Source organism: Stegodyphus dumicola, chromosome 8, assembly GCF_044657685.1.
Source record: "Stegodyphus dumicola isolate Sdum_Otavi_A_Nest chromosome 8, ASM4465768v1".
In the NCBI taxonomy this organism is placed as follows: domain Eukaryota; kingdom Metazoa; phylum Arthropoda; class Arachnida; order Araneae; family Eresidae; genus Stegodyphus; species Stegodyphus dumicola.
The window spans coordinates 108,348,877-108,420,965 of NC_140775.1; positions in this window are offsets into that span (position 1 = coordinate 108,348,877).

Here is a 72,089-nt window from a genome sequence, read left to right on the forward strand (position 1 = left end):
TTTAAAGGGATGGTTACTAATTTCATGGTTACTAGTTTTTGTTAATGGAATATCTCTAAAATATGCTTCCACTTGCAGATCATCATGGATAACGACTGATGCAGATATAAAAGGAGCAAATTCTGTGCTTATCTGGAGGAAAAATATACTATTTTCTTTAATCACAACTGTTACATCATCAGGTATCTTAGCATTTTTTAGACATGATGAAAGCTCACTCAGATTACTATAATTACCTAATTACTAATTTTAAAGTAATAAAAGCAGGATTTCTAGTAATGCAATTTATATTTTAACAAAACAGGTAATAGCAAGCATATGTGTGTTTGTCTCCCACTCGGAAAGGGGGGGGGGAAGAAAAGGATTCTTAGTGACATAAGTTTTAATAATATTTGAATTTTCATGCATTAGGAATTTAAATTATTTCTTGTTTTACGCAAAACTGTGCACCTTATATTACAATTTAAAAAACCATAAGCATATTTATTTCCTTCACAGTTTCTTTAGAAAAACTTTTAAAACCAAAATATATTAAATATTAAGCTAAATAATTTCATTTGTTGCCATATACATATGGGTTAAAAGTTCCAAGTTATAAAATTAATCAAAAAGTAAAAAATTGGACATTTTAAAAAGTAAGTGAATATTTAGCTCGCAATTCGATACATAATTATTAACCATACAATTCGATACATAATTATTATTAACCATACAATTCGATACATTAACCATAAAATTCGGTACATAATTATACTAATCGATACGTAATTACACAATATTATGCACAATGTATTCTATAAAAATGAAATTCCTTAACATTAACGTATCCATTCTTTTAAATGTAGAAGCAAATACCTTAATAAATTTAAATTTCAAGTTAGGCTTAACTTACCCGAGAATACTTCGAAATGGTAAAATTTTCTCGCGGTATCGATTTTAACCATCTATGTAATACATCTTGTTGCTTAGGAAATCTATATACTGATACTTTAGAACCGCCACAATAATTTCTCGGCACAACGGCACACAGCACTTTAAAGGCATGATTGAAATCGAAAAAAAATATCGATATCAAATTAAAGCGACATGGTTCACGCGCCTTCTCACGACCAAGGACGAATTCCCCTAACTTGCTAATGTCATCTAGATGGCCTTGATTTAGGGGTGATTTTTCGCACCTCATCGAGAAGGCCAACAGTTTGTGACGTCACTAAACTACGAGCCTTCAGTAGGGAGGCTTGTGTTTAAGAAGGTGTTGCTAGTTGTCAGTCCACTCTGATTAGTGTAAACAATCTATGAGAGTACAGGTTCGTTCACTCGGTTCGAAACGCCCGGACGAGCGGCTTGCTACGAGCTGCTTTGACAGATGTAAACTGGCCTTTACTGATGTTCTTCACGTGATACAGATTATAAGGAGGCTCTGCTTTCTGAAACTCAAATTCACTAAATGCTCTTACACTTCGCGACAAGCTAGCCTGAGAACACATACAAAGCTAGAACGACCTTTTCACCCTGTCCTTCAAGTTATCCATACGCAGTAAACTGCCCGCGGATATTCAATTCCTCCAATTTGCTACACATTTGGCGACTTCTTGCCAAATCCAGCGTTATTTAAATAACAATTTTTTATGCAGTGAAGCTGCAGTTGAAATTCATAGTTCACCATAGTGTAAAATGTAAGGGCATGTTATTCATTGTCTTAATTTATGTGAAATAGTTCACTATTATCTCAACGTGACGAATACTAATTTGATGATATTTAAAACTTGAAACCGGAAGAGCTAACAATGTATTCCTTGCAGTTTTTGTCCAATATTTTCCCTTTAAAGCTTTTACATTTCTCAATTTATAAAAAGCAGACTGATTCAGCTCACTGAGAATCTGCGAATTTTATGTGAATGACTGTATAAGTTATCGTGTATGGCTGTATAAGTTAGGCAGAGCATACATTTAATACATACGCTTAGTTAAAAGTAAAATATACAAATTTGGAAAATCTGGTAGTAAATTATTTTCTTTTAATTTTTAAGAGTTTATGCGGCTTATTGTACCAAAACAGTGAACGAGGGGAACATTTTTATTTTTATTTTATAAAGACGTTAATTTGATTTTAATTTGCGATTGTTTAAAAAACTCTGACACAATTTTATAGGAGACATTATGAAAATTATATCATGTATTAATTGTTAGAAAAATATTAAAGCTTTAAAATTGTGAAAGAAATATAAAAATTAAGAATCAAATGATCTTATACCAATTAATCTTATACTAATTAATTCCACTAATCAATTAAAATTATAACATTAGAAATATCTTATATTAGTTACAACAAAGCGCAAATATTCATAAGAACTAAGAAAAGTATAAAAAAAATTAAATTCTTAAGAAGTGCATTTATTACTTTTAAGACATTTGCCGTATTAAACGACAGTTTGCTTGTATTTTAAAATTAAAATTTTTATCCTCTGACCAATGAAACGTCTATGCGTGACGGGGCGTGAAAGGTGCTTCGCGCAAAGGAATATATTGCTTTTACATATCTCAATTTATAAAAAGCAGACTGATTCAGCTCACTGAGAATCTGCGAATTTTATGTGAATGACTGTATAAGTTATCGTGTATGACGGTATAAGTTAGGCAAAAACCATACATTTCCTTTGAGGTATAAAAACAATAAGCATATCATATGAAAAACATCTCGTTTTTTCTCCTTAGATGGAATCATCTGCAAGTCAAGCGCATTAATGATAGAGTTGCTTAAGCCGTGAAACACTGGTAGTATGCAGCGAGTTGGTTGTAATGGCTTTTGTAAGCTTGTTGTAAAGGTCTAATGGTTGTAATGGCTTTTCTGAACTGCATATAAGTCCCTCAGTGTGTTGTATATAAAAAGGTCCTTATAAATTCCCCACGAAGCCATCCCTTCCTCTAGACAGAAACCCTTGTTTCTTCTACCATAGTTAATTTAATTGATCAGTACTTCCGTATTGGTTAGGTTAGGTGATTTGAATATAGCAAAGCACACAAGAGATATCCGACTAAGGGGGGAGATGCATTTCGTGGAGGACCTTTCTAAAGGAAACAAGCTCGTATTCACGTTACACATGGGAAAACCACCAAAACCGACCATGAATACAGCCCGTTCACTTGCGTTCAAACGATTCAGCGATTTAAACACTCGGCTACTGGTGCAACACTTCTATATTATATTTTCTAAGGGATTTGTTAGCTTGTATAAAAGTTGTAATGTTATTTATAACTGTTTATAGGTCTGCCTTTTTTTTTTTTTTCCCTTGAAAACGGCTGTTGCATTTTTAATTTGTGGCATTGGAAAGGGCCTTTTTTTTTTTTTTTTTTAAACTGAGGTATTCAATCCCGCAAAGATTAAACAAGTAACAATATTGTTAACCCCTATTTATTAGGAAAATGCCCTCTCGTAATTGACAAAAACATTCATTACGATAATCTTAATCTTAGGAAAGGAAGGAGGGGCCAGTCGGCACTAGAAGTGAAGCACTACTTTGAAGCTTGGGTCACCAGATGGGGTGTTCTTTGTTTACATTCAGAAGCTCGCTTGATACGGTTCTGATAGTATTTCGACACACGACAGTTCCATACAAATCGAAAAGGGACAATTTCGCATGAAAGAAACATTCATAGTATGATGCATAATAGCAATTTGTATAGTTTAGTGACATTTACGCAAAAATCACATCTTGGTTATTTTTCGATAACTAAGAACAGCGCGATTTTGATTATGAATTTGTTTTATAAAATTCTAAGCTGTTGAACTACAAAAATATAGATTTTAAGAAAAATGTTATGCTTAAAGAATGAAAAATACCTTACGGTACATTTAAAATTGTATACGTCTTTCGATACCCTTGATAGAGTATTCGCTACTTTTATTTTATTTTCCAAACTCCAAAATGTTTTAAATAAAACAAATTTTTTTCACATCCATATATTATTGTTGCATATTATTGTAAAAAGCATGTATCTGCCTTTGACAAAATACATAAATATTAATTGAATTATTTATAAATGTATTTGAAATGAAGAATTTATTCACTTATAAACAACTGTGAAAGTACTGTGAAGAAATCTAATTATTACATGTATCTAATTTATAATGATTATAAATGTTATCTAAATATATAATAGCCTTAATATTGAATTGTAAACATAAATTGAAATCCTGTTGACAAATACGTTATAAAACTATTTAAGCAAGAATTGTTCGTATTGGAAAGCAATCTGTTAAAAGGTATTGTAAAGCAAATGCTATGAGATGCGCACTTAAGTAATAAAGAGTTTTGGAATATGGTATTGTTGAAATGAAGAGTAAAAAAAAAATCTGATAAGTATAATTAAAAGAATTATTCCCCTTACATTTTATAATAACTCAGTTACAAGTTTTAAATAATACTTTAAAAAAAAAAAACTTATTTTGTTCCCTTTCAGAAATGTTCTGAGAAAGTCAAGTACTATTTAAAGTATTTCGCTAATTCCTAATAATTTTCTAATTTAAAATGAACCGTATAGAGCATTAATTATAAACTGACACTTACATTTTTCGATTTAAAAGATGCCTCAGAAGCCAAAAAATCATGTCATATTTAAGAAAGTATTTTAGGAAGAAGCTCTATAAATAGAAAAGAAATAATGCATAATTTTAATATTAATAATACAATAAACTTTGATCTTAATTTTTGTACCTTAACCGAATAAAATCGAATTACCTTAATTTTTTTTTCTAATGTAATTAACGAAAACTTGTGAAAATATTTCATTCAAAGTAAACCATTCTGAGAAAACTGTCCTGTGAAAATTATAGCATTTCATTCCGTTCAGAATGAAATGTTGTTTAAAAATATGTTGTTTTCATATACTTAGGACTCTGAAGTGCTGTAGAAAATGAAAATATATACATTTATATCTATATTTACGACGTAATTACAAAATATTTACATCCGAACGCGTAAAATCCTATTGAACTCAATGGTAAATGACCCAATGTTTTGGTCACCACGTAGGGATCGCCGGTGCTTCAGAGCATGGTACGGGAGAATCTTGTTTAGGGCAACTCCATCTTACTTCCTACCTCCATGGTTTATTCAGGTTTATGATGTTTTCCAGCTGTATGAGGGTGAAAATTATACACATATGTCGAAGATGAAGCAGAATACCATAAGAATTGCTTTTTTCTCGTCCCGGGCAGTGAATCAATGCCCTAATTGTTTTTCTCGTCAAGAGTGGGCTGAGGTCGGGGTTGCTGGAATTTGCAGTTTCGCCAATAACGCCAAAAAAAGGGGATGGCTTCCTGCTGGTCATTGAATGATTGACACGATTTAGCAAATTTTTAAACAAAAAGCTGGACGCAACATAATCTATCGTTTCACACACTTTTTTCTTCCGTTCTCTTTGTTAAACAGTATTCATATATCGCAGCGTAAATTTTACAATATTACTTCTCGAAAAACTATATTCTACGGCGGACGCATACACTTTCTACTATATCCAGTGTTCTTAGCTTAGATTGACCTGAAGTATAATAGTAGTAGTAGTAAATTTTTGGACTTTATTAACAAAAAAAAGTAAAGAGAACTTACGCACGTCTTATTGTTTACATGACAACTTTTAGAATGGCGAAAATAATAGCGATGCCAGATGCATAAAACATAACAAAACAATAAAACAATGATGTCACTGAAACTACATATAATATCAATTAAATGCTCGATTCTCAACAGCCTCCTTCGAGCATGAAAATAGTCATTGTTCATATAGATTAACCTTTACTCATGGACTGTTTTTACACGAATCAATTTCTTCTAGAAATGAAACTGAGGTGCTGGAAGCGCCTTCGTCAGAATGTCTGCTCGTTGTTCATTACTTCTGACATAGCCTAATTGAAAACGTCCCTTCGAGAACTCATCTTGTACAAACTTGTACCTTTGGTCAATATGCTTTGTGCGTGCGTGAAACATTGGATTTTTGACGTACTTGATAGTACTCTGATTATTAATTTGTATAATAGGCAATGAGACATTATTAACTATCTCATTGAACAAGCTCTTCAACCATACCAGGTCTTTTGTGGCATCAGCTGCTGCCATGAACTCTGCCTCTGTCGTCGAATTGGATATTGCGTCCTGTAGCTTGCTTCGAAACGTAATTGCACCTCCAGCATAGAAAGAAATAACACCCGTTCGAGACCTGCGTGTTTATGCACAGCTGTTGTTATCTGCATCACTAAAGAACATCAAACTTCTATCATCTTCATTCTTGTACACAATGCCGTGTCCTATGGTATTGCGAATATACCTTAATGTTGTCTGTACGATTTCCCAATCAATCTCTGTAGGATTGTTCAGCTTTCGAGACATCAAACTCACTGCGTAAGCAATATCCGGTTGAGTCCCCATCGCCAAGTACAGCAAACTGCCAACTATTGATTGGTATGGAATTTCACTGCTGAGAGGCTTCGCCTCCTTGATCTTGATCATGCCGTCGTCATTCGGTTGACCATAGTCGACCTTGAGGCTCGACTTCTTTACTGGGATGCGTGATGTCTTAGCATCTTCATACAGTGGCGTAACTAGAACTCTTGGGCCCCTATGCAAAACCTTTTCCTGGGCCCCTTTCCCAATAAATTTAATGTGTTTAAAAATAAAAAATTTAAAAATAAAAACGCGAAAAGTTTAAAAAAAATCAAGGATTCCAGGAGCCAATGTTTTCATGATGATTTTTATTACATCTGGATTAATTATTAAAAAATAAAAGCACGTTCTTAGGGAACCAGTTGAGAGGTATGTAACATGAAGAAACAATGAAAAGGAAAATAATTTCCCTTGACCAACTGGTGAAATGAAAATTTGCTTTAGTCTGGGTACTTGACGTCAGATGATTTTAATTCAGTTACTTAAGACTTTTTGTGTGAGTGCGAGAGACATATTTTTCTCTCCTTTCACTGAGATGCATACTGATAATAAATGAATAAGTCTATATATATAAAAAAGGAACATGTCGACATATAGCATTAAGAAAAGGAAAAAAGCCCAGATTTGCGGAGATTTTTATATAAAATCCAAGAAGTTTTACATACTAATGTTTTAAATTTTTATGTAAAATCTGCGCCTATTAAGTTTTTTCGCTTAGTTAGCAAACTTATAAATAATTAGTTATATTATAAACTGACACACAAGATAATTGATAAACGTACAGAAAAGCTATTACATTAATGTATAGTACTCTGGGATTTACTGAGCTTACAATCATGATTTCTGCAATAATATACAAGTAATAAATAAGAACTGTTATAATGTAAATGATACATTTGTTAAATATAAAACATATTTATCATAAACTTCATAAAGAAAACTATTTGAGCATACAATTTTTGTAGAAAATATGTATGGTAATTTTTTTTTTTTTTTTTTGTCTTTTTAAAAAACCTTTTGGTACACTAAACTACTTGATCACATGATTTTTATAAAAAAATATGAATGCATAAGTTTTTTACTGTTTCCTTTTAATTTTCCTCAGTCCGTACTGCTCTTCTTCTCTAATTTTTTCCTCCCTCAATAAGTGTAATGCCATTGGTGGCCAAAATTCATCATAACGAAAAAGAAATTTTTTTTTCTTTTAAAATTTGCGTCTCCTAACCTTCATTTCCGCAAAATTATTTATCAATACTTGGACGTCTATTTTCTCAGCCATCTCAGCTTCAACGCTCAATAGTGAAAGGTTTGACAACCGATCTTGTGTCATATTGTTTCTTAAATATGTTTCTATTAGTTTCAGTAGTGAAAATGACCTTTCACTCGTGGCTGTGGTTACAGGCAATGATAAATACAATATAAGTGAATTGCCCACTCCCGAATAACTACTTGCCTTGTCATAATATTTTACCATTGTTAATTCAGCTAAATCCTTAAAGGATTTCAAATTTTCGATTTCTTTTCTGAAAGTAATTATAAAAGTTATTTATAAATAATAAAAGTTATTTATATTAAGTCTTCTTTATATGTTTTCTGTATTTTTGAAACATTATTAATAACTTCCTTATTTGTTAACAATGACAGTGTTTTAGGTTCTTTAGTTCTCTTTTATTTTTCAAATTTAGTTTCTATGCCCGACTTTTTTTGCAATAAACTCAACTTCTTTTATAATATCTTCAAACTTGTTTCTCATATCTTGCATATTAATAGAAACGCTTTTTAGATGTTGATTAGCTCCATTCAAGTCGATTGATTTTCGATTGTCAAGCCGATTGATTGATTGATCGAATCTGCACTATAGCGCAGGATGTCTTTAAAAAAATTTTGTTTTTACTTTTGGCCTGTTATGATGTTTCTCAGTGTATGGAAACATAGATTATATTTATATTTCATATTTATCATAAAAATATTTCATGTTAATATAACAATACGTTATTAATATTAGTAGACATTTGCACTGTTAATGGTGATAATTTTGGAGTTTTCAGATAAATGGATGAAAAGTTTAGCTGAATTGAACTTTATATATAAAAAAAAATTATAAGAATATAAATTATAAGAATTTAGTTTATGATTAATTTAGATATTACAAATCAATAACTTACCTTCATAATGAAGAATTATATATAAGATCACTTTGAAATTTAATTTTAAAGAAAAACCTCTGTTTGTTCTTGCCATAGACTAGAGAAATGGCATTAGAATAACAGCAAGTTCAAGGCATTAGAATAAGAGTTCAGTTTACTGTTCTGAGGCATCCTCCAATTTACAAATATACTTGAGGGGTAGCGTTTCACACTTCAATGCAGCTGTTTAACGAAGAAAAGAACCCCGCCTCCACTATAAATTTCCAGTGTCTCCCCCAGTTGAGTCACAGTAAAACTTTCATCCAAGACTTTACTATAAAGATGTCCATTGTCCATTTCTCTTTTAAAACGCTGAAACATCTGTTTTTTTTATTATTTTTTTCCTAGTACTATTGTACTAAATTATTGTCTGATAAAGTGTTACGTACTCTCTGCATGGAAAAGTTGCCTGAAGCAGTCAAAAATAGCCTTATAATCAGTAATGAGAGTCTTGAAAATTAGCCACAATGGCTGATAAAATTGCTGAAATGGGTCCACGCATGGAACTTGCAAGTGAAAGTAATGATGCCTCTCCAGTTAAAGAACTTCAATAAAATATCTGCTTTGGAGCAGCAAATAGCTTCACTCAGTGTGCAACGTTCCAGATCACAAACTCGTCGTCCCAACCATAGCCATAGGAGTCGCAGCAGATCTCAGAAACGATATAATCCAAAAGGGAAACTGTGCTATTTCCACTTTAAATTTGAGAAAAAGTGTTTTCCGGAAAAATGTACTCCACCTTGCAGCTGCAGACGGAAAACTCAGATTAGTAGTAGATTCAGCGGCAAGCCCTGCTGCTACTGAAAACATGAATTTTCGAAAAATTCGTCTTTTTGTTAAAGACGGGAAAACAGGAATAAAATTTCTTATTGATAGTGGTGCAGATATCAGCTTGATTCCAGCTGACACTAAATCTAAAAGCACCTGCACCTCATATAAGCTATATGCAGCTAATGGAACTGAAATCCCAACGTTTGGAAGTAAAGTGTTGACCGTGGACCTCGGACTGCATCGCCCATTCCAATGGCCATTCATCGTAGCAAAGGTAAATAGAGGCATTTTAGGTACTGACTTTCTGAATGAGTTTCATTTATTGCTTGACATTCGCCAGAGGAAATTAATAGATGGTGTCACAAATATGTATGTATATAGTGATGTAATGTCAGTATCGAAAGATATTGCGATTAGTACAGTGTGCAATTCTTTAAAATTTTCTGAGCTGTTGCGAAAGTATCCTGGTATTACAAAGCCCAATTTATTGAATACCAAAGTGAAGCATAACGTCCAGCACTATATTGCTACAAAAGGACAGCTGGTTTACTCTCGTGCTCAGCAACTTGATGCCAAGAAACTGACTCTGGCCAAGCAAGAATTTCAGTTTATGTTAGACAATGGCATAATCAGCCCATCTAAATCACAGTGGGCTAGTCCTTTGCATTTAGTTACAAAAAAAGATGGAACTTTAAGACCTTTTGTGGTGATTACAGACGTCTGAACGAGCAGACCATTCCAGACAGATACCCAATTCCTAGGATTGAGGACTTTCATTTAATCTTGAGTGGGAAAACAATTTTCTCTAAACTAGACCTATTCAAGGCATACTATCAAATACCCATAGCTGAGGAAGACAAACCAAAAACAGCCATCATAACACCATTTGGATTGTACAAATTCAACGTCATGAGTTTTGGTTTGCGGAATGCCCCTTCTACTTTTCAAAGATTTGTGCATGAAGTGTTCCGAGGGCTAGATTTCTATCTGAATGATGTTTTAATTGCTTCATCATCTGAAGATGAGCATAAAACACGCCTGAAATTAGTTTTTGACATGCTTGATAAATACGGCCTGCGCATAAATGTATCAAAATCTGTATTTGGAGTTAAAGAAATTGAATTTTTGGGATACCTCATTACGCCATCTGGTTCACAACCCCAGCCTGACAAAGTCACTATTCTGGATTATGAACTACCATTTACTCTGCATGGCTTAAGAACGTTTTTAGGCATGGTAAATTTTTATAGGAGACACTTGAAAGATGCTGCTCAAACTCAAGCCATACTACATGAAATGCTTGAGGGAGCAAAGAAAAAAGATAAAAGCAAAGTACCTTGGACCAAAGAAAGCATAAAGCAATTTGAAAAATGCTACACAGACTTGCTAGACAGAAAATGGGCCATCATAGGCAGGCTCGAGTGGTTTCTTCACTCGATCAATTCTCACGAAGACATGAGTACAGGTCCTTAGATCTTTATGTACAAAAACTTTTTGATACGATTCACATGTATTGGCAGACTTCATTGGCTTTAATAGAGCCGTGTGCTGCTGAAGATTGAACACAAATGTGTCAGGTTCAACACTGACACTGGGTTTTTCAAAAAATTCACAAGGAAGCCTGATACTGGTACCATATACTATTTGAGCAATAGAATGGTTTGTACCATCTCTGATAGCAGCTCTTAATCCCAACAAAATAGTTGGTAAACTATCACTCCGTTTTCTGTGTTAGAAAGACATGATAAGTATTATTCTGTGCACATAAACGGAAAGGATGTTAAAATCTTTATTGATAGGTTGAAACCTGCTTATCTTATGAATGCAGATAGCATGCCAGAGATATCCAATAAGTTTGATAATAATGTAGGTGATGGATCTTCAGAGAAACTGAATCATAGTACTTTCCCAACAAACACTCGCTGTGGTAGGAAAATAAAACTTCCTGTTAGATTTCGAACTTAAAACTGTATTACAACTCAAACATTATTTTTTTCTACTGTAAATATTATGATTTTTGTTCTATTTTCTCATTTCATGCTAATTGCACTTCTTATTTTTCTCATTCACAATCATGTTGTATTTCTGATATTATAATTGCTAATTTTAAGTATTTTCTGTAATGTGTCATAAAGTGGTAGTGGTGTAGGTATTGAGCAATGTTTACTACTGCTCATGAATATATTTAGATATAACTTTCATTCTTTTTTATCACTGTTCTAGAAATTTTGATTAATATTTTATGTTCATGTATCAGTAAGAGTTGACATTTTTGTGCTTTGGAATGCAGTGGGTTTTGCATAAGCATAACATTTTCATTACCTTCTTATAAGCTACTATAAAAGTATAATTTTTGTTTTTGGCTAGAATATTTCAATGGAATATAGTGTAGTGCACATATATCTTATCTGTTCTGAGATAGTATTAATTTCTCTCTATTCTGTTAATGACACTGCAACATATTGAAAATCAAAAAATTTGTGCTGTATATAAATAAGTACTATTCTACTCATATTGCTTGTAGTTTAAATTTAGAATCGTATATGAGTTTTAGGAGCAAACCTTTAAGTTCTTTCCATCTGTAATTTCACTCAATAATACTATTTGTTTTCCAGAAAAATATTAATTTCCCAAGAATATTATGTGTTAAATATGTATGTTTAGAGAGTATGGTATAAAATATGCTGTTTTATGCAGAATATTCTTTTTCTAATGATATTAGAATGTTAATATATAAAACTGACTTCATGCTCTGAAACTGTGGTATAATTAATGAGTCTAAATTTATGTAGTAATGGTTTTCCTACCACATTTTCCTTGCATCCTAACTTGGTTACTGGTAGGGTAGTAATGTTGACATATAAATATTAACTTGGGCAAATGCCACTAGATGGCTGCACTATACAAAAAGCAGTTTATTCACAGTTTCAAAGATGGCTTGCCTGCTAGTATGGAAATGTAGAGAATAATAATAAATTATAAAGTAATGATTAATTGTAAAGTAAAAGATACTGTTTGATTATAAATATTACAAATTAATTTGTAAAGTGTTTTTGTAATTTTTCTGTTTGTTTAATTGTTTTAAGTTCCTAATTTTTCACTCTGTGTTTTCAACTGCAACTTTTGAACTGAGAGAGTATCCTGAGCTGTTTATAAGTGTTTCAAGAAATGTTTTCAACTCTCTTAAAAAAAGTGTAATGCATCTTTCCTATGCAATGTCTCATCCATCAAATTGAAAAAGGAAACATCGCTTCTTCGAAACTTCAAATTGTTTGCTTCACTTGTTCGCTGTTCACTATCAACATGAGAAATCCCAAAGAAACCCTGGCACGGAATATTCAGATAAGTAACATTATGTTCCCTATACAATATCTTATTCTCTATCACTAAAGTGCCATTAAATTTCTTTATTTATTATTTTCATAAGATTCTAACATTATACAATAGTTAGTAATAGTAGCAAGTGATGTGGTTCTTTTCTTCGTAACTATTCCATAGAGACGCCACATTCCTTATCAGTAGTCCGTTCTTATCAGCAATTCATACCCTTCGGAGGCCCCTCCTTTCGTGCTTAGGAATTTCTTGAGAAGCAAAAATGGGGATCTCTTGACCATCGATAAGTATAGATTGTGATTTTTGTAACTAAGATCCTCGATTTTTTATTTTTCAGGTCTCATACATAGAATTATGAGCAAATATAAATACAGTGGGATGGAATTTGTTAAACTTGTACTATAATAAATTACAACGGTTAACTTAATAAATTAATTTTATATTTAACTTAATATTTAAGAAAAACATACTGTATAATTTATTTTTGCTGAAATGCTCTCACACTGTGTATGGATTTATGAATTTGTCAATTACTGTTTTTCTGAAATATACATGAATTTTTTGGGAACGGTAATAGTTAATGTTACTTTAGTTAAAATATTATGTACATCTCTGTGATTATATATGTCTTTTCTTCTTAGGTCTCAAGATTAGGGCATACACATTACCATGTAGGAATTCATTTATTTACTAATTTTTGCAAACGAACTCCTTTTAACTACACTCATGGACACAATCGTATTTTAGGATATTTTCTACTTCTTTTCCTTTTCTTTTTATAAGCCCTTTTTTCCCCCTTTATTATTTTCGGACCATTTATTTTAAATTTTATTTTGTCCCATCTTTTCTTTCTGGCCTTTTGAACTCGTACAAAATGTACGAAGTTCCTTTTTACTCTCCTCAAATACGAAATTGCCCCCTTCCTATATACCTTTCCTTCGCACCTATGCTTGATTTTTCGCCCATCGGTGCAGAAAGACTTAGCGGGTGCAAAACAAGACATCTGTCTTAAGGCTCCTATATACCAGGCTGAATCATTAGGCATTCGCTATCCCAAGTGGGAGATTAAATGGCGGCTGTGTAGTTACGGTGCAACAATTTTTTGTGTTTTTTTTGTGTAAAATGGGTGGATGTGCAGCTATTAATTGTTCAAATCATTCACGGAAAGGTCATACATTGGTAAAATTTCCTAAAAATGAAGAAAGAAGAAAAATATGGGTAAATAATTGCCGAAGAGACAATTGGAAACCTGGTCCAAGCGCTGAAATTTGCTTAGTAAGTATAATGTTAATTACGCCTTGATTTAGAGTTTATATCTTCTCTGATGTTTATAATGTGTAAGTAAAGTGAAATTCTTGTGTACAATAACCTAAGTATCTGCTAATTTCTGTAATAATAGCTATAATTAAATTAGTCTAGGGTTAATGTACCCGTCGCCAAACATCGCCAATGTGGATGTTTTGAATGTGGAAAAGAAATTTCTCTTCTAATATAAAGCGCAAATTTTGTTTTCCTGTGCTAATTGTGGAAATTATACTAATGTAACATGAAAATCATTAGCATATTGAAATTTATTAAAAAACAAATCATAATTTGGAAAGTCAAGATAAAATCTGAATGTTTGCTAAAGATATATGTAACATTATACTATAGTTGCAATATCGTTGGAATGATATATAATTTTTTTCTTTATTTTATAATCACTATTGTTAAAAAGTTAGATGAGTTTTTTATGCACGGTGCCCACTAATGTTTCTTGGTTAAAATAACTTCCAGAATTTTGACATTGACATCTGAAGTCAATAGAATAAATTGAATAGTATGAGACAAAATATATATAATCTGACTTCAATAATTGCAAGTACCATATATTTATAATCACAGTATTATACAATTTGGCAATGGAGTAAAGATTTAGAAATGAATGCAGAACATTCAAATAAGCACAGAAAACTTGTGAAACTGCATGTGTATTTTTCAAAAATAATTGTAGTGTTTTTAATGCATGTGTAGTGTTTAATGCATGCATAACAATCAAATAAATCTGCCTATAATGATGAATTTCAAAGGCCAAGCCAAAATCCTTTCATGAATTTGATACTTCTAAAGAATGTGATCTCGTCAAATTAAATCCTCATGACATTGATAAACAGTTATTACTGATATGTGTTACAAAGCAGATTTTTATACATGATAAATAATATTTTCTGAAGCGTTATTTTCTGTTGTCATCTCTAAATAAGAAATTGCCTACAAATTCAGAAAGCTACTGAACTACGTTCTAGAGTTTTTAATAACTTTAATTGGATATGTCTGTGGGGATGTAATTTAAAAAATTGTCGTTTAAACTGGCCTTGATGCTTTTTAAAATGCATGTTGGCACTGTGCTTCGAAATTAGGCCTATGTTTTGAATGATTAGAGAATTAAAAATTAAATATTTCAATTAAAGCAATAAACATTACTAAAATTATAACAAGAATCATAGTCTGCTCTAATTATAAATGTATTTATCGGCCTAGTATCTTAAAAGTTGGGTGAAGTGAACTCATATTTTCTTATCTATTGTAAGAGCACTATAGCAAGAAATATAAAGTTTTATTTTAGTTGTTTTTAATTTTATAGCAAAACACTACTTCATTTAATTTTTGGATAATGTTCTAAAGAACACTTTAAATTATAGGCAAAAAATAAATATTGGATAATTAAATTCTGCCCAAGCTTACAAGATGCTGCTGCTGATATGTTAGACATGGTTTGTTTATTGTTTCAGTTTTTTATAATACTGGGCCTAATTTAATTACCTGCATATTTATTTATTGCCTATACTTACTTACAGTTCATGCTTGCTGCCTTTGGCACAACCTCACTGTGTGAAACACTTTTCTCAGATTTCTTTCGTGTGGTTTGTTTTTTGTACTTTTATTTATTTTGTATACTTTTTTTTATTACTTTATGTATTTACAGGATCATTTTGAGGAATCTCAATTTGAGTCACTATGCAAAGATAGTTAAAAACTAAGAAAAACTGCAGTACCAACACTCTTTAGCATTCCAAATCCACCACCATCTGTAACTGACAAGAGGATAAGAGAAGTAAGATGTCCTAAGCCAAATACTGAAGTGGTAAATTATTTAATATTCTCCAAAAAAATTGTTGAAAAAATCATTGTTATTACAAATATATTAATTCAGTCAACCATTGTTTAAAAAAATAATCACAGCATAACACGTTTACTATTTCTTTTTGAATTTAGGAAACTCTACCTGCTTCAAATGAAGAGTTGTTAAAAAAAATAGAATTCCTTGAGCAACAGCTTCAAGAAAAAGATGCAAAATTGACATCATTTTTGTCCGATGAGCAAGTAGGAACCCTTGCTGTGCAGTCAAAAAGGAACTGGTCAGAAAAGTCCATTATAAAAGGACTGAAGATGCGATTTGCTTTGAGCAAACATGGATATAATTACCTCAGAAGTACTGGATATCCAGCACCATCGTACAGTACCTTGAACAGGAGGATTAGGGACATAAAAATTAATTTCGGCATTTTAGAAAATTTGTTTTTTTTCCTCAAGACAAAAGTTCATTCAGTGGATGCTCTTGATAGGAACTGCTGCCTTTTAGTTGACGAAATGGAAATAGCTTCATATCAAGATTTTGATACATCGTCTAAGTCATTCATTGGAAATGTTACGTTAGGAAGCTAAGCATTACGCTATTGTAATGCTTAGAGGCCTTAAAACATCATGGAAACAGATTGTTGCCAATGAATTAACAGGGCCTTCAACATCAGGTTCTGACATGAAAGATCTAATTCATAGAACTGTAGTAGCAGCTACAGAAATAGGTTTAACTGTAAGAGCCTCTGTTTCAGATATGGGAAGCAATAACAGAGCAATGTGGTCGTCATTGGATGTGTCTGTCTCTAGGAGAGATAGGAAGACAAATTACAACATTGGAGGACCTGATGTTTTCATTCACAGTATTGCAGATGTACCACATCTCATTAAAAATATGAGAAATACATTTCTTTCAAGTATTATAATATTACCAGAGGAATTTCGCCACCAGCATGCCTTGCCATCGAGGATAGTATCTTCAGTGTATGTGAAACGACTCTGGTCAAGTGAGATAGAAGCAGATGCTGCCCTGAGATCTCTACATCACTTGAACAGAGTTCATCTCTTCCCAACACACTTTTCCTCGATGAATGGGGCATCTGCTGTGCAATTGTTTTCTGTAAAAACAGCTGCTGCTATTGAAAAAGCAGGTATTTTACACCAAGTTGCAAAAGAAGCATTAACTTCTGCATGGTGGCTGAGACTTGTAGCAAAATGGTTTACAATTATGACTACAAGGCATCCAAAAAAAGGCATCACTATCAAAAATCAAGATGAGAAATTTAATATTTTATTGAAATTCATTCATGTGACTGAAACTGTTCAGTTTGGGAAAGCATGGAAGCCATTTCAAACTGGCATTATTATGAGCACATTGAGTGTTGTGAAACTCTCAAAAGAATTATTTTCCGAGGGGTTTACATTTTTCTTACCAGGCAGGTTGACACAAGATGCGCTGGAAAATGCCTTTTCACAGATTAGACGAAAGTTGGGTGCAAAGCCTACTGCTTTGCAAGCCAAGAGAGCACTGAAATTAGTGTGCCTATCACAGTTCATTTCAGATATCAATAATCCAAATTATTGTTCTGAAAGTGACCACAGCCTCTTTGATGCTTCTGAATTAGAGGTTGCTATCAGAAAGGAGGTCTTGCATCCTATCTCCAATTCTGTAGTGCCATCTACCTCTTCTGCAGTGGCAGTGAAACGTCGCTTGCCCCCAGCTGTGGAAGAAAATGATATACATTACATCGCAGGAGCCATATATAATAAGTTGTTGAAAAAAAAAAGCATATGTGAAAATTGTAAAGCAGCTATGACCATTTCAGAGGACATGCTGGAACCTGACATACCCGAGCATCGCACAATTCTTACAAAACATAGCAATAAAGGTGGACTGAAGGTCATCTCTTCAGGAATGTATCAAATATGTAGGGAAGCTGAACAAGAATTTCAAAAATGTAAAGATGTACTCCTTCGTTTACAATCAGCCATCACAAAAGAATTAGTTGAAAGAATAATTGATAAATGTACGCATGTGGCCATGCCAGAATGCTGTAATCTTAAGAAAGTAATTATTGATAATTTTTTTATTACTAGATGCAAAGGCCTTACACAGCATCTTATCAACAAAAGAGCCCATAACGTTTCATATTCATCAGCATCGGCCAATAAGAAACAAAAAGTAAAATAATTTTAGAAGGTATGTATGTTTTATATTAAATAATTTATGTGTTTTATGTAATATGTATTACTTTTTCCTAGGCTACGAGTATATAAATTTCTGTGTTTGATGTTATATATGTTACTTTCTGCTAGGCTATGAGTATATTATTATGGTATTATTTTCTTGTTTCTAATATATAGAAATATAGCATATTTTCCAGTATAAAATTTCAGTTCAGTTTTACTTAAAAGTATGGGAAAGCAGATTTGTTTCATGCATGATCTTTATAATACTGGTATGAAATGAATGAATTTTAATCTAAACAATTTTTTGTTAATATTGAAATGTGTTTCCTTGGGTACATTTTTAGGCACTTGTGGATCATGTCAGACAACATGCAATAGAAAAAAGATGTCCGTGTGCATAAATTTTTCATTGTGTTACTTCATTTTATCTAAATTTCAAAGATAATTCTTTTCATTTTTATATGGCATGTTATTAGTATAAAGGCTAGTGAAAATAAATTGGTATGTGTATCTGTTTTTGAAGTGTAATGCTTAAATAAAAAGATGGTGTGTGTTTCTTCATTTAAATAAAATTTCAAAGATAGTATTTTTCAGCGTTGTACTGTTTGTTATTTCTCAATGTAAAGGGTAACAAGGGGAAAAAAACTGGTATGGTACATCTGTTTTTTAAGCATGATAATTTTATTTATTTCTTTAGTGATGCATATATATAGAGAGAGAGAAGGTATTTGGTCCAACTGAAGTTATAATAAATCTAATTTTACTAGATCTCTCCCTCCCCTCAGGTGTAGAAAATTTTCAAATGCAGAAAGTTTATTTGCAGAATTAATTCATTTCTGATAAACTTATTATCATTAATTTTTTTTATACCATGTTATTAAGTTACACGTATGACTACTGTGTAATAAACTTGTATTTAGGGCAAAAAATTAACTGTTTTGCAGCTGGTGACTAATATCATATGCTTCTAAGAATATTACTTTAACTTTTTTCATAACTTTTGTATTTCAGGAACATGAAACTGTTATTTTGATATACTTAAATAATAAAAGTGTGTATCTGAATCAATTAATGGATACAAATATTTTACAGTTATTTTTAGAAGATATTTGCCATATCGCTTCTAATAATTCATAAAGTATATTAAAATATAGGTAAATAATTTGGTGCAGAATTCAAATTTAGGGTTTGAAATATAGTGAATCATGAGACTAAATGATTTTTATTGTCATGATTTGCCTGGGCTTAAGAATGTACTTTTCGCCCGGTGGAAATTGTCATCAAACTGTCCTGAACAGGCTTTTTGTTGATAATAACTTCCAGGCTTATCAGTACCTCCTTTTGAGTGGAGGGTATACAAATATAGTACCCAATTTAAATTACATTGTGATTGTAATAATATTGTGGTATTAAATAAGTGATTATAATTACAATTTAGATAATTGCTATGTAATTATATTACATTGTATCTGTGAACTCTTAATTTCATTACTTTATGCAATTATGTTGTAAGTGCATAATCTAATTGCAATAATATAATCTATTCACAATTACAAAATAATTATAAATGCAGTTACATCTTAAATAGAGGCCATTTTAATACTTTTAAATTTTTGCAAGATAACTTCCCATTAAGGTTCATTTGGAGGAAACTATGCAAATACTAAAAAAGAAGTTATGTTAAATTTACATATTTTGTACAGTAGTTTCTTGTTATAATGCTGTTCAATATATCTTCAATACTTTTGTAAATTTAACGACATTCTTTGCAATTACTGTGGGGCTTTAAAAAGAAGTTTCTTAGTTATGCTTTCTAATAAGAATGTGTTAAAAATTAAGTATTATGTATAATAACTAACAATTAAAAAAACTTGACTGCATGAAAATGCTGTTGCTGTGTAAAATAAAAAATAAGCTTTCTTTTATGCTTTGAAATGAATTACATGTGGTTAAGTCATCCTTTTACAATTTAAGAATGTGGTTAACACACATTCTTAAATTGGACAGGTTTTATCTAAATTATTAGTATAAAATATATAAACTATGAATTATTTTGTAACATAACTCAAATTACAAAATTCATTCTATATACGTTCAAATTTATTATCTTTTATGGAATAACTGTTTTTTAATTTAGGTAAAAATTGGATTTTTAGAAGTATTACAAATACAATGCAACACAAAGGTGATCTGATTGGAGAGGAAGGACTTTTTATTACGGTTTCTAGTTCGTATTTATATTACATTTGGTGAAAGTCATCCAAAACACAGAATGCTGTACTTTCTTCTTCCATATATGTTATGAAATATTTCACACATTTAAAAGAAAGTGTTTCTTCACAGTCTTGCACAATTATTTCCATATACCTCAGACTAAAATGACAACATATTCTTAAGTTATTTTTTTAGTATGAATTTACAGTGTTTTTATGGAAATTTTTGTTAAAATGTCATTAAGATAAATTTATTTGCACACTCTACGCTTTAACTATTTCCCCATTTGACACTATTGAAAGTTTTTATTCATATCTTATTTATTTTAGTCTGCTAACGAAACTGAAACATCTAAAGAATAAGTTATTTTGAATATGTTTACAAAATATACGCGAAATTTTTATTTAAGTGAAAACGTCTATATACTATTCGAGAATTAATTAATTATCCGAAAAGTTTATGTGCGCTGAATGCCGCGCGTCTATAAAATAAATCTTTAAAAAAAAAACAGCAGACATTCAGCCAGCGTGTGCGATAAACGCGCCAAAATTGGTAGCACGTTCACTCCCTCGCCAAGACAGAAAAGTTGGTGATTCAGCCTGGTTTAGAGGAGCCTTAATCTGTCTACTTTGTCTATCTGTCTATAAGTTGTGCTTGTTTTTTTCTCGGAATGAATAAAAAATGTGCATCCAGTTCAATTTGCAATGAGTCAATCTAACAAATTAAATTTTTTAATTTCCACAAATTATTGAAAGATCGCAATAACGAGGAAGCATTCTTTTCTGGAATATTCCATTTGTTTGTGTAGTGAAAACAGCAATGTAATTCGCGTTCTTTCAGATGTTGAAATGCTACTTAAAACTATTAGGGCAACGCTGCCTTTGATATGTTTAATATTTTCAGAAATTAATTTATCGAAATTTACGAAGTAGTATATACTTTTAGTTGTGTGATGCTATTTTTATTTTAATTATTATACTATTATTGATGATTTTACGTACTGAATGTTGTGGAAAGTAAATTAATAGCAAAAGTAAAGTAAACTGTAAAATTTAATTTCAAATAACGATTAGAAAGTACTCCATGAAGGCGTTCTTCCCCTTGGGCAAATAGTCCTCGAGTGAATTATTATTATATAATACTTCAATTCGATTCCGTTTAAATAACGTACAAATTATTGCGCATTACTCAATTATACGCTTAAATGTTTCACGTTGTTAAAAAAATTGTAATTTATTATATTTTTTTCAAACGAAGAGAGATTAATATATTACTTTCAAAACAAATTTAATGTCTTCAGAATTATCTTTTACAGATACGTGAGAATTTTTGGTAGATGGGTAAATTACAGGTTAAGAAACGCTAGAGCTCTTCTCTTTTCTAAAGTAAATCAAGTAAATCCTCAGACGAGTTCTATGCTTTCAGATTTAATTCTCGATTAGGGATTTTAAAGAATTCCTAACCTACCTGCATTTTATCTGCAATGTGAGAATATTTTGAAAAATTGGATAAATATTTATTTACTCATTATTTCAAGTAAAAATATTCATCCATTCCATTTCCTACCCCCATGAGTGAAAAAGTAATGAATTTCGATAAATTAAAAAAAAAAAAATCATTAAATTTACGCCGGAAATTAACTGAAATATTTGGCCGCTTAATGTTTGAGCATCTGTGTGTTCGTAGCCTGTCCTAAAACTATCTCCTTTTTTCGGACTTTGAATGCATTAAGATCCCTAAGCCGAACGGGAAATCTCTCCTTTCCAAATGTGGTGCCATAAATTCTTTGCGTTTCCTGGATTAGAACGGCATTTCGACATGGGGTATGGGCAAAGTCCTTTCATGCCACAACTGCTCAACTTATGTCAATGATTTTGTGTCCTTAAGAAAGAAAAGCATGTATTCTAGAGTTAGCAATTAATACTTACAAATGATTCCCTCCCTCCAGCTTATTAGTGTAAAAAACGTTTCTGTCCCTTACCTTGCCTCTTGGTGCGACTGCACAGGTTGTAAGTATCATCGTTTTTTACATTTTGAGAACTATACATTCAAACATGCAGATTCTTCCTTATTTAATTTCTTTAAAATTTATACAGGGTGAGGTTATTTGGTGGCAACAATTTGAAAAGTTATACGCCGTTTATAGCGAACCAACGAAATACATGTTATATTAAATTCTAAGAATCATTCACATTAATAAATTCAATTTCAAATTGAATATTAGAACTGATTTTTGGACTTGCGTTTAATGGAAAAGCTAGTAAGAGTCCTCGAGTATGTATGAACAAAATTAAACGCTACCGGAATGACATATTATGAAAATTGCGAACTGCAAATAATATACCACGATTTCTCTTAACTTGCAAAGTTTATTCCAAAGTACTACAATCCTGCCTAGTTACTTCTTTGATTTATACTTAGAAAATATGTCTACTGATTATTCGATCATAATGCGAATTATATAGAAACAAATTAATATATAAAATAAGTACTTTATAATAAATAGTTACAATTAATTTCAATTTCCACCACTTTTTGATTTGGGATTGCAAAAGGAGAAACCTTTCCTTTAGGGACCTTTAATAATTTTCAGGTTTGAGACTAAGAAATACAAAGGAAGTTTTCCTATTTTCCGCTCATTGCTATACCTAAACTGGGGTTGGTCATGAAGTTATTATTTCATAGTCGAATGCTGGAATTTTAACTTTTGCAAACACGTGAATTTAGCTATTTCAGGTGCTTCCAAGGCCCTCCTATCTGCGTCATACTGAGAGAATTGCGTCACTGCACCATATAGGTAGGACGCCCTTAAAAACTTAAAAGTTAACGAATTCTATTATCTACATATACTTAAAGATTCTAAAGTTAAAAGTAAATTGGAGTGAAATCAAGGCTATTTCTCAACTATATTAATATTAACAATCGTGTAAAAGGGGTTTAACACAAAATCAAATCATATCAAAATTAAAATAAGAGTTTATAGTAGTAGAAATTCTAAAAATAAAAATGAAAAGCAAAAGGGAAAAAATACAAGATAAAAAATATAAAAATAATAACTAATCTTCTTTTATTGAAATTCTAATTCCGAACTCATCAAGGTAAAATGAATTAAAGCTTCTATATATATGTAATGGAATCCGTCTTTTAAGTTTAAACATGTAAATGTAGTTAAGCAGGACATTTAAGGTCCCCCTAAGCCTTCGGGCCGCTATGCGACGGCATTCCTTGCATACACTTATTTGCGCCACAGTCTCCACGCTCTAATATCTTTCTTGTAAATGCTTCTTGGTGTAGGAAGAGTGAGCCGTCTTTCAAACGTTCAACTTGTAGACCAAGAAAACAATTTAACGTCGTTACTCGAATGTTAAAATGTTGCTTGAGCTCGTCCATAAATTTCAAAAATGTTTCTTTGTCCTGAACAGCGACAATGCCATCATCAACATAAATCGCCATCAGCATCTTATGTCCATAATCATTTCGTATGAATAAGCAGTTTTCGGATTTACTTTGTATCATGCCATGTTTCTTCAGCACGTCAGTAAACTTGGCATTCCAATATCGTCCAGCTTGTTTCAAGCCGTATAAAGATAGAAGCATCTTGCATACACGCTTACTTCCGTCGTTATAGCCTACAGGTTGATGCATATAGATCTCCTCAGTTATGTCATGCCGTCTACACGTCAATTTGATATAAGTTGGCTGCCGTTGCAATTAGAGTTTGAATAGTGTCATAGCAACACACCGGGCTAAATGTGTCTTCGTAGTCGATATTCACCGTCTGGGTGTACCCTTTTGCTACTAAATGGGCTTTGAATCTCTCGATTGAGTCATCGGGATTTGTCTTTACTCTGTAAACCCAGCGATTGTCGAGGATTTTATGTCCGTTAGGTGGCTCAACAAGTTGCCATGTTCCATGTTTGGCATGCGAAGCCATTTCTTCGTCCATGGCTTTTTCCAGTCGGCGTATTCAGGAGACTTCGTTGCTTCGTCATATGTTTTAGGCTCTTCCAACTTCAGAATGCTGTTATACACGTCGTAGTCATTAAATCTGACAGGCCGTTGGATAGTTGAACGGTCTCGCAATGTACGCGCGGTCATCTATGCTGGTTAATCTTCATCAGTGCATAGATTACCAGCTCCCTGTGTGTCTGCATCATCGTGTGCATCTTCAAAATAAACTTCATACCGCTTGACAAACCGGTGTTAGATGTTATTTTTGAAGATTGAGAAGTAGGACCGATTTGCTGTTCATTGAGCACTACATTGGCACTTTTTATCGTATCATTCCTTGATAGTATGAAAAATGCGATACCCATCGTCATCACAATAACCAACCAAACAGCCCTTTATAGCCTTGTCATCTAATTTCCCTCTGTTGACATTTGGTACATGTACAAATGCAGTTGATCCAAAAACTTAAATTCTGTCGTCCAAACCATTCCTCAAACGGAGATTTTTCCGTAGTCTCATTTGGTCCGATTCGCTTGAGAACGTAGACAGCTGTAGATGCTCTTCTGCCCATAAGAACTGTAGTAGGTCTGAATCCTTGATCAAAGTGCGAACTGCATTCATTATTGTACCATTATCTCTTTCAACCAATCCGTTTTGTTCTGGTGTATATGGCATAGTGATTCGCAGCTTGATGCCTGCATCATCAGTCAGTTTGACCAATTTATCACTGTCAAATTCACGATCACCGTCTGTGACCAGTTCTTTTACATTTATACCATCTTTGTTGGTCCAAACAAGAAACTGCTTAATTTTATTCACAGCCTCCTCTTTATGTCTCAGAAATTCTTACATGTCGAAACTTAGAGTAATCGTCCTTAATCACTAACATGTACTTCTTTCCACCTCCTGATAAAGATTGGAGTAAGTGCATGTATGTAGATTCGAGTAAGTGCATGTAATATCTCACCAGTTTTCTCCATGTGTAACGTGTATACGAGACAGTTTCCCTTAGAAAGTCCTCCACGAAGGCATGCCTCCCCTTAGGCAGATAGTCCTCGAGGCTTTGCCGTAATTAAATAACCTAACCTAACCTTATCTCACCAGACTTTTGTGTTTTGAATCGTTTTGGTTTAAATGTTCGTCGACTTTGCCATACGCATATGGCTCACAAAATAGTCCATCGTCGATAAAATCTATACCATTTTGGCGCAAGTACTGTATTCCTTTATGCCCAAGTCGTCGATGCCAAAGTGATAATGGCAATTTTGTCGTCGTCTTCATTGCCGTCTCAGGAAAAGGAGTTGTCATTTCGTTGTCAACCAAGTAGGCTGCAGCAGCAGGACCCCCTTATGGCTTGACTGGTTTTGCACGTAGTTCAAAAAGTCCATTTGATGAACATGGGGCTTCTAAAAGTATATTATCTGGGGTCTCCTTGCAAAAGAAACCACAAATCATATCGTGTGAATCACCAAAGTTCGAGATTCCTCGCTTCGTTGCCTTTGAGGCTGATAACAAATTTTTGCCAATTTCTGGTGCGTACAGTACATCAGTGAGCTCAATAGATTTTTGTACGTTTCCAACTTTCGCGCACATATCAATGTCCGCACAGACATGCTGGTATTGTCTGTTACCGACTGTGATTTCTGCTTGTTTGTTAAAAAGTGACGGTACGTCTTGAAATACTCGGCTGAATTTGTAATGTGTGCTGTAGCTCCATCGTCTTTAAGCCACACATTTCGGCCACAATCATCTTCTTGAGAACCAAACGCATTGCATTGAGTATTTGCATAGAAGGTCTCTGTTTTGCCATTCGTCGTGGTTGGCATGTCAAGGAAAACTGGGGCAAAATTTACCAATGTGCCCGGATTTATTACAACGAAAACAGATGCCATTGAAACCTTTCACACCATCACTGGTCTTACTAAGTCTGTTCATCGTTTTGGCATTATTTGTTGTCAATTATTTGACCATCTGAAGTTTCTTACCACCCCTCTTTCATTTCTTTCCACTATGTTTTGTGCTATAATTAGCATTTGCCACAAATGTTATCGTAGTTTTGTTTCTAAGCTCTCGATTTCTTCTTTGCAGCCGCATGTTGATCTGTTCCATCAGTTTTCAGGTGACTTTTCTGTCTTTGGCATTGAGTCCCACTGTGATTTGAACTCGATATATTCGATATCAGGAAGAATAGATAAGATTCGCGGTGCTAGCAAGTTCTGCGGCAACTTTTCTATGTCGCTCAACTCTTGCTCACGTTGAAGATCATCCGGTTAATCTTCCGATTATGGTAACTTGGCGTTTTTTGGCGACCAACCCTGCTACAGCAACCTAATAATTTTGTTTTGGACGCCATTTCGTTTTCACGAAGTAAAGGCATGTTTTTTTTTTTACTCAACATTTTTTCCAACAATCTGCTAGCCGAATTACGCTTATACTAGAACTTTTATGGAACCAAAATGCTTAAATCATGAAGAAGATTAGGGGAGAAATTGGGAGAAAGTGCAGAATCGCCCACTGCTTGCCGCGTTTTTAAGAACTGCACATACACGGTATCATCCATGTACACGTCGACCTATTTTCACTTAAAAAGACATCCCAGAATTGCACAAAAATGGCATTGCGCACACTCTTGACTTTATCCATGTACACTGCTAAAGTCCTAGCTAGTAACCTTTATCGCCTTACCAAAATGTCGCCAAACTACCTGTTACCACATTCCAAAGATTAGCCGATCTCCCACAGTGTACGTAAACGTGCGAGTGATTGCATTACACTTTCGTCTTTCTGATCCGAAAAGTGAAAAAACTGTTGCAGAAGAGTGCCCAATTTCACGCTTGACATCTTCTCAAAATTATTTTATATCTCATTCCATATCGCTAGTGCAGATCGCTAGTTACATTACCATGCATACGGATCAAATTTAATACATTCGGTGATACATTTGTGCGAATGATGAAGGCATTCGGCTTTGCGGCTTCATTGTACTCGCGTAGCGTTTTTTTCATTCGCGCTTTCTGCCGGAGCTTTTGGCTCGATAAGGGAATTATCGAAGATGCCCGCCCAATCGTTAAGCACAAATAAAGACTTTATTTCAAGTTTCCAATCAGTTCAGTTGAATAAACCTTTCAATTTGGTACACTGAAATCGAAAACGAAAGTAAAAAAAAAAAAAATCCGTGATTCAAATACGTTAACATAATCATCGTTAATTTATTTGCGCAGTTAAACGTCGTTAAAACCCATAACTTGTTATAAAAGTAAAAAACAGAGTGATGGCTAATTGAATTTTTGGACTTTATTAACAAAAAGTAAAGAGAACTTACGTACGTCTTATTGTTTAGATGACAACTTTTAAAATGACGAAAATTATAGTGATGTCAGATGCATAAAACATAATAAAACAATGATGCCACAGAAACTGCACATAATATCAATTAAATGCTCGATTCTCAATACTTTCAACTTGCCACAGTAAAAGAAGTATACAGAAAGGCACGTTTGAAGTGTGCAAGATTTATTTATGGTTGGAGTAAAGAATTAACTTCAGCTAAATGGTTTGAAATGCAGTTGGAAATCAATCACGGAACAGTTGTTAATTGAAATAACTACATGCGAGAGGTTGTGTGGATTCTTTACTTAAACGTCAACAACGCAAAATATGAGGACCTGGTATGATCGTTGAAGTGGATGAAAGTACGTTCACGAAGCGCAAAAACAACGCGGGACGGCTTCTACCACAACAGTGGATCTAAGGTACTCGCGAGTAACGCGTACCTACAAAAGTGCCGGGGTGAGACAAATTGTGCAATGTGGCAAAAACTTTCTCACGGAATGCCGGGGGAATGTAAGGGTGGGCGGTAACTGTTGACAAATCACAATATATTGGTAAACTACAATTAGGTAAGGTAACTTTTTTGAGTTCTAGAACTTTTCAATCTTTAAGTAAAGTTTGTAATTCTGGATCAATTTGTTGCATTTCAGCAATTTCCTCATAGTCGATAGGGTTAGGCATGCTTATCGCTTCTATGCGCGAAAGTGCGTCCGCGGCGATATTATCCGAACCTTTTATATGGTATATTTCAGTGATGAATTGTAAGATAAAGTCTAACTGCCTAGCCTGACGAGGTGAACACTTATCCAAACGCTGTCGGAATGCATACGTAAGCGGTTTGTGATCGGTGATTCAGATTTTAACTTCAGTAAATCCGGAAAGTCTTTCAAGATTCTGTGACACGATGAATCACCCGATATTAGCTTTACCGAAAAATAATTTTCAGAATCGGAAAGAAAACCAATTCGATACATTTTCTTAAACATAGAAGTCGTTGGCACACATGAGACATCCGAACCCGAATCAATCAAAAATTTTAAATTTAATCTGTTATCGTAAACATGTAAACGACATGAATGCGCGACTACCGACGAGTTTCGGTCGACAGCCGCTACTTCTAGTTTTCCTGGGCCGTAGTATTCTGAGACAAATCACAATATATTGCTAAACTACAATTAGGTAAGGTAACTTTTTTGAGTTGTAGAACTTTTGAATCTTTAAGTAAAGTTAATTCTGGATCAATTTGTTGCATTTCAACAATTTCCTCATAGTCGATAGGGTTAGGCATGCTTATCGCTTCTATGCGCGAAAATGCGTCAGCGGCAATATTATCCGAACGTTTTATATGGTATATTTCAGTGGTGAATTGTGAGATAAAATCTAACTGCCTAGCCTGACGAGGTGAACACTTATCCAAACGCTGTCGGAATGCATACGTAAGCGGTTTGTGATCGGTGATTAAAGAAAACTTCCGTGCTTCCAACATATGCTTAATGCCTAATAGCAACATAAGCTGCCAATAGCTCTTGATCATACGCGCTATAGTTTCTTTCTGCTTGCGAAAGCTTTCGTGAGAAAAATGCGAGAGGCTGTAAGTTTTCGTCAACTATTTGTGATAGCGTTCCGCCTATCGCGAAGTCTGACGCATCAACCTGTAAAACCAACTGGGCATCTATCTTCGCGTGTGCTAAAAGAACCGCATTCGCGATTAACTGTTTACACTTTTGAAATTCATTACACGCTTCCTCAGACAAATTCAGGGTTATCTTATCATTTTTCTTAGCTCCTTTTAAATACGAAGTTAAATGTATTTGATTTTGGGCTACGTTGGGTAAAAATTTAAAAATCCTAGAAATCTCTGCAAATCTTTTACCGTTTTAGGAAGTGGGTAGTTAAGTATCGATTCAACTTTGTTCGTCAGAGGTTTGGTCCCATCTTTATTAATTAAATGTCCTAAGAAAGATATTTCCGGAACGCCAAAAACACATTTCGAAGCGTTTATTGTCAATCCATATGTAGTTAATCTTTCAGAAACGTAAGTGAGATTTATGATCATCTTCTGTATCACTAAATATCAAACTATCATCTAAGTAGACGTAGGCAAATTTTAGATCTCCAAGAATTTCGTTCATAAACCTTTGAAAGGTTTGAGCTGCTCCGCACAGTCCGAAATTTAAAAACGGAAATTCAAAAAGACCAAATGGGGTGCAAACTGCAGTTTTCGGTATATGATGATATGCCCGAGAAAAAGAACAAGGTGCTCGACATTTTCTTGCGTTATTACCAAATCGCGAATGAAAATAACAATAATTGCTAACGCGCTCTCGAGAATGCCAACATGAAAAACTACGTGGTTTGTTATGTGGATCCCGAGGGAATTTATTCCTCGTTTTTTCGCGGGAGAGTCGCTCGACCTTACTTACTTAGGGCAGAAATTTCACTCTTTAAGGCCTTAAGCTATTCGAGGGGGCCACAAGAATCGTTCGGATCGCTGGGGGAACTCGCCGAAGCTGCCTGGACAGCAAACACGCTATTGCTCGTTGGCGTGCGCACTTCAGCTATCTTGTCAGCCATTTTTGCTAAATTATCTAAGGATTCAGAACTTATTGATAAAATGGCATGCACCTCGGAAGGTAACCTTTGCAACCATAATGATTTTAAAAATTCGTCAGTTATACATTTTCCACCCAATTCTCTCATTTTTCTCAATAAGTGAGATGGTTTGTCATCCCCTGAATGCAATTCAGAAATAAGTCTGCGTATTTATTCGTTTTCCGAATCCGAAAATTCTGCTATTAACCTAGCTTTTAGTGCATTATATTTTTCCGTCGCGGGGGGGATTAAATAAAATATCTGATACTGGAAAAAGAGTTTCAGGGTCTATGGAAGAAATCACGTGGTTATATTTCGTAATATCGTTACTAATCTTTGCTAGAGCAAAGTTATTTTCAACTTGAATAAACCAAAGTTTAACATTATTTTTCCATAAAGGGGGGAATTTTAACCGCCACGTGTGAGATTTGTGGCTCCTGTGCCACCACATTCGATTCGTCGTTGGTTTGGCCTTCCGATCCTAGCATGGTTAAGAATTATAAATATATCGTAAATCGTTAACTTAATGTTTTGCACTATGCTTTAGGACTTACGTATCAGTTTAGAATAAAATAATGATGTCATTCAATATCTCAATAAAATTGCGAGCACCAATATTACTCAAAGATCAATTTTAAACAATGAATAATTAAGTTTAAACTAAAACTATAATTTTAGTTTAGATCAATTTTATAATTTATATATACGCAAAATATATCACAAAAGCACATTAAGACCAATCACAGATAAGGAAAAAAATTTGACCACATACCTGTAAATCCTCCTTAACAGTGTGATAAACCACGTGTAATTCGTAACATAAAGTGAGAAAGAAATTAAGGAAACTAAATAGGATGGAGCAGTTATCACTCAGAAAAAAGAGCATTCTCATCAAACTAAGGCATATTTTTAGCTTTATAAGAAAGATTGAGACAGTCCTAGCAAAGAATCTCTAAGGAGAAGAATGAAAGCTTCCATAGACGCAATGTAAACCTGTTTCGCCTCTGCGCCGCTATACCGAAGAGCCACGGCTATGCAGTGAAACACCAGCGCAGGGTGAAATTTAGATAGCGCCGTCCGAGGAGATGGTACATATTTTACTTCGAAATAACTCAAAATGTTTTATTTTCATACATATCTGAGTTTTATGAGCAAAATGCTGTTAGTTGGAATTTTGGGCGAATTATAGGAATCCTATCCAATTTTTACTTTCAATTTAAACAGCGAGCCATACGAAGACAAAATTTAAATGAAATAAATTGTGAAGTTGATCTTTTATGTTCTTTGCTTTAATTATTTCGCATGGAACATCCTAAAGTTCAATTGTAAAATGAATTAAAAAAATGAATAAATTTTATATTTTTATATGCCTTATTTTTCCCCCCTTCACCTTCCGTTCCCTTAACATTTAATTGTGTAAACTTAAAAAGGGGGAAAAACACATGCCATACAATACATAATAAATTTTTAGGAATCCATAGTTAAAATTTTACAGTGAAATTTTAAAAGCAAAATTTGCATATAACGAACTTAAACAGAAAAAATAATTAAAGACAATCAAAAGCACCCCAAAATAAATTGAAAACACTGAAATACATTATAATTATCGGACAATAACTTTAAAAAAAAATTACCATGAAAACGTTTAAACAATTATTTGGAATGACCATTATGAAAACCAAGAGCAAAGTTTGCACCCAATAGCCAAAACCATTTCACTTACAGCATTACATTTAAAAAGCTTTCTAAAGAATTTCACATAACTAGTAGAACCAAGTACCTCTGACTACAACAAAGAATTTTTTCGAACAACGCGGTAAAAGATTGCTAATATGGCCGACGACATGCATGCTGGATGTTATTTCGCACATGCGCAGTGAGGTACGGAAGGTGGATGGATTGCCCCTTTAAAATAAGCTTCAGGCATATACATAATGTGTCTCTTCGGTCTGACGGAGCCACATTTGCCCCGGGGAACCTCTACTTCTTATTCTTTGGTCCTAGATCAAAGTTACATATCACGTGGAAGGCGCAAGACAAGTTGTTTCACAGACTTTCTTTGCTGAAGTCGTTACCCAGAACTGCGGGGGAAAATTCTTTTCTTCCCGTCACCCATAAGGTTGTCAAGCAGGTTTACTGTTTTGTCAATTGGCGCTTTTCTCCAGAGTTTTTGAGTCTGTATCGCCTGTTTGGGGCTGCCGCTACAGATCTTTGGTGAAACCGATCCATGAGTATTATATTAGAGGCAAGAAAGGAACTACGAATATATTCCGATTCATGAGAATTATATTGCACTGAAAAACTGGAAGAGGAACGTTTCGAACATTTCAAAGTGAACTGTAAATATAATTTTGTCGATCCGGAAACTGAAACGCACACACAAAAAATAGAGAGACAAATGACGGAATAAGAAACACAGAAGAACGGCATGTCATCATCTAGAAGTTACCTCGCCGAATTTATGTGGCAAAAGGACACAAAAGACCCATTTGCATTTAAAATTTGAAAAAAAAAAAAAAAATTCAACGATATTAAAATATTTATGCCTCCAAAATAAAAAAAAAAAATCTTAGAATTAACATTTGTTAATATTCTGTATGTGTATACTGTGTGTTGTGGCTAATAAAGTCTACCTGGCGAGATTTGCGCCGGCGAAACGGAAAAGTACCAAAAACAAATTTGTAAAATTAGGTTAAATTAATTGATTATATCAAGCTCTCAAGAATTATTTGCCTAGGATGAGAAATGCCTTTGTGGAAAGCATGAATTTGAACAGAAATTTTATGAAAATAGTAAATATAAGATGAAATATCAAACAAAAATACATTCGGATATAGATGTAAAATACGATTAAGTCAATTGATTATTGCACCTTACAAAAACCTACAGCATTAACTTAAGCAGTTCATAAACATCAACACGAGTAGGAGAAAGGCGTATGGAGTCTATTTCCCCATACGCTTTTTTAAGACCCCACAAATAAATTCTCGCATATTTGGGGACAAAGCTCACCCATACGCTTTTTTAAGTCCCCAGTAAATAACTGATCCCATAATTGGGCACAAAATTAACAATTTTCACATATTCCGCAGCACTTCACTTACACATCACTGAAATCTGAATTGTGAATCCATCGCCAAGCGAAACACACATAGATGTTTTTTGCCCAAGCGACGAAAATTACCATGCTGAAAATATGCTTATTGCGCATGCGTAAAGCATAAACCATGCTAAGGCTAGACGCTACTCCTACAGTGAAGTATTAGGCAGTTTTTCTAATTGCAGAGCAAATAGACAATTTATAAATCCGCGTTTGTCTATTTGAAGTTCAGAAGATTTATGATGCAGTGAATATGCTTAACACAATAGATCGCAATCTTAAGAACTGTAAATCTATTAAAACAAAGTTGAAAAATCAATAAACCATAGTTTTAAACTATATTTAAAAAACGATACATCGGTAATTAAAAATAATATTTATAGCTCATTATATTATTAAAAACTTTTTATGAATGCATAATTATCATATGATTAACTATTCATTTATGACTTATCTCATTATTTATTAAGGCCCACCAGCGGTAAAGTCGCTAAACACTGGTAGTTCGGTCCGAGGTTCGAATCCCGCGAACGGGCTGGCTGCATGGGCGTTTTCGTGGTTTTCCCCATGTGTAACGTGTATACGAGCCAGTTTCCCTTAGAAAGTCCTCCATGAAAGCATCCCTCCCTTTAGGCAGATAGCCCTCGAGGCTTTGCTATAATCACACACACACACATATTATTTATTATAATTAGAAAAGGTAGATATTTTTTTTAAGTAATGCTTAAAAAATTACTATCATCGGTAGGGCTTTTAAGGCAATTTCTATTTGGAAAAAGAGTGTGTGTGTGTGTATGATTATGGCAAAGCCTCGAGGGCTATCTGCCTAAGGGGAGGGATGCCTTCGTGGAGGACTTTCTAAGGGAAACTGGCTCGTATACACGTTACACATGGGGAAAACCACAAAAACGTCCATGCAGCCAGCCCGTTCGCGGGATTCGAACCTCGGACCGAACTACTAGTGTTCAGCGACTTTACCGCTCGGCCGCTGGTGGGCTGCCTATTTGGAAAAAGAATATCCCATCATAGAGGGATTATTGCATAATGGAGATGACACATGTGTAGGATTTTCCAAGAAAAGATTATCCTTACAGATTCCCAAATAAGATTATCCTTAGAGAACTGATAATCTTATTTCGGAAGTATTCCTCAAAAGATCACTACATTAAAGATGTGCATGGAGGACCACATTAAGGATCTACATGGAGAACTTTATATAGGAATTTGCCCTGAAAAGATATGTCATTTTAGGGAGTAGTTTATTATTTATTTATAGGACAGTCTGATATTGCTCATTGCACAAGTACACATAAATGAATATTTCAGTTCAGTCCTCAAGGAATGACTGCATACATTATCTGTTGACAACACAGTTTATTACTCTTTTCTTTTTTTATTTATTTTTTCATAATCTCCCCCTGCTTACTTTTAAGTAAAATAAATAAATTTTTGTGCGTAGTTAAATGCACCCAGTTATGAGGCTTTTGACTGTAATATTGTTTTTTATTTGTTAAAACAGCACTTTTTATTTAATTTCAGTCAAATCCAGACATATATTGACAGCAATTTTCAACGCATTTTGAGTATATATCAGATATGAGTAACAGGAATATGAGTAAATAGGAAATATTTTTGCTCTAGGCTCACATAAAAAGGCTGCTATAATGCTGATTCAAACAAAATTAATTAAACTATTAAACTAACAATCTTACACAGTTTTAAGATAGTAAAAAAATTTAAAAGAATAGTGCCAAAAAACTACACTAAAATTTTTTTAATAAAAACCCTCTTGCATAACTGTCTTCATGCAAGGAACAGCTATTTGAAAAATAAATTGCTAATTACTAGAAAATCTATAGTTAGAAATAAATGTAAGCAATTATAATAAATTAAATATTAATTATTTATTTACAGAAAAAATAATTCCATAATTTATTTAATTTCTATTTTTAATTAAAAACATAGAAAAGAAACCATTACTATTATTCTAATTAATTAAGATATTTAATTATTAAAATAAAAACTAAGTCTGTAAGTGCCAAAACATTCTTAAAAAATTAGATTTTATTGATTTAAATCTGATTTCTTTCAATGAAATGAAATGAAATCATGAAAATGATGATTTATGAAATAAGTGATATCAATGAAAATAATGGCAGTTTTACAAGGAATGAATGAAGTTTTACAAGGAATGAAATTATTTCAAAATATTCAACCTCATTTTAGACTTTTAATAAACATTAAAAGTATTTTTAATTGAAATTAATATACAGTCAAAAGTCGTTAATCCGGACTCGTCGGGACTTTGGCGATTCCGGATTATACATCATCAGTTTAAATCTGGTAAGATGGCATGCAGAAATTATAAAATTAAAAATACGAAACCGTAATTTATGAAATAAAGAACAATTATGATCTATAGGATATTAAAATTTACAAAAAAAAAAAAAAAAAAAAAAAAAAAAAAGCTTAATATTTATTTGTTTACTTTATTAAACATTTCTTTCAATGTAAATTGTTTAAGTTGCTTTGTTTTATGTGCTAATACTTTCTCTTTAATTTTATATAAACAGACATAATTTCTTGTTCAGTTACAAAGTTCCGCTGTTCAAGTCCTGTAATTGCTGTGCCGAGAATACTGACTAACTTGTCAATCGAAATTTTTTCGTTTTCACTAACCTCTCTCTAACTTTCTTCATGCCTTTATCCTTTTTTTTTTTTTTTTTTTTTTCAGCAATTCCACTTTTTGTTTGATGGACATCGAAACATACTTTCGCTTTGTAGATCCTTTGGGAGCTCCAGCATCGGAAATTCTATTTGACATAATCGAAAGTTCAAGCTTACTTTTATAAAATTGCTCTAACAGTCTGGAAAAAATAATAAGCGGGATCCAATTCGAAGATTAAGGAAGAATGCAATCTGAAACACTAACTGAAATAGATAATTAGATAATTTTAGCTTATACCGTCCGTTATACATTAAACGCGCATACGTAAACGTATTAACCGCAGAAGTAAAGGTTTCACAAACTTCCTGCGCATGCGTCGACGCGACACATGCGCAGAAAGTTTGTAGCTTTGAGGTCCGGATTATAGATCATTCCGGATTATGGGTGTCCGAATTAACGACTTTTGACTGTTTTTATATTCAAAATTCTTGGATAGAAGATTTGGCTTGTTATCCCAATGACTTTTCTATTTACTATTCTTAATATCTGAACATGATTTGATAAAATATTCAATAAATATCATAATAATATTTTTACTTTAAAAGACTTTTTGAAAACAGCGATTTTTTAATATAATATCTTTCTAATATGTGATCACAAAATTTCTTTAAAAGGGAATTAAAATAAGATATTAAGTTACATATTTTTTGTTTTGTCAAATAAGCTTTTTATTAATACTTCAATGCAGTAATTTTTTTTAAATCACGTGATTAAAATCATGATTTAAATGGCTAAATTTTAATCAACAGTTTAAAATCAGATACACCCTATCTACATTAAACATATCCAAGCGTCGTAAACAGAAAAAAAACACTTATAATTACAAACTTCAAATCGTATCTTTCAAGTAACTCAAATGATTAATCTTCAACAAGGGGGGAAAATACAAAAAGTGTGTTTGTGTGTATGTAAAAAAGTGTGTTTGTTTGTGTGTAAGGTTTGCACGTATGTAAACATGCATATACACAAACATTCATACTTTTCCATTACAGAAATGTTCTTTGGACCTTTTCACAAACAATCAGATACATTGGCCCTGAAAAGGGTTGTTCTATTGAAACTTTTTGAGACATTAGTGATGGAAAAGTAACTGAGGAAACCGTGTTTCCTTTCTCCTTGACAAAAAAGTGCAAGAATTCACGGGTGGCTAAAACCGTACGGAAACTGAAGAAATTCAACCAATCAGAATAAGCTAATGCCGGAGATTGTTTTTGATGATGAATTTTTATGCCAGCAATTGAAGGTTTTGTTTTGGATTTACTTTCTTCTTTTCGTACTTTTTGATGACGTCTTTTTCACTTCGGTTTATGATAATTTTCTAACTTTTATTTCTAGAAAAGACAACGGAGTGAATATGGAAAATTCGTTGGATTTTCACGTGAAATGTGTAATAAAATTTCTAGCCCGCCCCCGCAAAAGAAGGTGTATGGTGTTCTATTGCAAAAATTACTTGCTAAATTGGACATTTCGCTTTATTTTGTAGCCCTGAAAATTATAGATGCACAGATGCAACTGCATCTGTAATTTTCAGGTAATCACTGCATGGCAAACGGAATATCTTGCTGGTAACCTTTTACCCTACATTTTCAAAACAAGTTGCAGCTATTTCTTATCAGAGTGATTGTTTCTTTCAATACTGGCATACAATTACGTAGAATTTTTACTAATTAAATTTTATGCCCCAAGACCATTTGCGGTAATTAATTAGGATGCAATCACACCACTCACTCAAAGGCAAAAATATAGAAAAAGCAAAATCAAGAGTTAAATTCACCAAATCTAATGAGAATGCACTAGCGAAGTAAAGAACTGCGGTTTTACATAATTTCTAAGTAAGCTATTTGTATGAATTGAAATAATTCTTGCATTTAAACTTGTATTCCGTAAGATTTAAGATTTAACTTAAAATGAATGTAGATAATTAGATTTTTGTAGTGTAGTTTACGTGAGATAAGATCACTTGGGGTCACATGATACGAACCGACAAATCAGGATGTTGAATCCCGAAAGCAGAGTAAATTCTTAAATTAATGTCTTTTTACAAATTTATTATCTTTATTTATTGGCTTTTTACAAAATTTTAAACCATATTAAAATGTTTATGCCTTCAGAATAAAAAATTCTTAGAACTAACATTTGTTAACATTTTTTAAGTGTATACTTTATGCTGTCTCCAACAAAGTCTGCTTGGTGAGATTTGCATCGGTGAAACAAAAAAGTAGCTTGTTTTTTAATTGTAGTAATTTTTTATGTCAAATAAATCTGATTTTTCTCAAGATATAAAAACTATGAAGTCACTCATCATAGCTAATTATTTGGTTTGATAAATTCTTTCAAAAGGAAATTTTTACATAAATTTAAGATCCATTTAACATTAGTGCTCCGTCTGAATTTATTTCTGCAGAAGAAGAGAATCTGTTTTAGTTATCTTGTGACTATAGTTTGAAAGCAAAATTTAGCAGAATAAAATTGACATAATTTTGGATTTCCATAAAAGATGAATATCCCCTTGTAAGTAGGCTCAGCAGATTTTATTTCATTTTCAATGTTGTAAATGTGTGAAGCTCGGTTTTGGCGGCTGCCATAACAAAGAGCAAGTATGTATAAAACAAAAAATCAATGTGGAAAAGGAGATGAGGATGGCGTGTCCAGTTTAATTTCCACAATTTGAGAAAATGTCCAGTGATTTGCAGGCTCATCCATTACATTAATTTAAAGCTAATAAAGTGAAAAAAAATTTTTGAACTGATGAAGATGCACAAGTTTTATTTATTTTTAGCTCTTAAGTACAATTAGTCACACTTTTGCTTAAGATAAGGAGGTGAGGAAAAATTTTAATTGAGAAAAGGCACTGTGACTTGGAAATGTTTGGGAACCACTGCTCACTCGACTTAGGACTTAACATACAGAACAAAATTATAGTAAATTTCTCTCGTGTGGGTAAACTTAATGGTTTATCAGGCCGATTACCGATTACTCATCACAGTGAGATTACTGCAGATATTAAAACAATTTAGCATCAAATTTGCATTACTTCCGGTACATATACATTTTTGGCTAATCTTTGGAATATGGTAACAGGCAGTTTAGCGACATTTTGGTAGGCAATAAAGGTTACTACCTAGGACTTTGGCAATAATGTGAGAAGTACCCAGTTCCAATTACGGATTATTTTGTTTGAGAGAAATGAGAGATCATGAGATATGTCATGTGACATTTATGGACGAATGACAACTCTTTAATCGGAAAAGGGGGGAAATTTGGAAAAATATCTGCAGTACTTTATAGCATTTTGTATTTAGCTTCGTTCTGTGTTGTGTGAAACAGTGTTGCATAATTTTGGATCCCATGGCCCTATCTAAAGTGAATTCAAAATTTTTATTGCGTTTATCTGATAATCCAAAAGAATTGCTTGAATGGTGTATGAGTGTAGGATTAATTGCGGATAAGTATGAATGTCCAACATGTGGGAATGAAATGAGATTGTGTGAAAGGAAGGATATTACAGATAAGTTTGAATGGGGGTGCAAGAAATCTGGTGAAAATGGACATTTTGTGATCCGCCATGCACTCAAGATTCTGTAGAAGATTAGGTAAGTTAGTATTTTTAATCATTTGAGGATATTATTTTTATGCATCGTTCTAAATATAAGGAATAAATAAATTAATATGCTATTATTGAAAAATTTTTATTAGCAATGAATTAGTTTAAAGTAATTAAGATTTTAAGCTAATTTTTATTAATTTAATGTATGTGTTTATTTATATTTTAAGTAGTGTTTTTTAATTTAATTATATTTTAATTAAATGATAGTTATTTTGTGAATTATATGTTTGTAGCATTTTGGAATACGTTTCAGTAGAAGTAAACATGCATGGAAATAATTTAAATATTTGACACTAAGTATTTGCAGCCACTTTTAATGTTTGCGTTATAAATTCGCAGGTGACGTTTATAATAGATAATTTAGAGGGAAACGTTTTTGGATATTTTATTTATTTTATATGTGCAAATGTTCATCCTTGGAAAGGGTATATACTTTTTCGCGATCAGGTAATTTCATATATGTCCTTTTTACCAACTTTAAACATTCACAAAATTTTCCTGCATTTTCGTGCAAATTTTTCTAATTTATGAGAAAAAAGCAGTGTACATGGATAAAGAGTGTGCACAATGCCATTTTTGTGCAATTCTGGGATTTTTTTTTAAAGTAAAAATAGGTCGACGTGTACATGGTTACTGTGTATGTGCCATTCTGAAAACCGTGGCAAGGAGTTTGCGATTCTGGACTTTCTCCCAATTTTGCAGTTAATATTCGTCATGATTAAGCACTTTTGTTCCATAAAATTTCTAGCATAAGCGTAATTCGGTTAGCAGAGTGTTGGAAAAAATGTTGAGTAAATAAAAAAAAAAGAAACCTGTCTTTACTTCGTGAAGACAAAATGGCGTCGAAAAAAAAAAGTAGAAGGTTGCTGTAGCAAGGTTGGTTGCCAAATTTTCGCCAAAAATCGCCAAGTTACCATAATCCAAAGATTAAACACATTTTTTTTTTTTTTTAAATGGATATATTAAGGATGTTAAACTGGTAATCCATCAAAATCCTCTAGAATTAGTAAAAAGCTTTTAGGGAAGTTAACAGCTGAAGGTAATAAGCATAAACAGTTGTCTATAAATACATTAGAAAATAAAGCCTAGATAATCTGGAGCAGTGATGACGGAACATTGAAGATGAAGCTGATGGTTCAAAATGAAGGGATACCTTCACAAAGGACTCTCTAAGGGAAACAGGCTCGTATCTATATTACACATATCCATATATATATATTACACATTTCGTGGTTTTTCACGGGTACGAGTTCCAGAGAAAGGTAGATACAAGCAAACTTATTTCAATAGCTAAAACATACACTTCGAACTAACTAATAATTTTTAAGTGGAAATATGTAGCAAATTTAAAAACATTTCATGGATCTACAAGAAAAAAAAATACATATAGCAATAATAATTTTCAGGGACTTTTACTTGCAAATAAGTTGTAAAATGAACGCTGGTTTGCTTGTAACAGTAAAAATTTTAAGCATTACATAATATTGAGTATAAATGACTTTTTGCATATCAAACATCCTTTCATTTTTCCCACACCTTAAAAATTAAAATTTAACAGACAGAGGCATTATAGATATGTAATTAGAAAAAAGTTGAAACAAACACATTAAGTAAAAATAAAGAAAACAAAGCGAATGAAAACAATTTAAAGTACAATTTCAAGCAGTAAGTGTCAATATTTTTTGGTACTTCTCCGTTTCACAAGTGCAAATCTCACCAAGCAGACTTTATTGGCGACAACATACAGTACAACATACAGAGTAAAAAATGCTAACAAAGGTTTGTTCTAAGAATGTTTTATTTTGAAAGTATAAACATTTTAATATAGTTTAAAATTTTGTAAAAAGCTATTAATTCAAGAATTTATTATGCTTTCATGGTTCAACATCCTGATTCGCCTTTTTATATCACATGATCCCCAAGTGATCTCATGTAAACTACGCTACAAAAATCCAATTCTCTCACTTAATTTCAAGTTAAATCTTAATTTGGAATACAAGTTTAAATGCAAAAATTATTTCAGTTCGTACAAATAGCTTACTCAGAAATTATGTAAAAACGCAGTGCTTCTGCAGTGCTTCTAGTGCATTCTCATTAGAATGGATGAATTTAACCCTTGACTTTTCTATATTTTTGCCTTCTATATTTTCTATATTTTTAACCTTTGACTTTTCTATATTTTTGCCTTCTGGTGAGCTGTGTGATTGCATCTTAATTGACTTAATTATAGTGAATGGCCATAGGGCATAAAATTAAACTATCTGGTAAAAATTCTATGTAATTCTTGAATTAATAGCTTTTTACAAAATTTTAAACTATATTAAAATGCCAGTATTGAAAGAAACAATCAATCTGATAAGAAATGACTGCAAATTGTTTTGAAAATGAGGCATAAAAGGTTACCAGCGAGGATATTACATTTGGCATCAGTTGTATCATTACTGGCGACTTTAACGCCTGCAATGGCAAAATGGTACCTATTTTTTTTTTCTTTTAAATGGTGTTACATGATATCACTTTTTTGTATATTTTTAAAAATTTAAATTTTGGAGGACTTTTCTTTAGAATAAAATTTTAAACAAAATTATCACTGTCTATAAGGAGTACATTCAAGTAAAATAAATAAATATCTATCAGTATTTACATCTTAAAATAAAATGTAATTTCTAAATAATTTGACTTTTTTTTAACATTAGAATAAAGTTTACAAGAAGACAAAGTTTTAATTGCAAAATGGATCACTTTTCCTACTAAAACATCTCAGTACTTCATAACTAGAATTACTACTCAGAATTTTATCCAATTTTCACCAAACAGTAAATGACCCACAGTCATAACTGAATTCCTAGGAATGATGGCTCTAGTGCATCATAGGAGAAAACAGCTCCTCCCACATGAGAACAAATGCAAATGCTGAGATATAGACCATACAGGAAACTTTAAGCACAAGATTTCTCTGCAGTGTAGTCAACCATATATTTCTGTAAATGATTTGGGCTAATCTTTGGAATATGGTAACAGGTAGTTTGGCGACATTTTGGTAAGGCGATAAAGGTTACTAGCTAGGACTTTAGCAGTGTACATGGATATAGTCAAGAGTGTGCGCAATGCCATTTTTGTGCAATTCTGGGATGTTTTTTTAAGTGAAAATAGGTCGACGTTAACATGGATGATACCGTGTATGTGCAGTTCGTAAAAACGTGGCAAGCAGTGGGCGATTCTGCATTTTGTCCCAATTTAGCACCTAATCTTAGTCATGTTTAAGCACTTTTGTTCCATAAAAGTTCTAGCATAAGCATAATTCGGCTAGCAGATTGTTGGAAATGTTGAGTAAAAAAAAAAAAACATGCCTTTACTTCGTGAAAACAAAATGGCATCCAAACAAAAACTAGCAGGTTGCTGTAGCAGGGTTGGTCGCCAAATTTTCGCCAAGTTACCATAATCCAAAGATTAACCATGATTTGTTTCAAATATCACATACGTGTGCTTTTTCTCCAGTGTGGATAAATAGATGTCTCTTTAAATGACTCTTCCGTGCAAATGATTTGCTACAAATATCACACTGGTGTGGCTTCTCCCCAGTGTGAACTAGCATGTGTTTTTCTAAATAACATTTGTATGGAAATGACTTGCTACATATATCACATACATGTAGTTTCTCACCACTATGGATACGCATATGGCTTTCTAAATGACTTTTCTGTGCAAACGCTTTATTACAAATAACACATACATGTGGCTTCTCACTCATGTGGATAAGCATATGTCTCTCTAAATGACCATTCCGTCCAAATGATTTACTACATATATCACACTGGTACGGTTTCTCCCCATCGTGAATTAAGATGTGTCTTTCTAAATTACCTTTCAGTGCAAATGACTTGCTACATATATTACATGTATTTGATTTCTCACCAGTATGAATAATCATATGTCTGTGTAATTTAGCTCTCTGTCCAAATGACTTGCTACATATATCACATGCATACAATTTCTCACCAGTGTGAGTAAGCATATGCGAGTCTAAATTACTTTTCTGTGCAAATGACTTAACACAAATAAGACATTCATATGGTCTTACTCCAAAGTGAATCAATCTATGTCTCCTTAAGTGACTTTTGTCTGGAAATGATTTATTGCAGATATCGCATACATGTGGTTTCTCACCAGCGTGAGTAAGCAAATGTCTACCAAGAGAACCTTTCCATGTGAATAACTTATTACAAATATCACACTGATACAATTTCTCATCACTGTGGATACGCATGTGTTTCCTTAAAGTACATTTTGATACAAATAATTTGCTACAAATGTCACACACATATAGTTTGCTACTATTGTGGGTAAGCACATGTTTCTTTAAATATCTTTTCATTGCAAATGATTTATCACATATGTTACAATGATGTGGTTTCTCTTCATTGTGCACAGGCATACAGCTCTTTGTGCTTTCAAATAATTTTTTACCTACATCACATTTATAAGGTTCTGCATCAATGTTGAAATGCATATTTTTATTCAATGTACGAAAACAGATGTTCCCTGTATATGTCTCTTGCATGTAATACACTTCGTATTTATTTATAATTCACAGCCAAATAGAAGCGAAGGAATGTGACACATGCAAGTTTTCTTGCTAACACTGAAGAAGGTAGGTCTCACGATACATTTTGTTAGGAACACATTTACATTCAATTATGTAAACAAGAATGACTGTGGCTTTACTCAGGTTTTAGAGTGCACATTTTCCAATAATATGCAATTGTAAATGGCTTCTATTGACTCACATGAGAACTAGCATACTTCTTTCCATATAATTCTTGTTATTTTGATTTAATACAACATTCATAAAAATCAAGCGTCATATGTTCACAGAGTTATATAAAAAATACATTTACCTGATTTTTAAAAACTGATATCTGCAGCCATTTCATGTAATATAGTCATGAATTTGTTCTTTTATGCACAAATTATGTTAGTTTTCGACACAAGAGATATAATTACATATATTGTAAGAATATTCATATTATTTTGTTCATTACTTAATAAATAGGAGTTACAGATTATATCAAAAGCGTTAAATTTTTATTTTCACATAGTTTATATACGGAACAGAAAACACACAATTTTCAGCTATAGTAAGTTTTTCTTGTAGCCGACTCTCCAACAGAAATATAAATAAGCTATTTCAGAAGAAAAATAAAAAAAAAAAAAAAAAAAAAAAAAACTACATACAACAGCACTGCCTAAAAGTTAATTTCCTAGGATGTAGGAATATGAATATTTTTACCAAAATACAAGTTTACAAGCACTAGAATAAGTGGCTGTTAAGAAAATTGTCCTTTAAATGCCTATACATAAGAAATTTTTAACAAATTACTTCTAATACATTTTTTTGTTTTAGAAATTTGCCTTATACACTTAGAAAATTGATGATCGAAAAGTTTTTAAACGCCAACTAAAGTTTTGCACCTATTAATATTCTTTCGGCCAGCTGTGTAAAAACCATGCTAAGGCCTGTCCACACGAGTATGCTCGCCACGTAGATGACACAATGTTTTTTTTTCGCCAGCGTAAATTTGCGTTACGCAGAAGACGTAAAACTGAGTTCGCTCTTGTTCAGCTTTTACGTCCGGAGATCGGAGATTGTCATTCGTTAAGTGGTGTTCGACCCGAAGGCCTTTACCACTACATGTTTATCAATCCCCTAAGGACCTGTAAAAGTTCGTTAAATTCCATAAAATGGAAAAGTCCTGTGCACTTGTAATAAAAGTGCACAGGAGTCTTCAGTAGTTAAGAAGTTGATCAGGCGTGACGCCATATATCGGCAACAGATGCAGTCTTCGTTGGATAAGCAATAATAACAACTAATAATTTTGGCATATCTTTTAGCAATGGCATATCTTTTACACATTACCGTAGATTTGAACCAGTATCGTACAGTAAAAATGAAAACTAATGTATACAAGTCACAGAAATTTTTCTGCTTTCGTCTGAAGCGAAAGTACAGTCGGTCACAAAAGTATTCGAACACCGGTACCCATTCAGAAAATTTACTTTTCCGTTGAGAAACAAAATTGTCTCCAGAGTCTATCTTGGTTCGATAGAAAAAAAAAACAAAAGGATGGCTCATGTCAAAAATTGGCTAGGTGCATGAAACAAAATACAACATGACCTATCTGGGTGAGATGGGAAACAAAATGGCTGCTCACGTGATCCATTATTGCGCTCAGAGAAAACGCAAAGTGTGGCTGCGGCTCGTCTCGGTTCGCGAAGAGTGAAAACTCAAAACGGTCTGCAGTGTCTATCTTTGTTGGATGAGAAAACAAAAGGATGGCTCATATCCAATTTATTTAGGTGTGGGAAAAAATATAACGTGACCTATCTGGATGAGATGTCTCCAGCGATCCAGTATAGACTTTCCCCCATCTGCAATAGGTGACATCTATAAACAATTCCATTGAAATCTCCTCGAAATATAAGAAACAGCTAGCTCGTGAAATTGTAAGGTATTCCCAAAAATTCCACTTCTTGAAGAAGGAAAAACATCCTAGCTGCAGATGAGGTAGAGAGAGAAAAAGCATGTTGCACCATGGAGAACCCGCACGGTTCTGAACAGAAAACGTGGAATGCTTTTATAGAAAAGAGTTGAAAGTGAAAGTAAAAGCCGATTGGAAATTTTTCACTTGGTTGCCGACTGGGAAAAAATTTTCAGAGCTCAGAAAAAAAATTCTGAAATGTAAAAAAAAAAAAAAAAAAAAAAAAAAAAAAAAAAAAAAAAACTTTTTGTTAATTTTTATTATGTCTTCTAGACATGATAAAAATTAACCCTACCCCCCTTTTGTGTGGGAATGTTGTCTCACTGTTTCTAAAAATAGACCATTCTAGGAATTATATGTTTTAGAAAGGATGAGTCATGGTCTTTGGGTTTCTCCATTCCAAAGTAAACAAAGTGAAGACATCAAATTAATAAAAAAAAAGGAAGAGTTTTTTTTTTTTTCAGCTTTGGAAATATTTTTCCCATTCAACAGCCAAGAAATATTTCCAGCCAATACAATTTCATTTTTACTTTCACTTTCAATTCATTTCTTATATCTATAAGAACATTTCATGTTTCTGTTCAGATCAGTGTGGGTTGCTCAAGATGCAGCAACTCTACTCCATCCCACAACCAGGAAAAAAAAGATGTTCTTTCATGAGGAATTCTTTTGGCTTTCGAAAACAATGATAACATGATGATTGTAATACATTTCTGTTCTCATGTCCCATGCTTGAACTCAGAATTATTTCCAGAACTCTGAAAATTTTTCCTAGTCAGCTCGATGACCCAACTTTCGTATATTTATTTTTTAAGCCACTCGAGTTTCGACTTCCCATCCGTGTGTGCTGTGCATTCAACCTGGAGACACATTCCCTGAGCTCTAAGAAAATGTTTCCCAGGCAACTCAATCACTGAAATGGATTAAAAATAAATTCTTTCATACAGTTTTAAACATCAAGAGTGTTAGCTGTCATGGAAAGAGCCTTTTCTCCCCTGAGCTCTAAGAAAATGTTTCCCAGCAGACTCAATCGCTGAAATGGATTAAAAATAAATTCTTTCATACATTTTTAAAGCTCAAGCATGTTAGCTGTCATGGAAAGGGCCTTTTTTTCCCCAGCCGACTCAATCGCTGAAATGGATTAAAAATAACTTCTTTGATACATTTTTAAAGCTCAAGCGTGTTAGCTGTCATGGAAACTTAAATTTATGTCATGGTTTGTGTCTCACACGTCGTCAACGGTATGGTTTGAGGTGTCTTTCAATATCATGACATCTCCTTTCAAATAGGATTGAAGGATTTTTCTTAAACTATGTTGAAATCTTGTTGCATCCAAACCACGGATGGGAAATTCTGATTCATGGATGGATCATCCAATTTCGCTAGACCCTGATAAACGGTTGCTGATGAAATCCAAACGACGGGTCCTAGCTTTTCAAAAGGGAAACATTTTCCCCTAAACAGAAGAATGATTACTATTCTGTGAGACATTAAAAAGTGGAAAGAAATTTGTGTTCACAGAAGCTCTTTCTAGAAGAATGTTCCTGGGTCCAGATGAGATAGAGAAAGAGAAAAAGCATGCTGCAACTTGGATAGCCCGCACGGTTCTGAATAGAAAACGTGGAATACTTTTATAGAAAAGCGATGAAAGTGAAAGTAAAAGCCAAATCGTCTTGGCTGGAAAATTTTCACTTGCTTGCCGACTGAGAAAAAATTTTCAGAGCTCAGAAAAAAAATCTGAGATGTAAAAAAAAAAAAAAAAAAAAACTTTTTGTTAATTTTTATCATGTCTTCTAGACATGATAAAAATTAACCCTACCCCCCTTTTGTGTGGGAATGTTGTCTCACTGTTTCTAAAAATAGACCATGACTCATTCTAGGAATTATATGTTTTAGAAAGGATGAGTCATAGTCTTTGGGTTTCTCCATTCCAAAGTAAACAAAGTGAAGACATCAAATTAATAGAAAAAAAGGAAGAGTTTTTTTTTTTTCAGCTTTGGAAATATTTTTCCCATTCAACAGCCAAGAAATATTTCCAGCCAATACAATTTCATTTTTACTTTCACTTTCAATTCATTTCTTATATCTATAAGAACATTTCATGTTTCTGTTCAGATCAGTGTGGGTTGTTCAAGATGCAGCAACTCTACTCCATCCCACAACCAGGAAAAAAAGATGTTCTTTCATGAGGAATTCTTTTGGCTTTCGAAAACAATGATGACATGATGATTGTAATACATTTCTGTTCTCATGTCCCATGCTTGAACTCAGAATTATTTCCAGAACTCTGAAAATTTTTCCTAGTCAGCTCGATGACCCAACTTTCGTATATTTATTTTTTAAGCCACTCGAGTTTCGACTTCCCATCCGTGTGTGCTGTACATTCAACCTGGAGACACATTCCCTGAGCTCTAAGAAAATGTTTCCCAGGCAACTCAATCACTGAAATGGATTAAAAATAAATTCTTTCATACATTTTTAAACATCAAGAGTGTTAGCTGTCATGGAAAGAGCCTTTTTTCCCCTGAGCTCTAAGAAAATGTTTCCCAGCAGACTCAATCGCTGAAATGGATTAAAAACAAATTCTTTCATACATTTTTAAAGCTCAAGAGTGTTAGCTGTCATGGAAAGAGCCTTTTTTCGCCTGAGCTCTAAGAAAATGTTTTCCAGCAGACTCAATCGCTGAAATGGATTAAAAACAAATTCTTTCATACATTTTTAAAGCTCAAGCATGTTAGCTGTCATGGAAAGGGCCTTTTTTTCCCCAGCCGACTCAATCGCTGAAATGGATTAAAAATAACTTCTTTGATACATTTTTAAAGCTCAAGCGTGTTAGCTGTCATGGAAACTTAAATTTATGTCATGGTTTGTGTCTCACACGTCGTCAACGGTATGGTTTGAGGTGTCTTTCAATATCATGACATCTCCTTTCAAATAGGATTGAAGGATTTTTCTTAAACTATGTTGAAATCTTGTTGCATCCAAACCACGGATGGGAAATTCTGATTCATGGATGGATCATCCAATTTCGCTAGACCCTGATAAACGGTTGCTGATGAAATCCAAACGACGGGTCCTAGCTTTTCAAAAGGGAAACATTTTCCCCTAAACAGAAGAATGATTACTATTCTGTGAGACATTAAAAAGTGGAAAGAAATTTGTGTTCACAGAAGCTCTTTCTAGAAGAATGTTCCTGGGTCCAGATGAGATAGAGAAAGAGAAAAAGCATGCTGCAACTTGGATAGCCCGCACGGTTCTGAATAGAAAACGTGGAATACTTTTATAGAAAAGCGATGAAAGTGAAAGTAAAAGCCAAATCGTCTTGGCTGGAAAATTTTCACTTGCTTGCCGACTGAGAAAAAATTTTCAGAGCTCAGAAAAAAAATCTGAGATGTAAAAAAAAAAAAAAAAAAAAAAAAAAAAAAACTTTTTGTTAATTTTTATCATGTCTTCTAGACATGATAAAAATTAACCCTACCCCCCTTTTGTGTGGGAATGTTGTCTCACTGTTTCTAAAAATAGACCATGACTCATTCTAGGAATTATATGTTTTAGAAAGGATGAGTCATAGTCTTTGGGTTTCTCCATTCCAAAGTAAACAAAGTGAAGACATCAAATTAATAGAAAAAAAGGAAGAGTTTTTTTTTTTTCAGCTTTGGAAATATTTTTCCCATTCAACAGCCAAGAAATATTTCCAGCCAATACAATTTCATTTTTACTTTCACTTTCAATTCATTTCTTATATCTATAAGAACATTTCATGTTTCTGTTCAGATCAGTGTGGGTTGTTCAAGATGCAGCAACTCTACTCCATCCCACAACCAGGAAAAAAAGATGTTCTTTCATGAGGAATTCTTTTGGCTTTCGAAAACAATGATGACATGATGATTGTAATACATTTCTGTTCTCATGTCCCATGCTTGAACTCAGAATTATTTCCAGAACTCTGAAAATTTTTCCTAGTCAGCTCGATGACCCAACTTTCGTATATTTATTTTTTAAGCCACTCGAGTTTCGACTTCCCATCCGTGTGTGCTGTACATTCAACCTGGAGACACATTCCCTGAGCTCTAAGAAAATGTTTCCCAGGCAACTCAATCACTGAAATGGATTAAAAATAAATTCTTTCATACATTTTTAAACATCAAGAGTGTTAGCTGTCATGGAAAGAGCCTTTTTTTCTCCTGAGCTCTAAGAAAATGTTTCCCAGCAGACTCAATCGCTGAAATGGATTAAAAACAAATTCTTTCATACATTTTTAAAGCTCAAGAGTGTTAGCTGTCATGGAAAGAGCCTTTTTTCGCCTGAGCTCTAAGAAAATGTTTTCCAGCAGACTCAATCGCTGAAATGGATTAAAAACAAATTCTTTCATACATTTTTAAAGCTCAAGCATGTTAGCTGTCATGGAAAGGGCCTTTTTTTCCCCAGCCGACTCAATCGCTGAAATGGATTAAAAATAACTTCTTTGATACATTTTTAAAGCTCAAGCGTGTTAGCTGTCATAGAAACTTAAATTTATGTCATGGTTTGTGTCTCACACGTCGTCAACGGTATGGTTTGAGGTGTCTTTCAATATCATGACAGCTCATTTCAAATAGGATTGAAGGATTTTTCTTAAACTATGTTGAAATCTTGTTGCATCCAAACCACGGATGGGAAATTCTGATTCATGGATGGATCATCCAATTTCTCTAGACCCTGATAAACGGTTGCTGATGAAATCCAAACGAGGGGTCCTAGCTTTTCAAAAGGGAAACATTTTCCCCTAAACAGAAGAATGATTTCTATTCTGTGAGACATTAAAAAGTGGAAAGAAACTTGTGTTCACAGAAGCTCTTTCTAGAAGAATGTTCCTGGGTCCAGATGAGATAGAGAAAGAGAAAAAGCATGCTGCACCTTGGATAGCCCGCACGGTTCTGAATAGAAAACGTGGAATACTTTTATAGAAAAGCGATGAAAGTGAAAGTAAAAGCCAAATCGTCTTGGCTGGAAAATTTTCACTTGGTTGTCGACTGGGAAAACATTTTCAGAGCTCAGAAAAAAAATCTGAGATGTAAAAAAAAAAAAAAAAAAAAAAAAAAAAAAAAAAAAAAAAACTTTTTGTTAATTTTTATTATGTCTTCTAGACATGATAAAAATTAACCCTACCCCCCTTTTGTGTGGGAATGTTGTCTCACTGTTTCTAAAAATAGACCATTCTAGGAATTATATGTTTTAGAAAGGATGAGTCATGGTCTTTGGGTTTCTCCATTCCAAAGTAAACAAAGTGAAGACATCAAATTAATAAAAAAAAAGGAAGAGTTTTTTTTTTTTTTCAGCTTTGGAAATATTTTTCCCATTCAACAGCCAAGAAATATTTCCAGCCAATACAATTTCATTTTTACTTTCACTTTCAATTCATTTCTTATATCTATAAGAACATTTCATGTTTCTGTTCAGATCAGTGTGGGTTGTTCAAGATGCAGCAACTCTACTCCATCCCACAACCAGGAAAAAAAGATGTTCTTTCATGAGGAATTCTTTTGGCTTTCGAAAACAACGATGATATGATGATTGTAATATATTTCTGTTCTCATGTCCGACGCTTGAACTCAGAATTATTTCCAGAGATTTGAGAATTTTTCCTAGACACTCGATGACCCAAATTTCGTATATTTATTTAAGCCACTCGAGTTTCGACTTCCCATGCATGTGTGCTGTGCATTCAACCTGGAGACACATTCCCTGACCTCTAAGAAAATTTTCCGAGCCCCCTCAATCGCTGAAATGGATTAAAAATAAATTGTTTCATACATTTTTAAAGCTCAAGCGTGTTAGGTGTCATCGAGAGAGCCTTTTTTTCCCCTGAGCTCTAAGAAAATATTTCCCAGCAGACTCAATCGCTGAAATGGATTGAAAATAATTTCTTTCATACATTTTTAAAGCTCAAGCGTGTTAGGTGTCATGGAAAGAGCCTTTTTTCCCCTGAGGTCTAAGAAAATATTTCCCAGCCGACTCAATCGCTGAAATGGATTAAAAATAAATTCTTTCATACATTTTTAAAGCTCAAGAGTGTTAGGTATCATGGAAAGAGCTTTTTCTTTTCACAGCCCACTCAATCACTGAAATCGATTAAAAACAAATTCTTTCATACATTTTTAAAGCTCAAGCGTGTTAGCTGTCATGGAAAGGGCCTTATTTTTCCCCAGCCCACTCAATAGCTGAAATGGATTAGAAATAAATTCTTTCATACATGTTTAAAGCTCAAGCGTGTTAGCTGTCATGGAAAGAGCCTTTTTTTCCCAGCCCACTCAATCGCTGAAACGGATCAAAAATAAATACTTTCATACATTTGTTTAAACCTCAAGACTGTTAGCTGTCTTGAAAACTGAAATTTATGTCACGGTTTGTGTGTCACACGTCGTCAACGGTATGATTTGACGTGAAAATTGAAAACCCGGTATGAAAAATCTCTTTAACTTCACTTTAGAAGAAGGTGTGGGATAGAGAGATTTCGTCATGGGAAAATGTCTTTCAATGTCTTTCAATGTCCGTCATGGGAAAATGTCATCTCCTTTCAAATAGGATTGAAGGATTTTTCTTAAACTATGTTGAAATCTTGATGCATAAAAACCACGGATGGGAAATTCTAATCCATGGATGGATCATCCAATTTCGCTAGACCCCAATAAACGGCTGCTTATGAAATCCAAACGAGGGGTCCTAGCTTTTCAAATGGGAAACATTTTCCCCTAAAAGGAGGAATGATTTCTATTCTGTGAGACGTCAAAAATTGGAAAAAAGCTTGTGTTCACAGAAGCTCTTTCTAGAAGAGTGGTCCTGGGTCCAGATGAGGTAGAGAGAGAAAAAGCATGCTGCACCTTGGACAGCCCGCACAGTTCTGAACAGAAAACGTAGAATACTTTTATAGAAAAGTGTTGAAAGTGAAAGTAAAAGGCCAATCGTCTTGGCTGGAGAATTTTCACTTGGTTGCCGACTGGGAAAAATTTTTCAAAGCTCAGAAAAAAAAATTTGAAATGTAAAAAAAAAAAAAAAACTTTTTGTTAATTTTTATCATGTCTTCTAGACGTGATAAAAATTAACCCTACCCCCCTTTTGTGTGGGAATGTTGTCTCACTGTTTCTAAAAATAGACCATGTATACCAATATACTACAAACGGACTTGAACGCCTGTTCTCAGTATGTAGCTATACAAATTTGAAGGTAAAATTAAAAAAAAGACATCTTTTTGGGGAAAAGGGAGTAAATTTGTATAGAAATATACTACAAACGGAATTTAAGGCCTGTTTTCAGTATATAGCTATACAAATTGGAAGGTAAAAAAAAATAAAAAGAGACATCTTTTTTTTTCGGGGGGAAGGCAGTGAATTTGTATAGGAATATACTACAAACGGACTTTAAAGCCTGTTTTCAGCATATAGCTATACAAATTGGAAGGTAAAAAAAATAAAAGAAAAGACATCTTTTTTTTTCGGGGGGGAAGGCAGTGAATTTGTATAGGAATATACTACAAACGGACTTTAAAGCCTGTTTTCAGCATATAGCTATACAAATTGGAAGGTAAAAAAAATAAAAAAAGACATCTTTTTTTTTCGGGGGGGGGAGGCAGTGAATTTGTATAGGAATATACTACAAACGGACTTTAAAGCCTGTTTTCAGCATATAGTTATACAAATTGGAAGGTAAAAAAATAAAAAAGACATCTTTTTGCTGGGAAATTAAGTGAATTTGTATAGGAATATACTACAAACTGACTTTAATGCCTGTTTTCAGTATATAGCTATACAAATTGGAAGGTAAAAAAAATAAAAAAAAGATATCTTTTTTGGGGAAAAGGAGTGAATTGTATAGGAATATACTACAAGAACGTCAAGAAAAGAACATCATGGGTCCAAGAATTGAAACTGAAAGTCCAAAAACGAAATGTTAACGACTGGGAAGAAAATTTTCAAAGCTGAAAAAAGATTTAAAAAAAAAAAAAATACTTCCTTTTTCTTTCTTAATTTGATGTCTTCATTCTTTTGACCTTGTAGAAATAAAAAAAGTAAAGACATCAAATTAAGAAAGAAAAAAAGGGAAGGTTTTTTTTTTTTTTTTTTTTTTTTTTTTTTTTTTTTTTTTTAATGTGTGAAAATTTTTCCAGAGCTCTGAGAATTTTTCCAAGTCGGTTTCTAGAAGCAACTCGTTAATGTATTTAAACCACTCGCGTTTCAGTTTCAGATCAGTCTGTGCTGTGCACTCAACGTGGATACACGCTTCTCACTCTCCTGGGAACAGCTTCTGTGAAGGTATGTGAACATTTTTTTCTTACTCTTTTGTATTTCATAGACTACAAATATTTATTGAGTCACCCATTTTATAGAAATGTATTCTTATTTCCTTTCAATACTTTGAGGTAGGGTAATATTTTCCCCCCTGCTACTGTTTTTGTTTTTCAAGGCTAGAAATGTTTTACTCAATAGCTGTTTTTATAGAAAACATGCTATTATTTCATATACTGATATATTTTGTGAAACTTTAACAAATTCCTTTCAAGAAGCCAAGATCATGTGAGCAACAGCTGGCTAGACACGTCAGTGTAATCGGATCACGATTGTTCCATCATATACTGATATATTTTGTGAAACTTTAACAAATTCCTTTCAAGAAGCCAAGATCTCGTGATCCACAGCTGACTAGACCCGTCAGTGTAATCGGATCACGATTGTTCCATCTGATACTGATATATTTTGTGAAACTTTAACAAATTCCTTTCAAGAAGCCAAGATCTCGTGATCCACAGCTGGCTAGACTCGTCAGTGTAATTGGATCACGATTGTTCCATCATATACTGATATATTTTGTGAAACTTTAACAAATTTCTTTCAAGAAGCCAAGATCTCCTGATCCACAGCTGGGTAGACCCGTCAGTGTAATCGGATCACGATTGTTCCATCCTATACTGATATATTTTGTGAAACTTTAACAAATTTCTTTCAAGAAGCCAAGATCTCGTGATCCACAGCTGACTCCATTAGTCAGGAAAAACGGATCACGATTTTATCAATCGTATACTGATATATTTTGTGAAACTTTAGCAAATCCCTTTCAACAGGGCAAGATCTCGTGATCCATAGCTGGCTAGAACAGTCAGGATCAACGGATCACGATGATTCCCTCGTATACTGATATGTTTTGTGAAACTTTAACAAGGCAAGATCTCGTGATCCACAGCTGGCTAGACTAGTCAGGATTAACGGATCACGATTTTATCAATCGTATACTGATATATTTTGTTAAACTTCTTTAACAAATCCTTTTCAATAAGGCAAGATCTCGTGATCCACAGCTGGCTAGAGCAGTTAGTATAATCGGATCACGACTGTTCCCTCGTATACTGATATATTTTGTGAAATTTTAACAAATGACTTTCAACAAGGCAAGATCTCGTGATCCAGAACTGACTCAATCAGTCAGGATTAACGGATCACGATTGTTCCATTGTATACTGATATATTTTGTGAAACTTCTTTAACAAATGACTTTCAAGAAGGCAAGATCTCGTGATCCACAGCTGACTAGACTTGTCAGAATTAACGGATCACGATAGTTCCATTGTATACTGATATATTTTGTGGAACTTTAACAAATTGTTTTCAACAAGGCAAGATCCTGTGATCCACAGCTGACTCCATCAGTCAGGATAACGGATCATGATTTTTTTCAATCGTATACTGATATATATTTTGTATATTTTGTGAAACTTTAACAAATCCTTTTCAAAAAAGGCAAGGTCTTGTGATCCACAGCTGACTCCATCAGTCAGGATAACGGATCACGATGGTTCCATCTTATACTGATATATATTTTGTGAAACGTTAACAAATGACTTTTAAGAAGGCAAGATCATGTGATTCAATAGAATTGTTCAATCGTATACTGGCATATTCTGATAAAACAACAGAATGATCCAATTTTGAATACGATCCCAATATGTTTTTATAAAATCCATTTCATATTTTGTAAAACGTGAACGACTGACTTTCAAGCTGGCTGCATGAGTGTTTTTTTTTTCGTGGTTTTTCCCCATGTGTAACGTGAATACGAGACAGTTTCCCTTCCAAAGTCCTCCACGAAGGCATTTCGTAAGGCAAATAGCCCTCAAATGCTTTACCGTCCTCCGAATCGACTTGACCTCTCTCCAACTTCCACTGTGTCATTTGAACGATCGAGTCGGCTGTTGGAAAAAAATGTCTGACAGCTGAAAACAATATCTCCACACACCTTCACAAAACCTGTTTCCAGGAGGAAGAAGCGTGTATTCAGCTCCAGTGCACAGCACAGACTGATTTAAAGCTGAAACGCGAGTGGTTTAAATAGATGAGTACCCTCTATAGAAATAATTTGAATATATCTGGTTTTGTGAATCAAGCCGACTGGGAAAAAATTCTCAGAGCTCAGAAAAAAATCTTTTTGTTAATTTTTATCATGTCTTCTAGACATGATAAAAATTAACTCCCTTCTCTTTTTGTCTGGGAATGTTGTCTCACTCTTTCTAAAAATAGACTATGACTCATTCTTGTGGAATTCTGTTGGGATTTTAATTTCGATTGGCTTTTGAATTTGTTTCAATTCCCCAGTTATCTATAAAAGCATTCCGCATTTCACTTCAGATCCGTGTGGGCTGTGGAAGAGGCAACACGTCTCTCTCTTTACCCAATCTCATGATATTCTTTAAGAATTTCTTAGCCATTTGTCAAAGAAGGGGACTATAATTAAAGAATTTATGAATTTGGGAACATGTCACCCATGGCAAATCTAAAATCTTGGAAGTGGATACTGGAAAGCCCTGCTCTGATTATAATTCTGAGTTCTAGCATGGGACATTTTTTAAATTAATAAGCTAAACTATTTTTCTAGTCTCATATTCTCTCGTGACTAGGGTTCCAGATTTTGGTAGAGAGAGACATGTTGCCTCATCAACAGCCCGCACTGTTCTGAACAGAAACGTGGAATGCTTTTATAGAAAAGTGAAGAGTTGAAAGTGAAAGTCGAAAAACGAAATGGGATCGGCTAGGAAAAATTTCTCAGAGCTCAGAAAAAAATTTTGAGATGTAAAAAAAAAAAAAAAAAAACAATCTTTTTGTTAATTTTTATCATGTCTTCTAGACATGATAAAAATTAACTCCCTTCTCTTTTTGTCTGGGAATGTTGTCTCCCACTTTCTAAAAATAGACAATGACTCATTCTTTCTAAAGAATAGAATTCCAAGAAAAGATTGGATGAGTCATGGTCTATTTTTAGAAAGTGGGAGACAACATTCCCATACAAAAGGGGGGGTGAGTTAATTTTTATCATGTCTAGAAGACATGATAAAAATTAACAAAAAGTTTTTTTTTTTTTGTTGTTTTTTTTTTTACATCTCAGAATTTTTTTCTGAGCTCTGAAAATATTTTCCCAGCCGATCTCATTTCGTTTTTCGACTTTCACTTTCAACTCTTCTCTTTTCTATAAAAGTATTTCGAGTTTCTGTTCAGAACACTGTGGGCTGTTGAAAAGGCAACACGTCTCCCTCTCTACATTAATTGGGAATCCATGATGTTCTAAAGAAGAATTCTTTGAGAATCTCTTAACCTTTCTGAACTTTAGAAGAGCTAGCTGGATATTTCTTCATTTCTTTTTCAAGTATGGGTTCAAAGGATTCTTTTAAATAGTTGCAAGTAAGACGTTGTATTATTTTCTGTTGATCATGAATCTATTAAAAAATTTCAATGCCTAGTTTTAGGGCTACCTATACCCAACATGATTCATATGTTTTACTCTACGTTTTAGATGAGACCCTCTCTTAAAAACATGATTTTCCAATTCAAAGTTGAAATGAGTTTCCAAAAGCATGATCCTTTTAAAAAAAACATGTGTGTTTGTGTAGGTGTGGTGGGACGGTTAGCTTTCTTTCTTACGAGATAGTCATCTCCACGAGATGTGTTTTGGATATCTTCTCCACCCTCTCGTGGTCACTGAAATCTCGTGATGGCTCAAGTGAAAAGGGTTCGTTTATTTTGACTCACAACCACGTTATATTTTTTTGGATATCTCCTCCAACGACTCGTGGAACTCTTTTCCCTAAAATGAGGTATGTTTAGCAGCGCACGCCCTCTGAAGTGAAGCTCGGAATACTTTGACAAATCTTGTCGAGTGGATTCTGAAACCATTTTTAAAGGACCTCAGAGAAACACCCATGAAGACGATACCAACGTGTCGTTTTTCAGAAAGCATGAAGGTGGTTCATGGTGAGAGATGAGGTGGTAAAATAGTTTTTTTTCTTAGAAAGTTGAAAAAATGGAGAGTAGTAAGACACAGTCTCTTTTTTCGAAACTGAGTAGGAGGGTCATTTTGAGATGAGCTAGAAAATATTTTCTGAGAGATTTGAAAAAAAATTTTAAAAATAAAAAAGATATATATTATATAATATATATATTATATAATATATATTATAAATACTTTTTGTTCATTTTTATCATGTCTTCAGACATAATAAAAATGAACGACATCTCTCTTTTTTTCTTTGAAACCTCTCTCAACCTATCTCGTCCTATTTCTCAAGTAACATTCCTTTCCTGAAAAGCTAATTTCTTTAGAAACCTAAGACAACTCTTTTCCTGAAAAGCTAATTTCTTTAGACACCTAAGACAACAAGTAGAGACATACTTCGGACCAAAAAGAGAGTAGAGATCCTTTTGAATAATGTCGAATAGACAAAACACGAGTAGCCATTTCAGTTCTATGCTTTTTTCCTAGGGACGATCCACGAAAGGGTCCTGTTTTGTTCACGAAGCGTGGTTCACCCATGAATGAAACACGTAGGCTCGAAACTTTCTAACATCTCTACCTCCACGGTGCAGTTTGAAAGGAAGGTGACCCACCCATCACCCCAGCTATGAAATGAAACGTCAAAACAGTGCACACGTTCTAGAATAAGAACCCTTGTAGACATTTGGGGGCTCTACAGCACAGACTCAACAGAAACAAAACGATAAAAACTTTCATAGATCCCAGAGAGTGGATGCTTAAAAATAAGGTGATGTCTCGTCGATCAAATCAGCTGTAAATAAATGTCTAAGAGCTGTGAAGAATGGATGGCCTACCTTCACAAAAGCTGTTTCTAGGAGGGAAAAGTGTGTATACAAGCAGAATACAGAGCACAGACTGATGTTAAGTCGAAACTGGAGTGATTTCAATACACAAGTATGAATTCGTTCTAATAACACTTTAGATAGGTCTCGTTTGACTCATCGAGTCGGGGGGAAAACATTGATGTGTTGCCTTTCCAACAGCCCACACTGTTCTGAACAGAAACGTAGAATGCTTTTATAGATAAGAGAAGAATTGAAAGTGAAAGTAAAAAAACGAAATCAGATCGGCTGGGAAAATTTCTGAGCCGAGAAAAAATTCTGAGTCAGAAAAATAATAATAATAATAATAATAATAATAACCCTTCCTTTTTTCTTTTTTAATTTGATGTCTTCACTTTTTGACATTCTACAAGGTCAAAAGAGTGAAGACATCAAATTAATAAAGAAAAAGGAAGAGGTTTTTTTTTTTTTTTTTTTTTTTTTTTTTTTTTTTTTTTATCTCAGAATTTTTCCTGAGCTCTGAAAAATTTTTTCCCAGCCGATCACATTTCGTTTTTTGACTTTCACTTTCAATTCTTCTCTTTTCTATAAAAGTATTCCACGTTTTTGTTCAGAACAGTGTGGGCTGTTGAAAAGGTAACATGTCTCCCTCTCTCTTTACCCAAATCTGGAACCCATGATGATCTTAAGAAGAATTCTTTAAGAATCTCTTACGATTCCTGAATCTTAGATCTTTCTTTTTCGTATTTCGAAGCTATTGATGGATCAAAGAAGAAGATTTCAATGGACTGACTTCATCGTTCTAGGATAGAATATTTTTTCGAAATCTCTTCCTACTTTCGTCTACACAGAAATACTTTCAACGAAAGTTAGGTCCTCTTTAACATTTACTTTTTAAATAGTTGTTCAAAGGGATTTTCGTTCTGCTGATTCAGGTTTCCCGCGCTTCACGCTACCCATCCTCACCCATTCCTAAAGGATCTCAGAGAAAATTGAAAGGGATATCGCGAAAAAGAAATACCCTCCAGTGAACACAGTTCCAACGACAGTGGATAGATTTTTTCGGTCCTTCCAGAGATATCCCCGGTGACCGATAGGTTGTTCAGCCACATGGGTGTCACGAAAAGGCACACCATGCCTGTTTCCCTCCCTAAAATGTTTCTTCGGAAAAGGAAAAGTTTTTTTCCCACCCCTTTGGAGATTCCTTTTCCGAATCGATACCCAAACCCGTCTTGATTCACAAAACCAGATATATTCAAATTATTTCTATAGAGGGTACTCATCTATTTAAACCACTCGCGTTTCAGCTTTAAATCAGTCTGTGCTGTGCACTGGAGCTGAATACACGCTTCTTCCTCCTGGAAAGAGGTTTTGTGAAGGTGTGTGGAGATATTGTTTTCAGCTGTCAGACATTTTTTTCCAACAGCCGACTCGATCGTTCAAATGACACCGTGGAAGTTGGAGAGAGGTCAAGTCGATTCGGAGGACGGTAAAGCATTTGAGGGCTATTTGCCTTAAGAAATGCCTTCGTGGAGGACTTTGGAAGGGAAACTGGCTCGTATTCACGTTACACATGGGGAAAAACCACGAAAAAAAAAACACTCATGCAGCCAGCTTGAAAGTCAGTCGTTCACGTTTTACAAAATATGAAATGGATTTTATAAAAACATATTGGGATCGTATTCAAAATTGGATCATTCTGTTGTTTTATCAGAATATGCCAGTATACGATTGAACAATTCTATTGAATCACATGATCTTGCCTTCTTGAAAGTCATTTGTTAAAGTTTCACAAAATATATCAGTATATGATGGAACAATCGTGATCCGATTACACTGACGTGTCTAGCCAGCTGTGGCTCACATGATCTTGGCTTCTTGAAAGGAATTTGTTAAAGTTTCACAAAATATATCAGTATATGAAATAATAGCATGTTTTCTATAAAAACAGCTATTGAGTAAAACATTTCTAGCCTTGAAAAACAAAAACAGTAGCAGGGGAAAAATATTACCCTACCTCAAAGTATTGAAAGGAAATAAGAATACATTTCTATAAAATGGGTGACTCAATAAATATTTGTAGTCTATGAAATACAAAAGAGTAAGAAAAAATGTTCACATACCTTCACAGAAGCTGTTCCCAGGAGAGTGAGAAGCGTGTATCCACGTTGAGTGCACAGCACAGACTGATCTGAAACTGAAACGCGAGTGGTTTAAATACATTAACGAGTTGCTTCTAGAAACCGACTGGGAAAAATACTCAGAGCTCTGGAAAAATTTTCACACATTAAAAATTTTCACACATCTTTTTTCAGCTTTGAAAATTTTCTTCCCAGTCGTTAACATTTCGTTTTTGGACTTTCAGTTTCAATTCTTGGACCCATGATGTTCTTTTCGTGATGTTCTTGTAGTATATTCCTATACAAATTCACTCCTTTTCCCCAAAAAAGATATCTTTTTTTTTTATTTTTTTTACCTTCCAATTTGTATAGCTATATACTGAAAACAGGCATTAAAGTCAGTTTGTAGTATATTCCTATACAAATTCACTTAATTTCCCAGCAAAAAGATGTCTTTTTTATTTTTTTACCTTCCAATTTGTATAGCTATATGCTGAAAACAGGCTTTAAAGTCCGTTTGTAGTATATTCCTATACAAATTCACTGCCTTCCCCGCCGAAAAAAAAAGATGTCTTTTTTTTTTATTTTTTTTTACCTTCCAATTTGTATAGCTATATGCTGAAAACAGGCTTTAAAGTCCGTTTGTAGTATATTCCTATACAAATTCACTGCCTTCCCCCCCGAAAAAAAAAGATGTCTTTTTTTTTTATTTTTTTTTACCTTCCAATTTGTATAGCTATATACTGAAAACAGGCCTTAAATTCCGTTTGTAGTATATTCCTATACATATTTACTCCCTTTACCCCAAAAAGATGTCTTTTTTTTAATTTTACCTTCAAATTTGTATAGCTACATACTGAGAACAGGCGCTCAAGTCCGTTTGTAGTATATTGGTATACATGGCCTATTTTTAGAAACAGTGAGACAACATTCCCACACAAAAGGGGGGTAGGGTTAATTTTTATCATGTCTAGAAGACATGATAAAAATTAACAAAAAGTTTTTTTTTTTTTTTTTTTTTTTTTTTTTAACATTTCAAATTTTTTTTTCTGAGCTTTGAAAAATTTTTCCCAGTCGGCAACCAAGTGAAAATTCTCCAGCCAAATCGATTGGCCTTTTACTTTCACTTTCAACACTTTTCTATAAAAGTATTCTACGTTTTCTGTTCAGAACTGTGCGGGCTGTCCAAGGTGCAGCATGCTTTTTTCTCTCTACCTCATCTGGACTCAGGACCACTCTTCTAGAAAGAGCTTCTGTGAACACAAGCTTTTTTCCAATTTTCGACGTCTCACAGAATAGAAATCATTCCTCCTTTTAGGGGAAAATGTTTCCCATTTGAAAAGCTAGGACCCCTCGTTTGGATTTCATCAGCAGCCGTTTATCAGGGTCTAGCGAAATTGGATGATCCATCCATGGATTAGAATTTCCCATCCGTGGTTTTTATGCATCAAGATTTCAACATAGTTTAAGAAAAATCCTTCAATCCTATTTGAAAGGAGATGACATTTTCCCATGACGGACATTGAAAGACATTGAAAGACATTTTCCCATGACGAAATCTGTCTATCCCACACCTTCTTCTAAAGTGAAGTTAAAGAGATTTTTCATACCGGGATTTCAATTTTCACCTCAAATCATACCGTTGACGACGTGTGACACACAAACCGTGACATAAATTTCAGTTTTCATGACAGCTAACAGTCTTGAGGTTTAAAGAAATGTATGAAAGAATTTATTTTTGATCCGTTTCAGCGATTGAGTGGGCTGGGAAAAAAAGGCTCTTTCCATGACAGCTAACACGCTTGAGCTTTAAACATGTATGAAAGAATTTATTTTTAATCCATTTCAGCGATTGAGAGGGCTGGGGAAAAATAAGGCCCTTTCCATGACAGCTAACTCGCTTGAGCTGTAAAAATGTATGAAAGAATTTGTTTTTAATCGATTTCAGCGATTGAGTGGGCAGTAAAAAGAAAAAAGCTCTTTCCATGACACCTAACACTCTTGAGCTTTAAAAATGTATGAAAGAATTTGTTTTTAATCGATTTCAGTGATTGAGTGTGCTGTGAAAAGAAAAAGCTCTTTCCATGAGACCTAACACTCTTGAGCTTTAAAAATGTATGAAAGAATTTATTTTTAATCAATTTCAGTGATTGAGTGGGCTGGGAAACATTTTCTTAGAGCTCAGGGAATGTGTCTCCAGGTTGAATGCACAGCACACACGGATGGGAAGTCGAAACTCGAGTGGCTTAAAAAATAAATATACGAAAGTTGGGTCATCGAGCTGACTAGGAAAAATTTTCAGAGTTCTGGAAATAATTCTGAGTTCAAGCATGGGACATGAGAACAGAAATGTATTACAATCATCATGTCATCATTGTTTTGGAAAGCCAAAAGAATTCCTCATGAAAGAACATCTTTTTTTTTCCTGGTTGTGGGATGGAGTAGAGTTGCTGCATCTTGAACAACCCACACTGATCTGAACAGAAACATGAAATGTTCTTATAGATATAAGAAATGAATTGAAAGTGAAAGTAAAAATGAAATTTTATTGGCTGGAAATATTTCTTGGCTGTTGAATGGGAAAAATATATCCAGATTTGAAAAAAAAAAAACTCTTCCTTTTTTTCAATTAATTTGATGTCTTCATTTTGTTTACATTGGAATGGAGAAACCCAAAGACCATGACTCATCCTTTCTAAAACATATAATTCCTAGAATGAGTCATGGTCTATTTTTAGAAACAGTGAGACAACATTCCCACACAAAAGGGGGGTAGGGTTAATTTTTATCATGTCTAGAAGACATGATAAAAATTAACAAAAAGTTTTTTTTTTTTTTTTTTTTTTTACATCTCAGAATTTTTTTTTCTGAGCTCTGAAAATTGTTTCCCTGTCGGCAACCAAGTGAAAAATTTCCAATCGGCTTTTACTTTCACTTTCAACTCTTTTCTATAAAAGCATTCCACGTTTTCTGTTCAGAACCGTGCGTGTTCTCCATGCTGCAACATGCTTTTTCTCTCTCTACCTCATCTGCAGCTAGGATGTTTTTCCTTCTTCAAGAAGTGGAATTTTTTGGGAATACCTTACAATTTCACGAGCTAGCTGTTTCTTATATTTCGAGGAGATTTCAATGGAATTGTTTATAGATGTCACCTATTGCAGATGGGGGAAAAGTCTATACTGGATCGCTGGAGACATCTCATCCAGATAGGTCACGTTATATTTTTCCCACACCTAAATAAATTGGACATGAGCCATCCTTTTGTTTTCTCATCCAACAAAGATAGACACTGCAGACCGTTTTGGCTTTTCACTCTTCGCGAACCGAGACGAGCCGCAGCCACACTTTGCGTTTTCTCTGAGCGCAATAATGGATCACGTGAGCAGCCATTTTTTTTCCCATCTCACCCAGATAGGTCATGTATTTTGTTTCATGCACCTAGCCAATTTTGGACATGAGCCATCCTTTTGTTTTTTTTTCTATCGAACCAAGATAGACTCTGGAGACAATTTTGTTTCTCAACGGAAAAGTAAATTTTCTGAATGGGTGCCGGTGTTCGAATACTTTTGTGACCGACTGTCTGATTATACTGTTATAACCACGAAATCTCGAAATGTATGAGTTTTACAGTTGACTATGGTAAGACGCAGGGAGACCTGTCATCCCTAGCTCCTCCTAGGAATTCTGAAGATACTATTACAACCCCAAAATCTCAAAAATGATAGGATTTACAATTGACATCGAGTCCCGAAACCAATCGAGCTCACCCTAGAGAGATTGGAAAGGAAGATGGATTCGATGGGAGGGAGATTATTCTTCTTTCGGGATGGAAACAATATTCGTACTACTTTTCTTTCAAGAAGGAAAGGGGCATCCAATCCCACAACCTGTCGAGCGGACCCTAGAGAGGTTGAAAAGGCAGACAGATTCGACTGGGGTCGGTTTCGGGTTAAAAAGAAGAGCCGTTCCGTTTTTCTTCCAACATGGAAAAGGGTATCTAGTCTCACAACCTACAAACGCATCTTCTTTCAAAAAGTTAGAAAGGATTTTAAAATAGGTTGGAAACTATTTTCTTCTTCAAAATTCGGGAAAACAACAACATACGGTTGGGTTCCAAAAAACAGTTAAAGAAGGTTAAATGAACAGCCCGTCTAAAGTGAAATTCCGAAGAGAATAAATGGGTAAGGACTCATCCATCGATTCGGCTGGACAATGGTTTTCTTAGAAATTGAAACGGTCCACAAATAAACAACGTGGTAAACAATATCAACAAAATGGTAAAGCAAATCTATTGAGCTGGTCTCTCAAATCTCACCCCGCAAAATATTTTAAACGTAAACAAGTCAACAACATAGTAAATACCATCAATAGAATAGGATAATAACATCGGCTAGAAGGGGAAAAGCCTGTCAGAGAAGCAAAAACACAAAAAATGTTAACATACCTTCACAGAAGCTTTTTCCAGGAGAGAGAGAAGCGTGTATCCACGTTGAGTGCCCCGCACAGAGTGATTGGAAGCTGGAACACGAGTGGTTTAAATAGCTAAGTGAGAGTTCTTTCTAGAAACAATTTGGAAGTCTTATTTTGATCATCGAGTCGACTGGGAAAAAAATTCTCAGAGCTCAGAAAAAAATTCTGAGATGAAAAAAAAAAAAAAAAAAACTTTTTGTTAATTTTTATCATGTCTTCTAGATATGATAAAAATTAACTACCCTCTTTTGTCTGGGAATGTTGTTTCCCACTTTCTAAAAATAGACCATGACTCATCCTTTCTAAAGAATACAATTCCAAGAAAAGAATGGGTTGGGATCTATTTTTAGAAACGGTGAGACAACATTCCCAGACAAAAAAGGGGGGTAGTTAATTTTTATCATGTCTAGAAAACATGATAAAAATTAACAAAAAGTTTTTTTTTTTTTTTTTTGTACATTTCATAATTTTTTTTTCTGAGCTCTGAAAATTTTTTCCCAGTCGGCAACCAAGTGAAAAATTTCCAATCGGCTTTTACTTTCACTTTCAACTCTTTTCTATAAAAGCATTCCACGTTTTCTGTTCAGAACCGTGCGTGTTCTCCATGCTGCAACATGCTTTTTCTCTCTCTACCTCATCTGCAGCTAGGATGTTTTTCCTTCTTCAAGAAGTGGAATTTTTTGGGGATACCTTACAATTTCACGAGCTAGCTGTTTCTTATATTTCGAGGAGATTTCAATGGAATTGTTTATAGATGTCACCTATTGCAGATGGGGGAAAAGTCTATACTGGATCGCTGGAGACATCTCATCCAGATAGGTCACGTTATATTTTTTCCCACACCTAAATAAATTGGACATGAGCCATCCTTTTGTTTTCTCATCCAACAAAGATAGACACTGCAGACCGTTTTGGCTTTTCACTCTTCGCGAACCGAGACGAGCCGCAGCCACACTTTGCGTTTTCTCTGAGCGCAATAATGGATCATGTGAGCAGCCATTTTGTTTCCCATCTCACCCAGATAGGTCATGTATTTTGTTTCATGCACCTAGCCAATTTTGGACATCAGCCATCCTTTTGTTTTTTTTTCTATCGAACCAAGATAGACTCTGGAGACAATTTTGTTTCTCAACGGAAAAGTAAATTTTCTGAATGGGTGCCGGTGTTCGAATACTTTTGTGACCGACTGTCTGATTATACTGTTATAACCACGAAATCTCGAAATGTATGGGTTTTACAGTTGACTACGGTAAGACGCAGGGAGACCTGTCATCCCTAGCTCCTCCTAGGAATTCTGAAGATACTATTACAACCCCAAAATCTCAAAAATGATAGGATTTACAATAGACATCGAGTCCCGAAACCAATCGAGCTGACCCTAGAGAGATTGGAAAGGAAGATGGATTCGATGGGAGGGAGATTATTCTTCTTTCGGGATGGAAACAATATTCGTACTACTTTTCTTTCAAGAGGGAAAGGGGCATCCAATCCCACAACCTGTCGAGCGGACCCTAGAGAGGTTGAAAAGGCAGACAGATTCGACTGGGGTCGGTTTCGGGTTAAAAAGAAGAGCCGTTCCGTTTTTCTTCCAACATGGAAAAGGGTATCTAGTCTCACAACCTACAAACGCATCTTCTTTCAAAAAGTTAGAAAGGATTTTAAAATAGGTTGGAAACTATTTTCTTCTTCAAAATTCGGGAAAACAACAACATACGGTTGGGTTCCAAAAAACAGTTAAAGAAGGTTAAATGAACAGCCCGTCTAAAGTGAAATTCCGAAGAGAATAAATGGGTAAGGACTCATCCATCGAGTCGGCTGGACAATGGTTTTCTTAGAAATTGAAACGGTCCACAAATAAACAACGTGGTAAACAATATCAACAAAATGGTAAAGCAAATCTATTGAGCTGGTCTCTCAAATCTCACCCCGCAAAATATTTTAAACGTAAACAAGTCAACAACATAGTAAATACCATCAATAGAATAGGATAATAACATCGGCTAGAAGGGGAAAAGCCTGTCAGAGAAGCAAAAACACAAAAAATGTTAACATACCTTCACAGAAGCTTTTTCCAGGAGAGAGTGAAGCGTGTATCCACGTTGAGTGCCCCGCACAGAGTGATTGGAAGCTGAAACACGAGTGGTTTAAATAGCTAAGTGAGAGTTCTTTCTAGAAACAATTTGGAAGTCTTATTTTGATCATCGAGTCGACTGGGAAAAAAATTCTCAGAGCTCAGAAAAAAATTCTGAGATAAAAAAAAAAAAAAAACTTTTTGTTAATTTTTATCATGTCTTCTAGATATGATAAAAATTAACTACCCTCTTTTGTCTGGGAATGTTGTCTCCCACTTTCTAAAAATAGACCATGACTCATCCTTTCTAAAGAATACAATTCCAAGAAAAGAATGGGTTGGGATCTATTTTTAGAAACGGTGAGACAACATTCCCAGACAAAAAAGGGGGGTAGTTAATTTTTATCATGTCTAGAAAACATGATAAAAATTAACAAAAAGTTTTTTTTTTTTTTTTTTAATCTCAGAATTTTTTTTCTGAGCTCTGAGAATTTTTTTCCAGTCCACTCGATGATCAAAACAAGACTTCCAAATTGTTTCTAGAAAGAACTCTCACTTAGCTATTTAAACCACTCCAGTTTCAGCTTCAGATCAGTCTGTGCTGGGCAGTTCACCTGGATATAGGCTTTTGGATACAAGAATGGTTTATCTCAACTCGCAGAAATTTGTTTCCAGCCGACTCGTTTTCACTTTCCCATTCAACTCGTCTCTGATCTATAAAAACATTCCGAGTTTCAGTTCAGTTCGGAACGGGCTGTTGGACACGCAATACAACAAGATGCTTCTCCTCCAGACCTGGAAAATACTTCCCTATTAGGAAGATAGAGATACGTAAAAGAATAAGCTGTTACGTTATTATTGATTCCATCTCCTTTTTAGCTTCTTCTCGTATGTGTTTACGATACTTTGTAATTTTCATAGAACGTTTAATGATGGTATAGGAAGGATAAAAGATCGATACGGGAAATACTTTCGAAAGAATCGTTTTAACCTTCTCGAGCAACTATCTAATCTTCGAGGGAAAAGGGGGCCGGCAATAACCCAAGCAAGAAATTCATACAAAAATCGATTACGTTGATCCCATATATTGGACGAAGCCAATTTCTTTTCTGCATAATGTCGTCGAAGATCTGTTTCGTTCAGAAGTTTTAAAATTTCAGTTGCTTTTAAGTCAGTTTCAAGAATGACAAGAATAAATAAAGCCATCTCTTCATATTCATAGCGATCTATAACTATTTTTCTAAGTTTTTTGAGGTCATCTAATGTAAGCAGAGGACCTTGACATCTTTTAATATTGGTTTGTTTTGGATGTTCCCATTTCTCACTTAACAAGCGATACAAAAACCAGAGTTTATTCTTCACTTGATTGCGCGATTTCTTCTTTACTTCAGTCAGATACTTTTCATATTCCTCTAATACTCTCTTATAATGATATTTAATGCCATCACCATGTTTTCGATACCAGTCATAGAATTCATTAAAATAAAATTCATAGTTAGTTCTTGTTGCTTCCGAAATATTCATACGTTTAATAATAATTTGACATTCCTCCATTGTCGGATTTGGTATGGATACTGTACTGTCATGTTTGTGTCTATGTTTAGGAAGAGAGTTTTCCCAACATTTCCACCGTCTCATTCGTTGGTATTCCCTCTCTTTGAAACGAACATTTGGATCTCTTCTCCTTTCTCGTAATCTCCATCGATTTGCTTCTTTTACTCTTTCCAATGACCAATAATGTTTCATGTAGGCCTTCTTTTTCCTTTTCCTTTCAGATAAAATTGTGGATTCCTCATTATTCATCTTGATTCGAACCCTTCATTATTCATTATTATCTATGTTATTTTTGATTCCGTCTTATATTTTTTTTTTAATCTAGTCCTTTTTTGGTACCTAAAAATTAAATTGATTAAAAAAATATAGGGCTTCTATAAACCTTTTGAATATCCTTTAACCGTAAAATAGAAAAGAGAATAAAAACCTAACCCCTTTCATATTACCCCATTTCTCGCTCAAGGCACCTTGATCAAGTAATGGGATAATGATAGAAGGGTTAGGACTTTAGGATCCTTTTTATTTCACTATAAATTGATAAAAAAGATTTATACTAAAGGATTTCAAAATTTTATTAATGATATTAAATTATTATTAATGATTTTTTGAATGAGTGTCACGATCTGACGATATTGAAAAAGAAATAACTTTATCAATAATATATATGTTTGAAAAATGAATATCATGAAGGGAGGAAAAAAACATAATTTTTCCTAATATCTAGCTTGTTGTGTTTGATAAATCATGTAAATGGTCAAACAAATCACTAATGTAATGTCAAATAAACAGTAAAGGTAGACAGTATGAATGAAAGACATAAACTTACCCCTTTTCAATTTGAAGATTTGAAAAGGATAGAATATGTTATCTTTTTTAAGTGGAAGAGATTCCGGATATTATATTTCACCTTGAACTGTAGATTGGAAATCTAAATACTTCTATCGATAACAATGAATCCACTGTTTTTTTTTTTTTGAAAAAAAACTAGTAGTGACACACGTCGGCTGGAAACATTTAGCCTTCTCCATATAAACTCCTTGCATGTTTAGAAGTGATTTTTCTTTCTCCCATTTCAATAGCAAAACAAAATTGTTGATGATAACGTTCTCCTTTTTCCAATATCACTTTAAAGAATATCTTTTGAGATCTTTTATGTATCTCTATCTTCCTAATAGGGAAGTATTTTCCAGGTCTGGAGGAGAAGCATCTTGTTGTATTGCGTGTCCAACAGCCCGTTCCGAACTGAACTGAAACTCGGAATGTTTTTATAGATCAGAGACGAGTTGAATGGGAAAGTGAAAACGAGTCGGCTGGAAACAAATTTCTGCGAGTTGAGAAAAACCATTCTTGTATCCAAAAGCCTATATCCAGGTGAACTGCCCAGCACAGACTGATCTGAAGCTGAAACTGGAGTGGTTTAAATAGCTAAGTGAGAGTTCTTTCTAGAAACAATTTGGAAGTCTTGTTTTGATCATCGAGTGGACTGGAAAAAAATTCTCAGAGCTCAGAAAAAAAATTCTGAGATTAAAAAAAAAAAAAAAAAAAAAAAAAAAAAAACTTTTTGTTAATTTTTATCATGTTTTCTAGACATGATAAAAATTAACTACCCCCCTTTTTTGTCTGGGAATGTTGTCTCACCGTTTCTAAAAATAGATCCCAACCCATTCTTTTCTTGGAATTGTATTCTATAGAAAGGATGAGTCATGGTCTATTTTTAGAAAGTGGGAAACAACATTCCCAGACAAAAGAGGGTAGTTAATTTTTATCATATCTAGAAGACATGATAAAAATTAACAAAAAGTTTTTTTTTTTTTTTTTTTTCATCTCAGAATTTTTTTCTGAGCTCTGAGAATTTTTTTCCCAGTCGACTCGATGATCAAAATAAGACTTCCAAATTGTTTCTAGAAAGAACTCTCACTTAGCTATTTAAACCACTCGTGTTCCAGCTTCCAATCACTCTGTGCGGGGCACTCAACGTGGATACACGCTTCTCTCTCTCCTGGAAAAAGCTTCTGTGAAGGTATGTTAACATTTTTTGTGTTTTTGCTTCTCTGACAGGCTTTTCCCCTTCTAGCCGATGTTATTATCCTATTCTATTGATGGTATTTACTATGTTGTTGACTTGTTTACGTTTAAAATATTTTGCGGGGTGAGATTTGAGAGACCAGCTCAATAGATTTGCTTTACCATTTTGTTGATATTGTTTACCACGTTGTTTATTTGTGGACCGTTTCAATTTCTAAGAAAACCATTGTCCAGCCGTCTCGATGGATGAGTCCTTACCCATTTATTCTCTTCGGAATTTCACTTTAGACGGGCTGTTCATTTAACCTTCTTTAACTGTTTTTTGGAACCCAATCGTATGTTGTTGTTTTCCCGAATTTTGAAGAAGAAAATAGTTTCCAACCTATTTTAAAATCCTTTCTAACTTTTTGAAAGAAGATGCGTTTGTAGGTTGTGAGACTAGATACCCTTTTCCATGTTGGAAGAAAAACGGAACGGCTCTTCTTTTTAACCCGAAACCGACCCCAGTCGAATCTGTCTGCCTTTTCAACCTCTCTAGGGTCCGCTCGACAGGTTGTGGGATTGGATGCCCCTTTCCCTCTTGAAAGAAAAGTAGTACGAATATTGTTTCCATCCCGAAAGAAGAATAATCTCCCTCCC